This window comes from Muscardinus avellanarius, assembly GCF_963383645.1.
Source record: "Muscardinus avellanarius genome assembly, chromosome: 1".
NCBI lineage: Eukaryota > Metazoa > Chordata > Mammalia > Rodentia > Gliridae > Muscardinus > Muscardinus avellanarius.
Genome location: NC_137786.1, coordinates 150,782,799 through 150,854,887, shown reverse-complemented (window position 1 = coordinate 150,854,887; position 72,089 = coordinate 150,782,799). Strand labels below are relative to the sequence as shown.

General features: G+C 39.0%; 2 protein-coding genes across 2 annotated transcripts in view; both read right to left on the bottom strand.

Moving 5' to 3' along the window:
- The window catches only part of MMP8 (matrix metallopeptidase 8), a gene marked incomplete at both ends in the record, with an annotated part of 12,005 nt that extends 8,704 nt beyond the window's left edge, over positions 1–3,301 (bottom strand). The window contains 4 exons of the mRNA XM_080719840.1: positions 1–18; positions 106–254; positions 1,124–1,368; positions 3,191–3,301. The exon at positions 1–18 is cut by the window's left edge and continues 108 nt beyond it. Coding sequence (XP_080575966.1) covers positions 1–18; positions 106–254; positions 1,124–1,368; positions 3,191–3,301 — 523 coding nt within the window. The remainder of the gene's footprint in view (positions 19–105; positions 255–1,123; positions 1,369–3,190) is intronic.
- A 33,799-nt stretch (positions 3,302–37,100) lies between these two features.
- LOC308258336 (stromelysin-2-like) lies at positions 37,101–64,895 on the bottom strand (the record flags this gene model as incomplete). The annotated part of the gene is made up of 20 exons (XM_080688838.1): positions 64,794–64,895; positions 64,128–64,372; positions 63,501–63,649; positions 63,158–63,283; positions 62,254–62,409; positions 61,978–62,095; positions 60,231–60,364; positions 58,624–58,786; positions 57,876–57,979; positions 57,598–57,698; positions 47,678–47,794; positions 46,536–46,780; positions 46,300–46,448; positions 45,736–45,861; positions 43,854–44,018; positions 43,542–43,686; positions 41,569–41,702; positions 39,637–39,796; positions 38,814–38,917; positions 37,101–37,201 (listed from the first exon to the last, which is right to left on the bottom strand). The coding sequence occupies exons 1-20, from the start codon at positions 64,800–64,802 to the stop codon at positions 37,101–37,103; spliced, it is 2,751 nt and encodes a 916-aa protein (XP_080544964.1). The 5' UTR covers positions 64,803–64,895.
- Positions 64,896–72,089: the final 7,194 nt, after the last annotated feature.

Below are 72,089 nucleotides of genomic sequence, written 5' to 3'. Positions count from 1 at the left end.
GAGAGTTGTCGCCATGATCTGAAAAGAGACAATTTACAATCAGTCCTTATCATGACTCAGGCTAGCCAGGGCAGGCAATACGGAACCTGCCTGCTTTCAGCCTACCTCTCTCCACAAAAGCAATGTTGATGTCTGCGTCTCCATGTTCCATCCTGGTGAAGGTCAGGGGGGAGGCAGCACTCCAAACTTGAAAGGCTTGCTCAATGGCCCTTTCCACCTCCGCCTGTGACAGCTGTGGGGTACGGTTCATAATCCTACAAAATGAGAAGGCGCTTGGAGGATTTGTTCTTGCTTATAACACCTTTCCATCAGAAGATGGAGTTTCTCTTTTAGGAGTGAGTTTCATATGTGATGTGCTAACACGGGAAAGTGCAAGTCTAGGTGTTAAAAACAGACATGGGGCTGGACAAACTGCATGTCTTGAAAACCTTGGTGTCCTCACTCATAAGGTGAGGATAGTAAAATAGTGTCACTTTCACAGGGTTGTTGTGGATATTACCCACATGTAAAGCATTTTTTGTTTTTGCGGTACTGTCATTCTACCTTTGAGCTACACTCTCAACTCTCTTTTTATTCTTTACTTTGAAATGGGGTCTCACTGAGTTCACAAAGGGCCTTCTAAGTAGCTGAGACTGGCTGAGAACCGTGATCCTCCTGTCTCAGCCTCCCGAACGCTGGGATTACAAGCCTGCGCCACCACGCCCGGCACATATAAAGCATTTGATTTTCCATTTGGCAAATAGCATTCCACAAATATGGAGCCTTACCATTATAACTATGAAGATGTACACAAGGTCAGGCCAGATTTTCTCCAGCAATGATTAAGCTTTTTTTCCCCCTCTTTTTTTGGCCCTAAAGTTGGTGCCTCGAGAGACAGTCTCACATTGCTCTAATCCTCGCTGTTGAGAAGAAAGACGAAACAGCAGGCTATGGAGGGGAAGCACCATGGGATTGCTGCCCTGTCATTCCCACCCTTGTTCACAATCCATACCTTCCTCCTTCATTGTTCACAGCCTGCAAGGGCAGGGGTCTTATCTATTTGTGCCTGGTGCATGCCAAGTTCTGAAACAGTGCCTGGGGTACACTGGCTGAGGGAGGAATTCTGACGCAGTAGAAATATCACCTGTAGGTCAGGTCAGTGTGTTTCCACTTGGGGTTTCCGGGGGTTAACATAAAGTCACCACTATCTGGCACTCCACAGCGCGGCTTCTCCATCATCTCCAGAGTTTCCACATCTGGCCTCCCCGTCACTTTCAACCCAAAAAATCGCTGCATTTCTTTCAGCTTTTCAACAATCATACTCGTGCTGTTCTTTTTTGTAGACCGAAATTGGTTGCTTGGTAATTGGTAGAACTTTTCTAGATATTTCTGGATAAAATAAGCACACAAGAGTCTTTGCTGTGAAATTATCTTTGTTTCTCTGGGCATTTTGCAATCTTTTACTGCAAAGCTCAAGTCGCAGTGAATACTCTGACAGACACAGGCTCAATAGCACAATTTCTTAGGTTGCCTGGGATAGAACAAAGCCAATTAGAAAGAAGTGCCCCTCCATTCAGTGCTCCAGATAATGTTTATGCACAAAAATAGATACTTCACAAGAGATGAGGATCGAGTTGCCCATGCAAAATGCTACTATACATCAGGAGACTGCCTTCTTGTTTCTATAAAAATTAGGATGACAGCCGGACATAGTGGCACATGTAATCCCAGCCTTTGGGAGGCTGATACAAGAGGACTGTGGTTCGTGGCCAGCCTCAGCTACTCAGTGAGATCCTGTTTCAAAATAAAGAATAAAAAATAGGGCTGAGGGTGTAGCTCGAAGGTAGAATGCCCCTGGGTTCCAGACCCAGTACCACACACACACACACACACACACACACACACACACACACACATTAGAACAAGCATTTTTAGGCTTCTGATGAGATCTTAGTTGCATCAGTGAAGATTTTCTGTTTTAATCCTGGCTTCATTGCTGAAGATAAGGTTTAATCTTCATTTCATGAAGAAATGGAGTCACAGAGCAGTGAACATTTTGATACGTAACAACTCAGGTCCCAACTCACTGTATTGCCTCTCAAAGGAGAATGGATAATTTCAAAAGAACTCCCAATATTTTTGGAGTAATGACATTATTGGCATTAGCCTTTAGTTCATTGAGATAATTCTTTAGGAGGGGTCAGGATCATTAGGAATTAAAATTTCTCAGGGATGCTCATGAGCCAATTATTAGGCTCTATCTCATCATATGCAGCCTGTGAACACCTGGCACTTTGTAGGTGACATAGGACAGAGCACACGTTCTGTGATCAGACAGGTTGGGGCAAATCTTAGCTCTGCCATAGATGAAATGTGAGCACTTGGACACATTACTTATCTGATTTAAGGTTCACTTTTGTCTCTGAAGTGGAAATATAATTTCCCCTCACAGGGCTGTTAGGAGCTCAGCAGGGTGCCTTGTACAGAGTAAACACTCAGTGGGCTTTAGATATTAGCCCAGGGGTTAATATTACTATTGTAAGAAACCCCCCTCCCAACAAGAATAATACTTTCCTACAATTGTAATACTAAGAAAATTGTGCATGAGAAATTGAGAGAATTACCTTATATTTCTTAAACATTTGAACTGACTTTTATGTTGTAAAACAATGGCAGAAAGCTACTGGCTTTGGTTTTAGAATGCTTCTAAGAGTTTCTAAACATTTCATAGTCTGGTGCTACAAATTGAATTCACTAGATACTAATTTCTAGTTTACAGTACTCTCTCAGCCTCATGCTTTCTCCTACACCTGTCATTTTTGGCTGCAAAGAAATATCCTTATAGGAAGTCGCAGACACACAGTAACTGGATTGCAGATATATAGCAGAAGAGAAACGCTTAGACAAGAAAAATGACTTAGTTTTATAAATAAAGCCGTCCTTCTAAAAGAATTCCCAGCTGAAGACAGCTCTGCAGAAGTATTTTCCCAGGCTTGAAGAGCCCAGCTTTGCTTTATAGACCCCACATCAGTCCCAGATTGGCCCATAATAGAGAAAGTAGCTCCAGGTTCTGGGAGCTTTTCACTGAAAGGAGACCTCAAGCCAACCACCCAGGTGACTTCTTTCAGGCTGCTTATACAAAAGTAGAGCATACAACCTTCATGATTTTCTGATACTCAGCAAACACCCACCCACCTGATAGTTAATTTACCTGAACAATTTTTGCATTTTTTTCTTCGGAGTGTTCAGAAGGTACAGGAAAGGCCTTGGAGAGCTCCATGTGGAGTACGAGCAGAAATGGAAGTATCTTCAGACACAGCATGCCCTCTGCTCCCAGCACCACCTCTCTCGGCCTTCCTCTCTGCCCTCTGGCCAGGGCCTGATGGGGACACTGAAGATCACAGGGTCACGTGCACTTGCACTCCCCTGGTCCCTTATAAAGCCATGTCTTAAACAATTGCTGCATCAGGAATATGAGGCAATGCAGGTTAACTACACTATGAAAGTTTTGCAATTGTAAAATGTGATTTAGTACCTCCAAATGGGGGAGTCTTTCAACAGAAACAAAAGCCCAGTGCAGTTTGCTATTCTTTGCTTTGGAGATTTTTAGATAGATACTGGCTTTTGCAAAATTGTCTGGTCAAGAAGGACCAAGAGATGAATGCAAAGTTCTGGGTTTGCATATTCTGGCTTTGTCAGATACTGAGACTGTGTTAGTTTATTCAGGGGAATATCATTAGACTAATGGTCTTAGGACCAAAGAGCTCAACTACAGAACCTCTGTATTTCCCCATCCTCACGGTCTGTGAGGCTATCGTGTGCCTGAGTGTGTTGTCACAAAGAGGGCTTTGTGTGTAGCTCCCACAGCAGTTTCTGGAGGATGTGGCTTTGGCATCAACATATTAGAAAATCCCCAGTCTGTGATCTGGGGTTTCCACAGAAATGACAAAGAGCAATACAGATTGATGATGATGATGATGATGATGATAGTGATTACGATAATGATAATAGTTGGCTTAATATTTATGACATCCCAGACACACGCACTGTACACATATTACCTAAGTCCTTACACAGCCTGGGGAGGGAGATGCTATTATTATCTCCATTTTACAGACAAAATTGAGTCCAGACAAGCTTAGATGACTCACACCAGTGGCATGCATTTTGTGGTGGAGTCAGTACTCAACAGGTGGCTGTTGAGAGAGACTGGGCTGGGAGCACGTCAGCTTCCTACCTGAGACCCAACTACATCAGCAGCTCCAGGCCTGCAAGAATGGACACTCTGGGTAATGTTCATGGGGCAGAAGGCAATGGAGTAGGAGGATGAGATACCTCTTGTATTCCTAAGGGAGTGAGATGCTGAGAGGATTTCTAGACAATGAGGCTACAAAGGAGGTTGTGGTGGTCAGAGGCCCCGGGCATGCTTTCAAATCGTATTGTCTGGTTCCACTTGTCTCATTTATTCTGACTCTACATGAATATATATATGAAATATCTTATGTATGTTCTGCAAGGGTAGATATTCTTATGTATAAATGTATATACCTATATGTATAATATATAACATATTAATTTGTAAATAATTTAGATGCTATGACAAAGACTTCAGTTCCTTCCCGATATCTCTCAGGAGCTTTGTAAACAATCCCCATAAATGTGTCCTGGGTTAGAACATATCTAAACAGTAGAAATGTTGTATGCATATATGAATGCACCACTTTGAATCTCATTATGATGTGTAATTATATTGTACCAATGAAAAAGATCTTTCCAAAGAGAAAAAATAAAGCAAAAACCTGAACCTATCTCTCTGTCTCACTAACCATTTGAATTACTAACCTTGCCCCCTTTCCCTCGCTATCAGCCTCCCCGGAAGCCTAGCCTCCACTTTCCCTCACCACACACCTGCTTCGTGTCCCCTTCTGGCCAGATTTCACTCCGTGGGGAGCTGCTGGAGTCTGCGAGAATTCATTTGAGCAAGCCCCACTCCTGCTACATACTGTTCTCTCTCATTTTGATCAGTGGCTCTCAACTTCGTTTTATATATTTTTAAAATTTAACATATTAGAAAGACAGCATATATACTGTTTGGTGATAGTTGTTCATCATGGACAGAGTAGCTCCGTGGTTAACAAATTTGTCACAAGCCTAATGGACTAAAATAAAGCAAATTTATAATCTTAAAGTTCTGTGGGCCAGAGGTGTAGTATGGGTCTCCCTGGGCCAAAACCCACATGTCAGCAGGTTCTAGTTGTTCAGGGAGCTCCAGAGGACAACCAGTGGCCTTGCTGTTTTTAATGTTGAGAATTTGCCTGCGAGCCTCGACAGGCAAGCCTTGACTTGCGCCCCCTTCCTCCATCTTCAAAGCCAGCTAAGTCACCTTTCTCTGACCCTTCTGTGTTGCCATGGTGCTCCCTGACTACGGCTTGGGAAAGTTTCTCCACTCTTTAGAGCATGGGTGATTAGATGAGGCCCACTTGATAATTCAGGCTAGTTTCCAATCGCCAGGCACTTAACTGAAATCATACCTGTAAAACCTTTTTTCTATGGAAGCCAACATTCCAGGGATTAGGATGTGGGCATCTTGGGGACTATTATTTTGTCTGTGACTGGCAATACTTCTCAAGGGAAGAAAAAGATGGGTGTGGTCAGTGTATGGAGAGAGAGTGCATGGGGAAGGTCACTTTAGAATCTGTGATCTGCGTGTCCTTCAAAAAGCTCTGAAAGAGCTTATGCTCTATGCACCCAGAAAAAGCTGCTTCCACCTCTGGTTCCCATTTTGACTTTCAGATTTTCAATACTAATAATGTATTAAATTAATATTTCCCAAACATCTCTTACAAGTCATGTGACATAGTAAGTGTCTTTGTAAAGTCACTTTTATGGAAAGCTACTATTTTTTCTCTTGGAACTAGAAGTTGAATCCAGGGCATTCTACTTAGCCCTTTATTTATTTTGAAACAGGGTTAAGTTGTTTCGTGTCTCTTTAAATTGCTAAGGTCGAACTTGAACCTGTGATCTTCCTGTTTCAACATCTTGAGTAGTGGGATCATAGGCATGTAAAATCATGACTGACTGAGTATACTTCCTTTTTCTTTTTTTTTTTGAGGGGGATACCGGAGGCTAAACCCAGGGGCATTCTACCTCTGAGCTATACTCCCAGCCATATTTTATTTGATTATTATTTAAAAAAATTTTTTTGATGGTACTGGGGTTCCTGGAAGCCCTTCTACCTCCGGGCTACACTCCCAGACCTATTTTATATATATTTTTTTATTATTTGGAAACAGGGTCTCTTAAGCCAGCAAGGCTGGCTTCAAACCTGCGTGATCCTCCTGTCTCTGCCTCCCAAGCGCGGGGATTACAAGTGTGCGCCACCACACCCGGCTTTATTTTTTAAATTTTGAGACAGGATCTTGCTCAGTTGTGGAGGCTGGCCTTAACTACATGATTCCTCTGTCTCTGCCACCCAGTAACTGAGATTATAGGTGTGTGTCACTGCACCCAGCTTAATATTATGCCTTTTAAAAGCAGGGGAGAAACTGAGGATCACAAAAGTCCATTGCCTGAGCTATCACAGCTGGCAGGTATGTCACGTGTGGTAGAGTTTGGGATCCACGTCTGGCTTCACAAGTTCAACTCTAGGGCCCTTTTCATTGAATCTCAACAGGCTCAGATGGTGGTTGACCTTGGACCGGAGGAACTTCTTCATTTTAAATGTCACACTAAGGTTATTACTGGGCTATTCTGACTCTACCTTTCTCCAGACTCTATACCGTGGTTGCCTGGTAGCTGAGGACAACTTTAGAGGAGCCGGAAGATGATGAGCTGCAGGGTTTTGGCAGGCAGCCAGTTTATCATTAGCCTGTGGAGTGGGAGTCTGGACATCTGGATTTTACACCTCTACCAGCTACCTGAACTAGAACAAGTTCCTTAATCTCTCTGCCTTTATTTCACATCCCTGAAACCTGACCAACTCCACATCCCTGTCTCTGTGTCCTCAGGTGTAAAGTGGTGGTGACAATACCACCCACATCATAGGAATGTGGTACAAATTAGATGTGGATATGCACGCAAAGTGGCCAGTGCACGGACTAGAACAAGGTATGAAATGTCAAATGAGAGCTGCAGTTCTCTGAAAACTGGATATAAATTATACCTTCCAGCACCCAGAAATTCTAATGAGGGAGCATATAACTAGCAATATTTGAAGTACTAAAAAGATGTTTAATGTTCAAATAGTTTATTTAAAAATAGTCTAGTAATTTAGCAATTTTATGCTAATTTGTAAAATAATTTAAAACAATCAGAAGTACAAAAAATGATTCTTTCTAACCCTCAATTCTCCCTACTTCCCTCCTCTCCTCTGGAGGTGACCAGTGTTAACCTATATGTCTCTATGCCTTAATGCCAAAGGATAAAGATTGTTGTGAGGTATAGAAGTCTCCAGGAGTACTGGGAGTGGTGACTCATGCCTGTAATCCCAGTATCTGTGAAGCTGAGACAGGAGGATTGCAGGTTCCAGGTCAGCCTCAACAACTTAGCCAGACCTTGTTTCAAAATTAAAAAAAAAAAAAAAATTAAGGGCTAGGGATGTAGTTCAGAAGTAGAATGCCCCTGAGTTCAACCCCCAGCACAAAGAGAAGAAGAAGAAGAAGAAGAAGAAGAAGAAGAAGAAGAAGAAGAAGAAGAAGAAGAAGAAGAAGAAATGATGATGGAGGAGGAGGAGGAAGAGGAGGAGGAGGAGGAGGAGGAAGAGGAGGAGGAGGAGGAGGAAGAGAAGGAAAAGTCTCCAGTACTGGGGTGTGTTCCCAGTGTAAAATTTCAGATGGTCCCACAGCAGGCTGACATGGCTGAGAAGCAAGCAGTGGCTTTGAGTCAAATAATGGAAGACTCGACTGATTCACCACACCCAGGTAAAACCAGTAGGTAGATTCTCTCCCTGTGGAATCTTCTACTCTTTTCTATGCCAGCCCCAACTGACTCCATTATTCTTCTTCACTCCCCCCCCCCCACCCCCCAGCAGAGCTCCATAGGTGCTCCTGAGGATTTTTCCTTTTACCAGTGAGAACAACACTGCTGGGAAGTAAATTGCAGTTTTTCAGTTTTGAATTGGGATTATGAGTGTCCTGGCATCTGGGTTTGAAGCCTTCTTCCTTCTGCCCAGGGAGCCTTCACTGAGAACACAGTGAGTCGTCTCTAGTTTGTTTTCTGGTTAATGGGTGACCCCTGCTGGTCACTAGGAGATGCTCCTGTTTTTTCTTCCTTTTTCTTTCCTCTCACTTCCTCTCCTTTCCTCTTTTCACTTGAAAAGTTTTGTTATGAAAGTCATTACAATGATACAGAAGACGTGGTGCATAGGGTGATGAATGCGGGAAGGGGACTGGGGCTTGCCCGCTCACTCTGGCCATGCCACCATCCAGGGGCCTCCCTGGGCTCAGCTGCGTGGAAGCTCTCCAAACTGTCCTTGTGGTTATCCATGGAGACTGCATTGAGTCTGCATGATTGCAGGTAGTCTGAGGGAGAACCCAGCACATCCTTCTTGGGGAATATGGAGCAAAGAAAACACGGCTTGACAGACCAAAACAGGCTTTATTTGTGGTAAAGCCTGGGAAAGAGTGCTGATGAGAGAGAGTTCACGAGAGTCAGGAGCCCCCTTCCTTACAGACTAGGTAGGGGCTTTTTATGGGGCAAGGAAGCGGGGAGGTACGGGAATAGTCATGTATGTTGCTGGTTGGTGGGCTAGTAACCAGGTCATCTCAGGGCAGGGTAATGATCAGGGAGTGTTTCCCTTTCTTTTGAGCCTCTTCTGGGTCCCTTTGTTCTGGGTCTCCTCTGGAAAGACCTCATGGCCAGACCTCAGAGTCAGACCTCACAGTGCCCACAGGCCTGACAGCTGCGTGCAGCGTGCCTCTACACACGTCACTGGGCAAGGCCCCTCTGCACGGAGGAGGTGATCCACTATCAGACAAGGGTAGGTCAGAGAACTTCCTTATGGCCAGCTCCAAAGGTGGGGGAAATTAGTGTTTCTATGAGCCACTCAGGGAAGAGAAATTCTAGTTTCTATTGCCTGTCTTGGGGGCGGGGGTGTAAGGAACTGGGGACAAAATTCAAAAAATATATGTCATACTATCAGAGCTTCAGATGCATCTCTCTGAGATGAGAAAATGGCCTTTCCTCCCATCCCCAGAAACAGTGATTCTCCCCTTGAGTGCCTTGAGTTAGCACTCTAAGTTAGGAGTAGACGTCTTTACTAGAGAGACTAAAGTCTAAATTTTTAAGATTGGACTAGTGTCCTACAAAAACTTACTTGAGAAAGAAAAATCTCAGCACTGATTAATAAATATTATTAAATAGAATAGAAAATATTGCATTTTATAAGAATAATAGTAACTTATTAGCATTTATTATTTTTCCTGCTCATACATCTTTTTTTTTTGGTGGTACTGGGGTTCCTGGAAGCCCGTCTACCTCTGGGCTACACTCCCAGACCTATTTTATGCTTTTTTATATGTGGAAACAGGGCCTCTTAAGCCAGCGTGGCTGGCTTTGAACCTGCGCCATACTCCTGTCTCCGTCTCCCAAGCACGGGGATTACAAGCGTGGGCTACCACGCCTGGCCTGCTCATATATCTTATATATGCTCAACAAGTTTGGACAGTACAGCAAAACACCAAAAAAAATCACCAAAAATCACTTTTTTTATTTTGGGTGTGTGTGTGTGTGTGTGTGTGTGTGTGTGTGTAATAATGTGATATTGAATGTCATAGTGAAAATTTTAGAAAATTTTATTCACAAAAAGTAACTTTTTGTAAATAAAACTACACTCTTTAAATAATAATCTCTTATATATTTACTAAATGAGGCAAATCATTACCATTACTTCTTGCTCTGACTTGAAGTCTTGACTCTCTTTCCCCCTCCCGATATTATTGAGGAGCTGTAAGTGATGATTGATACTAATATTTTTACAGAAAAAAAGTGCTTATTGCCTTGGAAGGCCAGATGGGTTTTTTTTCTTTGTATATTTTGTGGGTGTCAGTATGCTTCTCTCTGCTATTTTTTTCCTTGAGGTATGGGCTTTAGTATTTTGGAAGTTGGGGAAAGGTCTTCCACAAGATTGCAAGAGTGGTACAGATCCTGCTTAGCTTTCCTCATGAGGAAAATGAGTGTTTGTTTGGCTGGCTTTTCTCTATATATTTAGCCTCTAGAGGGTGTTTCTATTTCCTATCACCACATAACAAACCACCATAAAACTTAGAGCCTCAGAACCATCACAGTCACCGGTCATGAGTCTGCGGCTAGTTTTGCCGGGGCTGGGACACTCTAGAGGCTCTGGCTGTGTCCCGGGTCTGGTGTGTTGGTAGAGAAGACCGGAAGGCTGGGCTCAGCAGGGCTTTTCTTTCTCTCTTTCCCTCCCTCCCTTCATGCATTCTCAGTGTTTTCTCCTGTTTAGTAGGGAACCACTTTTTTCTTTTAACACTTTGCTCTACAGAACCTGATAACATTTATTTATCATCCATATGCACATTCCTCCCTTCATCAGGTATTCACTTAATATCTTTGGTCTTCCAGTCATTTAGGTGGGGAGAGAGAAGTGGGCCAGCCAGTTATTCATGGTTCCGTTAGTTGGTGCAGCAGGAGATTTGCACCAAGTGCTGCAATTACACAGAAGACAGAGTCATTAATTTCCACACAGGACCTGGGCAAGAGGAGACTGTGAGCCTGGTGTGGTCCCAGCATTCTGGAGGCTGAGACCGGAGGATCATGGTTCATGGACAGCCTCAGCTACTTAGTGAAGTGAGGTCCTTTGCAACTCAGTGAGACCCAGTTTCAAAAATAAAGAATAAAAAAATAGGACTGGGGGTATAGTTCAGTGGTAGAATGCCCCTGGGTTCCATCCCTAGTGCTACACACACACACACACACACACAAAGTGGAGTTGTTCTGGCCCATGTTTTCTCACCTATATGAACCTTCATGCCTTTGTCCCTAATATTTGTCAGATCCACAACCCCCTTTAATCTTTACCTATATTTTTGTTTTGTTTTTATGTTTTTTTGTACTACTGGGGATGGAACCCAGGGGCATTCTACCTCCGAGCTACACCCCCAGTCCTATTTGTTTAGTCTCATTATTTTTGAAACAGGGTCTCACTGGGTTGCTGCGAATGGCCTCACCAAGTAGCTGAGGCTATCCCAAACCATAATTCTCCGGTGTCTGCCTCCTGAATGCTGGAATTACAAGTGTGCATCACCACTCCTGGCCCAGCAACTAATTTTTAAAAATTGATAGACACTTTATTCAGACAAAAAACTTTGTGTATGTCCTCTATGAAGATCGAATTAAAGATTTTTCTGACTGAAGTAGAGTGGAGATGGTGAGCTAAAGCCCTATTTCCTTCCCCACAGCACCTGATATCTAGGGAAACTGAGGGCCAGAGGAGCAGAGGTTTAAAAATCACGGCTCTAGTATAAAACTTGCACCTTTCATCTGAATTAAGTAAAGGCGACAGATGACTCATCACGCTCTCAGATCCCACACCTCCTGGTGAGTGCCAATGTAAGTGAAGCCACTGTTTTCTGTCCCGCCATCTAAGATGGTTGCGCCTGGAAGTCCATTGATTTTCAATTAAACTACGAAGGACTAGACTACAATCCACTAAATAGTCTTTTGTTAAGTTATTTTCTTGAATGGTAATGAATTTCAAATTAAATTTTGTTAAATTTTGTTTCATTGCTAAGCACGGAGGAGTCTAACCTCATTGGGGGTGGCAGTTCTTTGGGGGTGGCAGCTATGGCAGAACTTACAATAGGCTATGACAAACATACTTTCTAGTGGAGAATGCCATTTTTGAGGAGGAAAACAGATAGAGCAAGTGAAAAAGAGATAAAAAGTGGAAGCTCGAAATGGAAGCTCACAATTCCTGGAATCAGTGAATTTTCCAGAAAGCTCAAGCACATCTTGAATTTGATTTGCTTCTCCAGGGCAGGGTACTGTCTGTGGAAACTTCCACTTTCTCTACAACTCAGTGGGGGAAAATAGACTTCTAACTTCCTGCTCCTCCTTCTTCTCTCTGCCCCTGGCTCTGGTGATTGCTGGGCTCTGAGAGCTTACTAAGTTCGTGTACCCACTGGCTGCTGGCCATTACTTAATTAGTCAACTAAAGTCCAGCTGTGCTTATTCTTGCTGTCACTCACCCGTGACAGTGTGGAAACCCTCACACAGTCTTCCTCCCACACCATGCTGTCCATACTAGAAGAGACACAGGATATTTTTAATGCTTTTATGCTTGGAGATTCAGTTTAACTTGGTTCTGTTTCCAATTTTCAACTCGCTTTGAGAGTAAGTTTACATTCTAATTTTCTTTCTTTCTTTCTTTCTTTCTTCCTTTCTTTCTTTCTTTCTTTCTTTCTTTCTTTCTTTCTTTCTTTCTTTCTTTCTTTCTTTCTTTCTTTCTTTCTTTCTTTCTTTTGGTGGTACTGAGGTTCCCGGAAACCCTCTACCTCTGGGCTACACTCCCAGACATATTTTTATACTTTATTTATTTTATTTATTTTTTTGAAACAGGGTCTCTTAAACCAGTATGGCTGGCTTCGAACCTGCGCTATCCTCCTGTCTCCGCCTCCCAATCGTGGGGATTACAAGCGTGTGCCACAATGCTCGGCCGTTCTAATTATTTTCAACAGATATGGCCAGTGGTCTTTTAATGGAAATATTGTGCATTTAATGTGTTTTGTTAAGTAAGTTCCATCACTTTAAGAGAGAGAGAGAGAGAGAGAGAGAGAGAGAGAGAGAGAGAGAGAGAGACTGACTGGGTATTGAACCCAGGAACATTCTACCTTTGAGCTACACTGCCACCCTCCCTCTTAAAAAAGTTTTTGTTTTGAAACAGTGTCTCATTAGTTTATTGAGAGTCTCCCTACATTGTTCTCAAACCTGTGATCCTCTTGTCTTAGCCATCCAAGTATTACAACAGGCATGAGCCACCATGCCCAGCTTCCATATTGTATTAATTAATTTTTTGTTAATGAAATACCTAAGGCTGGGTAACTTTAAACAAGATAATTTTAATTAGCTCTGGGGAGCTGCTCTTTCCCCTACCCCAGCTGGACTACCTCATTGTGGGTGGCATGGCGACAGGACTCTGTAAAAGTAGGAGGGATGATATAGTGAGACAGGAAGCCCAAGAGCCCAAGGGACAGTTTTGCTCTTTTCATAACACTCACTCGTGGGATGGCTAACTGGGACTCCATGAGAACTACTTAATCCCTTGTGAGGGCAGCACTCCTCCAACTCCTGACCTCCTACTTAGGAGCCACCTGTTGAAGATCCTATCATCCCAACACTGCTGCTCTGTTGTAAAGCCTCCAGCACATAGGCCTGGGGGACAAACCCTCTCCAAGCCACAGTGTGTCAAGCCACTTCTCAGTCAACCACTTCCACGGCATAATTAGCAGTGAGTGAACACCCACTATATACCATGTGACTGCATACCTGTGAGTTTAATCCTTAGGATACTCAGCAGTAGAAAACGGAAGCAGCCTACATTTAAAAATTAGTAGGAAACTGATGCTCAGGGAGGCAAAGCAACAAATTTATGGTCACACAGCGGGTAAGATATGACGATGGCTGTTGCTCCCTGGTCAGTGTGACCTCAGAGTTCTGCTAGTCTTCATTACGTTCCATTCTCTATATAGTGCCACACATTCTAGGAAGTCTTGCTCTTAATTGGCGGTGAGTTTCACAAGTCTTAAGAATTGGATGATTACCTACCACATTCTTGTGAAACTATGAGAAAAAATTTTTCCCATGGCCCAGGCGCCTGATGCCCTGCGTTCCTATCCTACAGTCTTACCAGGGCTTTTCTTTAGAAAATATCATTTTAGACCTTGCCATTGAACTCTCCATTGAGAAGGGGGTTACTTGAGAAATGAAACTGTACAAGGGGTGGGGGGCTACAAAAGAAAAAAAATGTATAACCTATATCTTTACTTCGGTCAAAATTGGTATTCACACCTAACCAGCACTTCATCCTTACAGGAGTTACTTGCTTGTGGAGTATATATCATCGATATTGGAATGTGGAGGGCACACCAGACATGGCAGTCTCCATCTCCTTGTGTAATCTGCAGCATCTACGGCTTCATTAGATTCACCATTCTTAAGCATAGTTTAGTTTAAAATACTTTTTATTATGATGCGTTGTAATTATACATCACATTGAGATTCTCTTAGTCTCAATGCTCCTTTTCTTAATATTAGAAATGATATTGTTTGGGCAACCAAGCATAAAAAATTACTCTACCTTGCCTTGTCTTCCTGAATTAAAAATTCCAAATACTGCTATAAATGAGTCTTCATTAACAGAGTGCTTTACAAATATTTTATGTAATTATCTAAGAATTTTTGTCAGTCTTTTCTCAGGGAAAAAAATGATTACTTCCATCTTATGACATTTCTTCCACCTCTGGGAAAAGAGTCTTTGTAGGAGGCACTAAGACATTAACTGGAGATATTAATATCTATTTGGGAAGAGTTTCATGCAGGTGCAAATTCTCACCTCCCACCCTTGGTATGTAAGCACTCTGGTTTGTCTTCAGCAAAAATCTTATCAAGTGTCTTAGCAAGAAAGCTGTCTGAGTTTTAGCCAGAATCCCCTTTCTTTGATGTTTCCTCTTAGTGATTTTCTACCCACTAATCCCAACCCTACTCCTTGGCTACAAATCTCTACTTGCCCATGCTGTATTTGGAATTTAGCCCAAGTCTATACTTATATTTCTTTTCTTCTACTGCAATAGTTCCTGAATAAAATTTATTTTTACTTCTTTAAACACTCTCCAGTTCTGATTTTTATTTTTTTCGTGTGTGTGTGTGTGTGTGTGTGTGTGTGTGTGTGTGTGTATGTGTGTGTGTTTTCTGTTTGGGTATGGTGGACAGAACACAGGATGTTGCGCATGTAAGGCAAATGCTTTGCTGCCACCGAGCTACATCCCAGCTACTGGTTTTCTTTTCTTTTTTCCTTTCCATAATTCATTATTGTTGTTATTTAAATATTTTTATTTGTGAATTGTAATCTCACATCATTATGCAGTTCAGAGTGATAGGGACATACATGCACATAAAGGAGTGATGTCATACAACGGTGCACAGGCCCTGAAAGTGGGCTGCCACTCGATAGTCCCACCAGGAAAGGGCTATGATTGAGCTGCTTGCTTCTAGGCTCCTGGGATTCCACTGCTGGGTGCCAAAAAGGTTCCTGTGACATAAACTGTGTTACAACCCAAAAAGCTGATTCCCATTGAGTCACCCTGGCTTTTCCATCCATAGAATACATCCCCCGTGTCTCCCTCCCTCGATTGCCTCCCTCTGCCAGGGGATTTCTCTTATAAATTCATCTCAGCACAGATATGTTTGTGTTCCTTCTGTTCACCCAGTTCTTCCTCCTGATGTACACCATCTGGGACTTAGGTAATCCATCTCTGTTGTCTGAGTAAAAGAATAAATGAAGCATTAGATATTTCAGGTTCAGCTGTCTGCAAAAATGCTTTGTATGAGTTGAGTTCATTTAGCTGACCCTCTTCAGGTCGAATAATTACTTAAACCAATGTATTGAGAACATGAGCGCATGGTGAGTGAATGTTTTGAGTGAAATTCTGTAATTAATAACTGATATGATTGAGTGTGGGGGCACACTCCTATAATCCCAGTATTTGGGTGGCTGAGACAGGAGGATTGCAGGTTCAAGGACAGCATCAGCAACTTAGTGAGATCCTTAGCAACTTAGAAAGGCCTTGCTTCAAAATAAGAAACAAGAATGGGCTGGGGGTGTGGCTTGGAGGTAGAATATTCCTGTGTTTAATCCCTAGTACAAGAAAAAAATTAATACAACCTGATAAAATCATTTTATCTTAGTTTTGACTATGTGTTGCATGCATTTAAATGTGAATAATATTTCCTTTTATGTAATTTATGAAACAATCACTAAAATGTGCAGATGGTATTCCAATAACAGACCAAGAGTACAGCCTTCACACAAACCAACATTCATCGTTGAACGCAGCTCTTCCTAAGAGGGTCAAACAAGAGCGGCTTGTCATGTGACTGGAGTGGGACCAGTTGGCACCAACTTTCCCAGCCTCCAGTCCTGTGGAGGGACTCAGAGGTTTGAGATATACCATCTGCTGGGGATATTTCCATGAACTCTTAGTCAGGCTGGAATGCCCAGATTTGCTTATTTGTGTATTTCTAATGTAAATTTATTTCTTGCCTTGAGATCCTTTTTCTGTGATTCATGTTCAGATTACAAACCAGATTATGTTTGGTCTTACTGAATTTGTTTCTCTCTCTCTCTTTTTTTTGTGGGTCTGGAGATGAAACCCAGAGGCATTTGACCTTCAAGCTATACCCACTGACCTATTTTATATTCTTTATTTTGAAACAGGGTCTCTCACTAAGTTGCGAAGGGCCTCACTAAGTAGCTGAGGCTGTCCGCGAACCGCGATCCTCTGGTCTCAGCCTCCCAAATTCTGGGATTACAAGTGTGTGCCACCACGCCAGGCTAAATTTGTTTCTGATATATATTTTTACAAAAAAAATTCACACAATGCCAGACCTTTTATGTATTTTATTCTGATTTACAAACATGATCTAATTTTCTCTTTGTGGCAATATCATACAGCAATTAGGGCAGACATCATTAGTCCCCTCTGAGACATGAAGATATTATAGTTCCCCATAGTAATTAAATGACTTGCCTGAGATTGTACAGCCAGCAAGAAGTGGAAGAAAGTCTGTAATCACAAACCAAATAGCCAGTCTCAGAATACAAGTTGGCAGATATGCCAACATCTTGGCTTTTTTTTTTTCCGGTACTGGGGATGGAACCCAGGGACATTTTACCTCCAAAGAACACCCCCAGCCCTATTTTTTATTTTTTATTCTTTATTTTTAAACAGGGTCTCACTGAGTTACAGAGGGCATCACTCAGTAGCTGTAGCTGAGGCTGACTGCGAACCTGTATCCTCTTATCTGAGCCTCCCAAATGCTGGGATTACCAACGTGCGCCATAGCGCCTGGCTTGACATCTTGCCTTTTGATTGAGTTGTTGAGAGGAGACAGAGAGAAAGACAGATAGGTGAGAATTGGGTAAGGGCTAATTGGGTGATATGTGCATGTATGCCTACACCATCTTGTACCCCATTAAGATGTATGACTACAATGCAACAATAAAAAATTAAAAAAAGAAAGACAGATCTTCATTAAATGGTGATTCACAGATCTTCAAACCAAATGAGGCTATATTCTTTAATTTTATTGATACAGACTTAGAACTATATCCTAGACTTATTTTATTTCAAAACAGAGTCTTGCTAAGTTATAGCACATTGGCCTCAAACCTACAAACTTTTTGTTTCAGCCTCCCAAGTACTGTTATTCCAGGCACTCACCAGTATATAATTATGGAAGTATGTCTTAGTACATTTTCTGTTGCTATAACAAAAGACCCAAAGTTGGATAATTTATAAGGAAATCTGAAAATTCAAAAGCATTGTACATCTTCCCAGCTTCTGGTGAGGGCCATGTCCTGCTCTGTACACAGCAGAATAAATGGAAAGGAAATCAGGTATATGCAGAAAAGTGGGATCTGATTGTGAAAAAACAAGGGGTGGAGGTACCAGGCTTGCTTTATACCAACATGCTGTTGTGGTTACTAATCCAGTCCTGAAAGATTCAACTCACTTTCTCAAGACAACCCAGTCTGGAGAGAATGAATCCAGTCTTAAACAAAGCATTAATCTGTTCATGAAAATACTACCCTCTCAGCACCTCCACATTTTGTTGAGAACAAACCAAATCCAATCATAGCACAGGGGTAGCCTAACCTCTATAAACTTGTTATGGTGTTATTGCTTGTTCTACTTGAATATGACTGAGATCTTCACTCCAAGGGTCAAATATAGTCATGTGAGTTCAAAATTCTGCTATTTAATCAATGTTGAAAAAAATTAGATCAAAGCTGAAGGATAGTGAAAGAGAGGAGGGAAGAACAGGAATAAAGAAGGAGAGAGAGAGAGAGAGAGAGAGAGAGAGAGAGAGAGAGAGAGAGAGAGGAGAGGAGAGGGAGGGAGAGAGAGAGAGAGAGAGAGAGAGAGAGAGAGAGAGAGAGAGAGAGAGAGAGAGATACAGGTATAGAGATAAGTTGAGGGAGGGAAAAGAGGGAGCAAGGAAAAGGGAGAGAAACATTTAGATCAGGGATTGTTTAGTGTAAAGAAAAAATACTCATAATTTATACTAATTATTCACCTTGCAAACTTTATTTCAATAAAATTTAAACTGGGACTTCATTTTTAAAAATCTCCCAGAGACCATATATTCTTTCTCTCTTCTATTTTATTCAGTTTCTTTGGTTTGCTCATCACTGCCAGTCCATGAGAAGAGGCACAGTGGGGGTGGGAATGAAAAGTCTACTCTGTAGACTCTGATTTGGGGTTAAGAAGATTTCTCCAGATCCTCTGCTTTCCACATGAAGTAGAAGTAGTAAATAAATACTTACCATGCCGACTTCACTGCCTCCCACTCATTCTGGCTTCTGTTTTTCCCATTATACTGCTTTTACAAAGACATTTTTGTCTCCTCACCTTCCCAATTCAGTTGTTATCCTTGACTATTTTCTTTTTTATTTTATTTTATTTTATTTATTTATTTTTATTGGTGCACTGTATTCATACATCATAGTGGGATACAAACTTTTGTAGACATACATACACACAATGCCCAGTCAGCCCCCACCCGATCCCCACCCCATTCTCTCCCCATCCCTCCCTCCCATGCTTGGCTTAGTGGTTGATATCTAGTATTATAGCAATTTATCCAAAATTAAAAATGATAATCTCACATAACAGTTTCATTTGTCTGATACCAAGCTTTTGATGACTTAAAGATAACATTTCAATATTTCTTTTTACTTTCTTTCTTACCAGAGAATTTTTTTTTCTATTTTTTTAGGTGAAACTATCATATATTTATATATTTATTTTTAAGAAAAAACATCTATCCTAATATGGAAAATGGACTGTAGATACCCAAAATGATCTTGAAAAAGAACAAAGCTAGAAGATATATATTTTCTGATTTCAAACCATATAAAGCTACAATAATTGAAACAGTGTAGTACTATTCTAAAGGCAGATATATAAACCATTGGAGTTAAATAAAAGCCTAGAGCTAAATTCTTCCCTATATTGTCAAGTTATTTTTTTTAGCATCTAATTTTTTTTATTGGTGCACTGTATTCATACATCATAGTGGGATTACAAACTTTTGTAGACATACATGCACACAACGCCCAGTCAGCCCCCACCCGATCCCCACCCAATTCTCTCCCCATCCCTCCCTCCCATGCTTGGCTTAGTGGTTGACATCTAGTATTATAGCAATTTATCCAAAATTAAAAATGATAATCTCACATAACAGTTTCATTTGTCTGATACCAAGCTTTTGATGACTTAAAGATAACATTTCAATATTTCTTTTTAATTTCTTTCTTACCTGAGAATATTTTTTTCTATTTTTTTTAGGTGAAACTATCATATATTTATATATTTATTTTTCAGAAAAAAAATCTATCCTAATATGGAAAATGGACTCTAGATACCCAAAACGATCTTGAAAAAGAACAAAGCTAGAAGATATATATTTTCCGATTTCAAACCATATAAAGTTACAATAATTGAAACAGTGTAGTACTATTCTAAAGGCAGATATATAAACCATTGGAGTTAAATAAAAGCCTAGAGCTAAATTCTTCCCTATATTGTCAAATTATTTTTGACAAGGTTTCCACGAACATTTGGTGGAGGAAATAGTAATCTTTTAACTAAATATTGTTGAAACATAATAATTACATGGAAAAGAATAAAGTTGGACCCTTACCGAATCCCATATACAAATATTAACTCAAAATAGATAAAAGACCTAAATATAAATCTTAAGACTATAAACTTTTAGGAGAAAATCTGGGTCATAAAACCTCACAACATTGAAATTGGCAGTGATTTCTTGGATATGATTTCAATGGCACAGGCAACAGAAGAGTATACAAACTCCCTAAAAAATAAAAAAAATATTGTATATCCAAAGACAATGTAAACAGAGTTAACAGTTATTAATAGAATGGAATAAAATATTTCCAAATGCTATATCTGAAGGTATATTAATATTCCAACTAGAAATCCTAAAAATTAACAATAAAGGCAAACAATACCATTTAGAGATAGGTAAAAGACTAACATAAATAATGAATCTCCACAGATAACCAATCTTAGTTGTCTGTTGGATGGAAACTCTTGTTTCTCTGGTTCTGGTGTGTGTTACCTATTTCTTCTTTGTAGTTAATCTCTTTGAGTATTTTCTCTAGTGCTGGTTTTGAAGACATAAATTCCTTCAGTTTCTGTTTGTCATGGAAGCTTCTTATTTTTCCATCTAATTTGATAGAAAGTTTTGCTGGATAGAAAATTTTTGGCTGGAAGTTGTTTTCTTTCAGAGTTTGGAATATGTTACTCCAAGCCCTTCTGGCTCTCATGACTTGGTTTGGGAAGTCTGGAGTGATTCTAATTGGTTTGCCTCTGAATGTCACTTGGCCCTTTGTTTTTGTTGCCTTTAAGATTCTCTGCTTGGCTTCCACATTGGTCATTTTGACAATTATGTGGCGTGGGGATCCTCTTCTCCGATCCTGTCTAAAGGGAGTTCTATAAGTTTCCTGGACCTGTGTATCAACCTCTTGCTCTATGTTTGGAAAATTTTCTGCTATTACTTCCTTGAAGAGATTGTTGAACCGTTTGGTTTCACCTTCTTTTCCCTCCTCTATTCCAATTATTCTTAGATTAGCTCTCTTAAAATGGGCCCATATTTCTTCAATATCAGATTCCTGCTGTCGGATATTTTTTCCTAGATTAGAAACTATGCATTCATTTTTGGAATGATCATCTTCTAAGAGCGAGATTCTGTTCTCCATGTGGTCTAATGGGTTGTTTGTGCTTTGAATTGAGGCCTTTACTTTATTAATTGCATCCTTTATCTCTTTTTGGCTCTCTCTGAGTTCTTTTCGAAGCACCTCTATTATTTCTACAGTTATTTTCCTGATTTGATCTTCTAGAAATCTCTGATTTTCTGTTTTATCGGGTTCTGATGTTGTGGGGTTGTGGGCATTCATTGCTCCAGTATTATTCCTCTTTCCCATGATTTTGGAAGTTTGTGCCTTCTCTGGGTTCTTCCCTTGGGTCACTATGACTTTACTTAAGGTGTTCTGGATCTCGAGTCTGTAGTATCTCAGACCCCACTACTCCTTTACTGGGTTGTATCACAGAGTCTCCGACCCAGAGAGTCAATAGAGGTTGCTTTAGACTGTGGGGGGTGCTAGGTTGCACGTTCTCCTATGGTGTGATATCTCTGCTACTGCCCCTCCCCAACTGGGTCAAGTCCCAGGGAGTACAGTACTGGGATTTCTCCTCTGTGGCCCGCAATTTGACTCACTGTTCTTGAGTATGCAGATGGAGCTGTACTGGATTCGGTGAATTCTCTGCTGCTGCTGCCGGTGGCAATATGGCGCCGCTGCTATGCCCTCGGCCGTGAGGCTGGCGTATTTCTTCTTGGTTTTGAGTTCCACTCTGAATCCCTGCAGCGTGTGCTGAGCTCAGCCACTGGGAGCTTTAGATTTTACCTGCGGCGAGAAATCCCGCCTGGCTGTTCCGCAGCGGCTCACCTCGGCTTGCTGTAGCCATCCGGTGAAGTCGCTGCTGCCGCCGGCAGTATGGCGCTGCTGCCGCGGCCTCTGGCGTGAGGCCGGTGTATCTCCTCTGTGGCTCTGAGCTCTGTTCTCAGTCCGCTTTCTCTCTGGAGCCTGGTGATTTTTTTGTTTCTCTGGTGATGGTGTTTTCTGGCTATGAAAGGCGCTGATTTTGTGGTAATGGAGATTAGTTGTTAGCGGGGCTCTTAAGCCTCGCTTTTCTCCTGACTATTTTCAATGTTTGATGTTTGTCTCTGTCTTCCTTCCTTCCTTCCTTCCTTCCTTCCTTCCTTCTTTCCTTCCTTCCTTCTCCTTCCTTCCTTTTCCTTACTTCCTTCCCTTCTTCCTTCCTTCCTTCCTTCCTTCCTTCCTTCCTTCCTTTCTTTCTCTCTTTCTTTCTTGTGGTATTGGGGATAGAACCCCAGGACATTCTACCTCTGAGCTATACCCCCAGCCCTTTTGTTATTCTTTATTTTGAAACAGGGTCTCACTGAGTTGCAAAGGGCCTCACTAAGTAGTAGATGAGGCTGGCCACAAACTGTCATCCTCCTATTTCAGCCTCCCAAATGCTGGGATTACAAGCATGAGCCACCATGTCCGGCTTGGACACATTTTTTAAACTTACAGGATACTCAGTTGTAAGAAGGAGATAATAGTACTCCATTAAGCAAGTTAATGCAAGCATAATTATAATCTATGAGTCATTTGTGAATTGTACTAATAAAATGTAATAATTGTTATTTTTCTGGCATTAAGGATTTTTCATATAAAAGGAAGTCTCACTCGTATAGTGTCTCTCTGGCATCAAGTGAGAGGCTATAAAGTAAAGTAGTAAAGACATAAAACAAGCATGATAGAACCCTCAAGTGATTGACATCCCAAGGAGCTTCACTGAAAATGCCAAATAATTTCTTAATTCTAGGCTCATGGTTTATTGTGTGGAAAGCAGTACTTTGAAATGAAAGTGATGAGATCTTGGTAACAGACAGATAGAAACATAAATCTGGACTTTCCTTTCTACTTGGCATGTAGAATTAGGTCCATTAACTTTCTTATGATTTGGTTCCCTTGCCAGGAAAATAGAGGTGATAACAATAATATCTTACAAAAATAATTAAATGAGAAGAGAATTAAATGAAAAAAGTGTGTAATGCACATATATTTCAATGTTTGTTGCATTGAAGGATATTGATCAGTCCATGCTAATTCTTCTCAGACTTGAAAGATAGCTTAAAAACGTTTTTTCCACTTAAGTAAGCCAGGCCTGAAATCCCAGTACTTGAGAGACTGAAACTGGAGGATTGCAGTGTCAAGGCCAGTCTCAGCAACATAGTGAGACCCTGTTTCAAAAATAAAATAAAATAAAATAAAATAGGGCTAGCTAAGGGTAGAATGCCCCTAGGTTCGATCCTCAGTGCCCCTCCCCTCAAAATATCAACCCTCTTGCAAAAGAGATTCATAATATTGAGATTCAGAAATGCTAAGCTGTTTTATTTTTTATAAAAACAATTAAGTGATTCATGGATAGGGTAAGATCACTTGAAGTAGATTTCAACTTCTTAAAGTAAATTTCCTGAGGAAACTGTGTGATGAGATAAAACACACTTAAAAAGAAGTATTTTTAGCTGAATTCACATTATAAACCACATGTTGCATCATCCCATGTATAAATTTGAGAGCCTTGTCTTGGGGCAGAAATGTGATCTGGTATTCCTGCATCACCATCATTGCCTGGAGATAAATGAGATTCTAAGAATAATTGCTGAAATGGCATGTTTCCAAGGTAAATTATACTCTATGTTCATATAATGTGCATAGCCAAACTTCTGGTTCAGCTTATGATAATGTGATAGAATTGCTCCATATTGGCTTCTAGATATCACTGGTCTGTTCTTTGCCAGTCCATACATAGTCAAGGGAAGGCACTGCTGGAAGAGCTGTGTTTCCTATTGACCTTGTAGGGATCAAGTTTATATGTATCCTTAAACCTCTCTCTCTCTCTCTCTCTCTCTCTCTCTCTCTCTCTCTCTCTCTCTCTCTCTCTCTCCCCTGGGTGTATGTTATATAGATTGGTTCCAGGGGCATTCTAACTCTGAGCTACACTCCCAGCCCTATATAACTGTTTATTTCAAAACAATCTAACTCAGTTTTAGAGGGCCTCACTAAGTTGCTGAGGCTGGCCATGGACCTGTGATCCTCCTATCTCAGCCTCCTAAGTAATGGAGTTTCAAGGCTGTGCCACCACACTGGAAAATCCTTACATATCTTTAATCCTTAAATGTATTTTTTAATTGGTGCACTGTAGCCATACATCTAAATGGGATACAAGATGGTGGAGACATACACAAACACACCATCCAATTAGCCCTTACCCAATTCCCACCCCATTCCCTCCCCCGCCCTCCTTCTCATGTTTGGCATGGTGATTGATATTGATGTTTGTTAATGTATATGATGTGCATTAGAGATTTTACCTCTTCTCCCCTTCCATCTTTTCAGATAGGTCACCTGATTTGCTCATTTATAGAATCCCCATCTTTAACTAGAGTTCCTCCTATGACCCATTTCTCCTTAGCTTCCACATACTGGGGGAAAGAATCCAATTTCTTATTTTTTGTGACTGACTAATTTCACTTAGCATAATGTCTTTCAGTTCTATCCATTTCCTTGTAAATGATGTAATTATGTTCTTTCTGGCTGAGTAAAATTCTATTCTGTATATTTCTCATAGTTTTGTAATCATTTCATCTGTTGATGAACATCTTGGCTGCTTCCATAGTTTGGCAATGGTGAATTCTGCAGCTATGAACATAGATATGCATGCATTAGTGTGGTAGTTTGGTTTCCTTTCTTTTGGGTAGATACCCATAAGTGGTATTTCTGGAATATATGATAAATTCATTCCCATTCTTCATTTTTTCTTTGTTCTGACTTATTTATTTATTATGTTTACAATTTATTTATTTATTTTAATTTTATTTTTATGTGGAACATATTGAAAATGGCATACATTTAAATTTTGCTTGGTACCCAATTCCCATTCTTCTGAGGATCCTCTATACTGTTTTCCAAAGTAGTTGTACTAATTTGCAATCCCACCAACAATGTATTGAGTGCCCACTTCACATTCTCGCCAGCACTTGTTTGTGTTTTGAATGATTGCCATTCTAGTTGGAGTTAGGTAAAATCTCAAGGTAGTTTTGATTTGCATTTCTCTGATTGCTAATGATGTTGAGCATTTTTCATGAATTTATTGGCCATTGGAATTTTTTTCTTCATAAAGTGTCTATTTAGTTCATTTACCCATTTTTTGATTGGTTTATTTGTTTTCTTTGTACTGAGTTTCTTGAGTTCTCTGTATATTCTAGATATTGGTCCTCTATCAGAGGAGTAGTTATCAAAAATATCCCATTCTTTTGGCTCTTGGTTGAGGTTCTTGATAGTTTCCTTTGCTGTACAGAAGCTCTTCAGTTTTGTGCAGTCCCACATATTGATTCACCTTTTAGTTTCTTGTGCCTTTGGAGCCTTGTTGAGAAAGTTTTTTATCTTATATATCTATATGTTGCAGTGTTGGACCTAAGCCCTTTTCAAGGAGCCTCAAGGTCTCTTGTCTAATTTCTAAGTCTTTGATCCATCTTGAATTCACTCTTGTGCAGACTCTTATGAGTCTTCTATTCTGCTCCATTGGTTTATGTACCTTTTTATGTGCCAATACCATGCTTTTTTTTTATTACTATGGCTTTGTAGTATAGGTTAAAGTCAGGTATTGTGATTACTCCTGCATGATTTTTGTTCCTGACAACTACTTTGACTATTCTGTTTTTTTCCTAGTTAAAAAATGACCTGCCTTTTCTCTTCTAATAAGCTTGGGCATGCAGTCTATCTTATATCATAGTTGCTACTCCTGCTTGTTATCTAGTTCCTTTGGCACAGATTATCTTGCTCCATTCCTTTACCTTAAGTTTGTTACCATCTTTACTTGTAAGGTGTATTTCTTGCAGGCAGCAGATATATGGATTCTTGTTTTTAATCCATTTTGCTATTTTATGTCTTTTTATTTAGGAGTTGAGGCTATTAAAATTCAGTGTGATCTTTGAGAGATAATTTTTAATTCCTAACATATTGAGATTTAACTTCTGTTTGAGATAGTGTTTGTTCTTCATTGCTTAGTTGTTTGCTGAATGGAAACTCTTGTTTCTCTGGTTCTGGCATGTAATACTTATTTCTTCTTTGCAGTTAATCTCTTTGAGTATTTCTCTAGTGCTGATTTGGAAGACAGAAATTCTTTCAACTCCTGTTTGTCATGAAAGATTTTTATTTCCATGTCTAATTTGAGAGATACTTTTGCTGGGTAGGAAATTTTTGGCTGCAAGTTGTTCTCTTTTAGAGTTTGGGATATGCTACTCCAGGCCCTTATGGCTTTCACAACTTGGTTTGGGAAGTCTGGAGTGATTCTAATTGGTTTGTCTTTTGTTTTTGTTGACTTTAATATTCTCTACTTGGCTTCTACATTGGTCAGTTTGACTATTATGTGGCATGGGGAACATTTTCTTTGATCTTGTCTAAAGGGGATTCTCCTGTGTATTGACCTCTTGCTCTTATTTTGGAAAATTTTTTGATATTACTTCTTTGAAAAGATTGTTGATCCATTTGGTTTCACCTTCTTTTCCTTCTTCTATGCCAATTATTATTAGTTTAGCTCTTTTAAAAATGGGTCCATATATCTTTAATGTCCAATTCCTGCTGTTGAATTGTTTTTTCTAAGTTACATACTATGTGATTGTTTTGGAGTGATCATCTTCTAGGAGCGAGCTTCTATTCTCCATGTGGTCTAATTGACTGTGTATAGTTTGGATTGATACCTTCATTTTAATGATTACATCTTTTATTTCTTTCAGACTTTCTCTAAATTCTTTTCAGAAGTTCTGTATTATTTCTCCAGTTATACTCCTGATTTGACCTTCTGGATATCTCTGCAATTCTATGTTGTCAGGTTCTGTTATTGTGGGGTTGTGGGAGCTCATTGCTTCCTTGTTATTCCTCCTTCTCATGATTTCAGAAGTTTGTATCTGTTGCTTTTGATAGATTTATCTCAGTCTCTAGCTGTCAGCTGGTATATCCAAGGGCAAGTTATATTGTATTCATCAGTGAAAGTTGAGTGAGGAGGGAAGTGAAATTGTAAATGCAAGTATAGGGTAAATCCTCAGATAGAATTAAATAAAATGAGAATATGAGTTTGGTAAGGTAGTATATATTAGAGATTAGAGATAGTGAAAATGTAGTAGTATTCTAGTAACCAATGTAGAGTTTCTGGTGTAGTGATATGAAGTAGATTTAATATAAGACAAGGAAGAGAGAAGAAGAGAGAAAAAAAGAAAAGGGATAGAGAGAAGAGAGTAGGTATGTACAGGGAAGAAGCTTGGGAGAGGGTTTGGGAAGAGGGTAAAAAAAAAAACAGGCATACACACTAACACAAAAAAGAACAAAAAACCCCAACAACAAATTTGCAACTCTACAAATGAATGAATATTTAGCAGACTGGCCTCTGTGCAGACATCAAGTGCCACCAACACCTTTCCTGCTGCAAGCCTAGTTCTCTGAGTCTTTCTCATTTTATGCAGATGGCCGGTATCAGTGGGGCTGGATCTAGTGTTAAGCACAGGTCACCCTCCATGCTTTCCACAGATGTGGAATCTTGGTTTCTCACTGCTTCTGTAGGTAGAGTATGCCTCTGAGACCAAACTCAATGTAAGAGTCTCAGTTATTTACAGCTAGGGCTGGTCTGGTTTGATTTCTCCCTGTTCACCATGATTGTGTGGTCTCTATTGATCCCGGAGATCTTACTAGTTGAGTCTAGTGTTAAGTGTTGGTCTCCTCCCACACTTTCCATGATCAGAGCCTAAGTCTGTTTGAGGCTCTGCTATGTCCAACAGCAGATCCCATCCCCATATTCTGAGTTGAATCACAAAGTCTCAAACCCAGGTAATTTATTGTGGCTGTGTGAGTCCCTTGGAGTGCTGTACTGGGTGTTTTCCCACGGGGATCACAGCTTTACTTACCATGTTTTTGATCATTGCTCTGGATCTCTGGAGAGAGTGGTAAGTTCAGCCACCACTGCTGCAAGTTGTAGACTCTATCTCCTCCTTCGCAGGGTTAAATTGCAAAGTCTCAGACTAAGGGAGTTTATAGAGGCTGTGCGAGTCCCTGTGGGCACCATGCTGGATAGTCTTTTGAGGGAACTTTGGCTTCACTTAGGATGTTGTTATGTGTAGTCTGGATCTCTGGAGGGTGTGGTAAGCTCAACTGTCACTGCTGCAAATTTTAGAGACTACCCCTTCCTTCATCAGGCTGAACTGCAAAGTCTCAGACTCATGGAGTTTATGGAGGCTGTGTGAGTTCTTGGGGGTGCAGCGCTGGGTCTTTTCCAGTGGGGACCACAGCTTCACTTATGATGTTGTTGGGCATTGATCTGGATCTCTGGAGGGTGTGATGAGCTCGGCCACCACTGCTGTAAGTTGTAGCTGGTGTTTGCACAGAAGGAACTGATCACTTACAATTCCGATGATCTGCAGCTGCTTACTTCAAGTCCTTCGTTGTTTTCCTGATTGTCCCTGGAGTCGGTTGCACTGAGGCAAGATGGTGCCACTGTGGTGACTGGGGCTGCAAAGTGGGCAGGTTTCTTTTCTGGTGTGGAGTGCCACTCTGAATCCCTGGAGAGTGTGGTGAGCTCAGCTGCTACTGCTGGAAGTTGTAGCCAGTGTTTGCACAGGAAGAACATGATGTTGTTGGGCATTGATCTGGATCTCTGGAGGGTGTGATGAGCTTGGCCACCACTGCTGCAAGTTGTAGCTGGTGTTTGCACAGGAGGAATTGATCACTTACAATTCTGATGATCTGCAGCTGCTTACTTCAAGTCCTTCGTTGTTTTCCTGATTGTCCCTGGAGTCGGTTGCACTGAGGCAAGATGGTGTTTTTGGCATTCCATCTCCTCTCTTTTGAGATATTACAACTCAAGTTTTTGGCATTCCATCTCCCCTCCTTTGAGATATTAGGTCTATGTCCTTTGCTTTGTAATCTGGGTGGATTCTGTGAGCACTCTGATAAGCAAAAGTGATGTAGTACCTTAAAATTTTGGCAGCCCTCACTATGTGTCTTAGAACACCTGCTTTTTTTTGCATTAATGGGGATGGAACCCAGAGGCATTCTACCTCTGAGCTATACTTCCAGGACTATTTTTTATTCTTTATTTTGAAACAGGGTCTCACTGAGTTGCAAAGGGTCTCACTAAGTAGTTGAGGCTCTCTGCAAACCACAATCCTCCTGTCTCAGCCTCCCAAATGCTGGGATTACAAGCATGCACCACCACACAAGGCAGAACACCTGCTTTTGGAGTACTGAGTCTCCCTGGGAGCAGCCTGACTTTGCTCAGGCCACAGGTGGGGAGCAAGCCCTGGTTTACAGGTGGTCAGGCTTTGTGGAAGGGTGAAGCTGTTCCAGCCAATCCAGCTAGAGGCAGAATGCAGGACTAGCAAGTGAAGTGTGGTGATGACTTCATTTCCAGGAATCATCTGACTGCCTGTGCAAGGACTGCAGCTGTAAACAGTTGCCCACACAATCAGGAGTGAGGGCCGTTTCAAGCCACCAAGTTTTAGAGCAGCTTATCTTGTGGTAGTTGTTATATAGCAGTAAGTAACCAGAGAAATCTCCCTTCCCTAATTGGAAGACCAGCTCATTCCTCTTCTGCAGCACGTGAAACAGCATTGGTCTACTGAGTTGCTGAGGATGTGCGGTATGCCTGTACTTGAGGGTACTTAGGTGTGTTTGTCAGGTTATTGACCCACTGCATTCTTTTATTTTAGTGTATATCATGTCTGCTATAGAAGCAGATTTGATGCTGTGATCAAATAATCAGTGAATGAATGAATGTGGTAAATGAATTATTGAACACTGAAAGTCAGACTTGAACTTCATGGAGACATTTAAATCAACTGTGTCTTTAAAAATTTTTTACGTCTTTTACTATAAATTAATAAGTTGAATACTTCAGAATTTTTTTTCTCCTCAGTATACATCAAAAGTGGGAGGCTAAGACAAGATGATCTCAGTTTAAGATTAGCCTCAGAAACGTAGCAAGACTTACAGTAACCTAGAAAGACTCTGTTTAAAAAAAAAATTAAAAAGGGTTTAAGAAGGGTTATAGCTCAAAGGTAGAATTTCCCTGAGTTCAACTCCTAGTCACAGTAGCACCACAAATGAAATAAAAGTGCCTACTCTTTTCCTTTGGACTGCTAAATACCTCTCTGGAATTTCCCAAATACAGCCTGTCTTCTAATATTTCCGTGCCATTGCTCATGCTCATGTAGTGGCCTCTTGGTTGGTGAACAAAAACACATTGAGCTAATGGAGAGTGGCATGCCAAAAGATGTATAAAAGCTCTGTTTACTTCATCTGCATCGTGTGTGATATTCACTGTAATAACTATCAACAGAAGTGTTTCACTGAGTACTGTCAGCTATGTTAGCCAATTTAAACATGAGGAGTGGGTCATGGGAACCTATAATTTATAGCTGGTCTGTCAGAAGTGCAGGTGGTCTGGAAGTGCACCAGGTGTCTGAAATGAGTGGAAATCTTATGGGACAGACCAAGCTCCTAACTCCTGTGGGGTCTGGACCAGTTCCAGATCCTAAGTGTCATAACTGGATTGATAGACATCCAGCTGGTGTTGGTAGAGTTAGAGAAAGCTACCCATCTGGTGTCAGCAGTACTGTGAATATCAAGGACAAAACAGTCTGGTTATTTTCCATACAGGTTTCAAGTATATTAAAAAAATTCGTGGCTGAATCCTGAAGAGGAAGGAGGTAGCAGGTTGTGTTACTCATCTTCTGTTTTAGTTCCTATTTTGATACTAGGTTAGCTAGGAGCCATCACACAATGCACAGATGGATGCTCTAACCCTCCCCCTTTAGTGGTTGGGACCCTGCTAACCTGAGCTCCTGGAGTTCCCAGCCTTGTTCACCTGGGTTGTTCTCAGTGCTCCCTTCACTTCCTGAGATCCCTGCTGAGTCACCTTCAAACCTCACCTGCCTGACTCAGTTATGACTGGGCTCTGCTTTTACCCATTTGAGTGTATATGTTTGCTCACTGGATTGCAAATCCTTATCATCATCAGAATCAGGAACAGTTTCTTGACCCCATTTCTATCCCAGGTCCTGTTCTGAACAGACAATAGTTCCACATTTTCTATTCTAAGAAAGTGGTCATGCCAAAACGGATTCTAAGACTTGCTAAATTTATGTTAGCAGGTAATTTTATATGAATATTGTCAACAAAGTGGATTCAAGCTTTAAGGGAGATTTGATTCTTGCATAGGTAAAGAAAAAGAGGAAAGTTGATAATGATGTAAAATAGAATAAATAAATAGGTAGAGAGGAGACAGAGAGAAAGGGTAAGGAAAATATAACTTTGATATACAAATATGGTGCTAAAGTTCTTCAGTCTTTACTCCTCAAACCGGTTCTCTTTCCCAGGCCTGTCTCTCAAATTCTTGGAAAATTTGTAGATCCTAGAGTTAACTGAAAGAAACAATAATTGCCCTGTGCACTGTCAACACGATAGAGAGGGTATCTTGAGAAACCCCAAACTTAGGGGTCTCCTTTGACTAGATAATGGAGACTTTGATCATCCTGAGGACTCTAGGGATGACTAGACCACCACAAGCTGCTTCGAGACTAGGTCATCTTGGCATGGCTTCCCGTACCTTCCCTTCACCACGCTTCCCTTAGAAGAAGAGGCACAGAACCCAGAAATATGTTTTCCTCTTGAGATAGTCTGGATTCTCCCTTGAATGTGTATTCCCTACCTTTCTAAATAAACCTTCGTCTTTAGCTCTGCTTGGCACATGCTGAAATTCTTTTCCATCATGTAAGCCAAGGACCCTGCTGGTTCTGAGATAGGTTTCTTCTTTTCGGGAACTCCTTAGAGCCCTCACAGAATCAACCCCATGACAGTAAGAGCAAAGTCAACATGAGCATAGATTTATGGTTAGACAATTACAGAGACTGAGTAACATCCCTCATTCATGTGTGTGCCTTTTTTTCTCCCTGGTGCTGAAGATTGAGCCCTGGGGTATTCTACCTCTGAACTCCACCTCCAGTCCCTTTAATTTTTTATTTTGAAAGGCCTCAGTACATTTCTGAGTGTTTCACTATATTGTGGAAGCTGGCCTCAAATCTGAAAACCTTCTGTTTTAGCCTTCCAAGTACTGGAGTTACAGATATGTAACACCATACCCACCACATGGCTTTTTGTGTGCTTTTTCTGGTTCACTCTGCTACTCTTATGCTATGCCCTTCAGGTTTTCTCTCTCTGGATATAACACAAGCTGTGGCATTTGAGGGGATGTAGCCTATGAGCAAAATAAAGAGTTCAAACATGACTGAGTTTCCAAAATGAAGATACAAGAAGAAGGTGGTGCTTCTGTCTAAACCAGGGCATAGTGAAGGAGGAACAAGTCTGGGGAGCTCACATAACACTGAGGGAATGACAGAACTAACAGAGTCAGGTTCTCAGACTCTAGGTATCTAAAGGAGTCCATTTAATATTGCTGACTTTAATGTCCCCAAACCTGAGAAAAACATCACGAATGCAGGACTTCTCCAATAACTCTGAAGGCGAGTCCTATGTCAGCATCAGAATTCTGAGCGGGAATCTATTTTGTCTTGGTACTAGCTCTTACTGTGTGATATTTTCACACAGTAAGGGCTCTACAATTAGAAACACCATGCAGAGATGACTCAGCGATCTCAGAGAACCACATTATCAGAAAACCCATGCGCCCCTGAGAGCAAAGACATTATGAGAGAATAATGGAGCCAAAGTTAGGCTCTATTAGGCTAACTTATGTTCTGTTGGCCTAGTCTCAAGCAAGATCTTTGAGGTCACAGAATACTGGAGTAGAATTTTCATCCTGATCTTGGGAAAATTTATCCTTTTGAGGCTAAGATTGTGTAATATAAAGAGATTATTATTTATCATGGTTATCATGAGGACTAAATGGATTATACATATAAAGCATCTTTATAGTGTCTATATGTTGAACTTCCTTCTTATTCTTAATTCTTCCAATTAAATAAAGGCATTCAAGTACCATTAATCAACCACCAAAACACAGAGAAAATAACTTCCCTTCCTCCCTTCCTTCCTTCCTTCCTTCCTTTCTCCTTTCTCATGTAATACTGGGAATTGAACTTTGAGTTCCATCCCCAGCCCTACATTATTTTTCATTTTGAAACAGGGTCTGGCTTGGTTACTGAGAGTCTTGCTAAATTTCTTTCTTTTTGTGTGTGTGTGTGTGTGTGTGTGGTACTGGGGGTAGAACCCAGAGGCTTTCTACTTCCGGGCTATACTCCCAGACCTTTTTTATATTTTATTTGGAAACAGGGTCTCACTAAGTTGCTGAGAGCCTCACTAAGCAGCTGAGGCTGGCTTTGAACCCATGTGATACTCCTGTCTCAGCCTCCCAAGCGCGGGGATTACAAGCGTGCGCCACCACTCCCGGCTTGCTAAATTTCTGAGACTGGTCTTGAACCTGCAATCCTCTTGTCTCAACTTCCGAAGAACTGTGATTACAGGCATGTGCCACCATGCCTTTTGAGAAAATGATTTTCACAAATGCTTTCTTTGACAACACACACTTTTCCTTTCTCTTATTCCAGTTCTTGGTGGGAAGCATTGATATTGCTGTCTCAGGGTTGATCTTTTCCTCAGCCATTAACTACTGACAACAAGATTATAGTGAAATTAAGTATATCCTAACTTCCAAGAGGCTGAGCTAATATTGTTTCTACAGTGACTGACTCAGTGTGGCTTTATGACTGAAGATAGCCCAGTCAGAGGACATCAGAGAAACCTTGTTTGGTACAGGGAGGTAATATATTGAATAAATGCAATACTGGGTCTCCACAAGGGAATCTAGCCTCAGGGATAAAGCTGTCACTCAGAAGGCAGAACCGAAAGAAAGCAGGAGAAACTGATCAAACTACAACTAACAGCTAAGGATTTTCTTGCTAGTTAGTGAGCCACCGAATCCTCTTTCATAAGTCAGTTTGTATTATTGATTCATACATTAGCTTACTATATAGCTTTTAATAGAATGAAGCAGCTTTCACTGTTACTGATACAGAACAGTCTCCAAGGTACATTAAATGAGAGAAAGTATGGAATAAGACATAAAAGAGCCCCACTGTTTGGGTAAAAAAGAATAAGTGGCGTGCCCATTAATGTATAGAGAAGATAGAAGAAGTTAGGTGATATTAGTAGCATTGCTTACATTTGGACAAGAAAACTGGGTGGCTGAGATAAAAGGAGGAAAAGCTTTTTACTAAATAATTTTTTTCTTCCTTTGGATTTTGGTTTATTCATATCTATTTTTAATTCAGAAAACTAATGTAAAATATTTAAATGATCAAAGTCAATCTTATTATCATGTGCGGGGAAGGGGCGGGAGTGGAGAGGGATCCTGGGTGACACTTAGCGAATGTTATGTGCATGAATGCTCCTAGCACACTGAACTTCATTGTGATGAGAGATTTTAAAGAGCCAATAAAATGGAATATATAAAAAATCCAAAACTACCTAAATAAATAAATTGAGAATTGGTACCATTTTGGCAAGAGAAAGCTCCTTGTGAGAATGATTGGTCCTATCTAGTAAATATTTCTGATTTTCCTCTCAGGCTTGTGATAGGATACTATTTTTCCACCTTTGGCATTAGATGAGACTGTGTGCTTTTCTTTGGCCAGTGAAATGCGGACAGAATGTTTCTTATTGAATTAGGAGACATTGTGAAAATTACCATTAACTCTCTCCTTTTGGTATAATGAAGGGCAGAGCTCAAAATGGCAGCTGCCTATCAGCCTGGGTCTTGAAGTATGGACAACTTGGAATAGAAAACTAAGTTAAATAACATGATCTGTTTCAGTATTAAGCACTGAAAAATTTGGGCTTAACCACATCATATCCTGGCCTAATCTAAGTGATACTTCATCTTACAAAGTTTATTCCTGAAGCATCATATTTTAACTCTGCAGTTTTCCCATATAACTTAATCTATCCCCAGGACTTGACTTATGCCACCAAATTCCCAGTTTTATTAATTATTTTTAGCTCAAAATTCTCTTATATAATAGAATATTAGCTGGTTATTTTATAGGTATTTATAAATGTAAGCAATGAAATGATTTTTCCTGACTCTTTTCCCACAAAATTGCTTCTCTTCTCATCTTCCCCTAACTCTGTGAAAGTCACTGCTATCCAAAAAGTTGTTCAAGCCAGAAATCTAGGAGTTATTCTTAACATCTTCCTTTCCCTTGGAACTCTTTCTCTAATCTATCATTAAATCTGAATAGTGTCAACATATACGTCAAATCCAGCCATCTCTTTTGGTCTCCCCTGAGATCCTGGTCATTTTCTGTATAACTTTGACCTGTATTCCAATGCATCTTGGCCTTTTAGTTAAGATCAAGTGTGTCCTGGATTCTAGTTTTCATTATGGCTCTCTTTCAGTTCTCTCTAGCTAGAGGAATCATTCACAGCATGAAATGGATCCTATCACTTCTGTCTTTAACATTTCTTCCATGGATCTACAATGCATTAAAAATAAACTGTAGCTCTTTCGTACAATTGAAAGACTCTTGACGATTTGATTCTACCTACCTGTATACTATCATCGTTCATATCCTCAACTCCAATGCTCTAATTAGGCACTCATCTTTTTTCAGATCCTTGAACATGCCAAGATTTTTTTTTACCAGTTGTATTCAACACTAATTATATATTTCACTTCCTTATAATTATCTTTATCTTCTTATACATCCAGCTGGCAATTGGATATTGGATTTAAATGCTTTTTTTTCACACTACTGTCCCAGAGAAAGCTTATCTAACCAGCCAAACTTTAGCAACACTATATTTTCATGTTTTTATTGGTGCATGGTAGTTAGACATCTTAATGGAGTACAAGATGGCAGAGGCATACATGCACACATCGACCAATTAGCCCTTCCCCAGTTTCCACACCATTTCCTTCCAACCTCCTTCCTTCTCATGTTTGGCTTAGTGATTGACTTTGATATGTTTGTGAATGTACATTATGTATATTAGGGAATTTCCCTCTTCCCATTCACATCCCCCTCAGTTACAGCAAACCCTCTTCTAACATTATTCTCTCATCACTTTGCCATTTCTTTATCATTCTTTATCATTCTTTAGAGTTAACCCCCTCAGGGTCAATTTATATATTAACTTGTGTTCATCTGTTTGATTTCTTTCTCCCCCTAGACAAAAATCACTAAGACTGGGCTGTTTTCTTCACTTATTCTATACCTTGCATCTATGACAGTGCTGGTATACAAATGAATTAGTGAAAGAATGAACAGGTTTCTGTATTGTAATTGGTATGGGAAAAGATAGGTTAGTCAGTGGTAGCAAAAATGTCATATAATCGGCATGTCCACACAAACTTTTATCACTGAGGAATTACCAAGTAAAAAGTAGCAACAAGAGAACATTTTAATGAGAAGGCAAATATGTTATAAGAATATTTGTCTCTGAGGCCAGCAGGAATTAACCTTGAAAAAATATTTGAGCTAAAAAATGTAACTGAACTCTAGTTTTGTTTCCTCACCTGTAAAATTATGTTGTTAACTAGATGATTTGCTAAGTTCTAGTCTTCAATACTCTAAAATGCTACTTCCTAAATTTTCTCAGTATCAGTTCTGAAGTCCAACTACCAACTTTCCATTTTCTTCTTTAAATGTGTAAGGAACATTTAGGTGATCTGTGAGATGAAAATAAAAACTATGTTGGTGCAGAGAAGCGAAGAGGGTATGTGACATCCATGTGACCTGTCTGTAGAGTGCAACATCCTAACACACCCATGGGCGGAACACTAGTCAAGTGCTCAGTCCACAGTGTGGTCTGTGCATTGGACATGAATTACTCTAGAAAGCAAGGAACAGACCAAAATAAAGATTTTTATTAAATAATAAGTAAATCACCCATGGGGATACATCCTCTCACTTGTTGCACATGAGTATTCCTCACTTCTCTGCAAGGTTAATTCAGGAGCAAGATATGTGCTTCAGACAAGGCTCATAGAACCATCTGCGAGGCTCATCTTCTTCAGGCATGGACACGCAGCAAAAATTAACCATTTTGACTCACAATAAGTTAGGTAAATAATTATTAGATTCATAGAAATAATAATTTTGACTCACAATAAATTAGATAAATAATTATTAGATTCATTTAAAATTTTCGTATCTTATTTTACTTAACAAAGCAACCAGCTGTTACTTCTTAATGTATGTGTCACCATCCTGGCATTAGGGTCAAACTCAAGCTGTAATGATCCACTGAAGAAATAGAAAAACCCTGTAAATACAGATAAAGAAAATAATAAGACATTCTTCAAATGAATGAATTGTGCAACACATATAGCTTAGAATAAACATGATCTGACAATGGATGACATTATTAACTTTTATGTGCCAGGCACTGTGCTGAATGTTTTACATGATTTATGTCTTCTGTCTTTTCAAAAATGGTATGGGGTGTCATTAATGAAGATAAAACTGAAAACTGAGGAGGTTTTGTGATTTTTAAAATCTCCAATGAAAGATGGAGGAAAGGTTCCATCTCATTTTTTCTGACTCCAAAGTCAGTGCTTTCAAATATTAGATTATACCACCTTTAAATAAATAGACTTCTATGATCTTTCAAACTTTGTCCTTCACCCCCTTTCTTTCCAAACTTTCCTGTAGGTCCTAAATCACAGCTTGGGGAGCAAGTGGACACAAGAGGATCAGACTAATGACAGAAAGTGCCAGAGGTTCATTTCCCACTGTGTATACATTATAGGCAATCTGTATTCACAACAAGGTCATCAGCCTCATGAGCAGTCAGCTTGCCAGGCCCTAGTCACCCCTCCAGAATTCCTTCAGCGATAGCAAGAACAATCTTTGATTTTCTTCCTCCCTATTACCATAAGTCAAATTTTGTGTACTTTGAAATTCTGACAGGACAATTATTTATTTAGACTAATGTAAACAATTGCAGGTTGAAACAGAAGACTAAAAAAGGCACAACAGGATGGGAGAGAAGAGAAAGAAAGCCAGCCAGTAGTAAATCTGGCTCACACTTGGTTGTATTTTTATAGCAACATTGTGACCTGAAAGATACTGACTTTAGTGTGAAGGTCTATTCTTCTGTTTTGTGTGTATTAAACAGAGACTTGGAAGTTATTCAAGAAAAAATGTAAACAAAATTTGTATGAGTTGGAAAGTTGAAAATTTTAGGAGTTTGGAGTAAAAAAACATGTAAGACTAAATAATTTAAAAGCTGTTTTGAGCCGGGTGTGGTGGCGCACGCTTGTAATCCCCATGCTTGGGAGGCGGAGACAGGAGGATTACACAGGTTCGAAGCCAGCCACGCTGGCGTAAGAGACCCTGTTTCAAAAATATAAAATAGGTCTGGGAGTGTAGCCTGGAGGTAGAAGGGCTTCCAGGAACCCCAGTACCACCAAAAAAAAAAAAAAATCTGTTTTGATACTTCACTTCTTTTTTGACATTTTTAGAAACTTTATGGAGGTTTGTTTATTTATTTATTTATTTATTTATTTATTTATTTATTTATTTATTTATTGGTGGTACTGGGGTTCCTGTAAATCCTTCTACCTTCAGGTTACACTCCCAGACCTATTTTATACTTTTATTTGGAAACAGGGTCTCTTAAGCCAGCGTGGCTGGCTTCGAACCTGCGCGATCCTCCTTTCTCCACCTCCCAAGCGCGAGGATGACAAGCGTGCGCCACCACGCCCGGCATAAGTCTACAGTTTTATAGGTGTTATACAAAGATTTGCACACAAAAGTTCATAGTAACATTTTCTATAATAGGCAAAGAGTTGAAACAGTCTACAATATAATTCAGTTGATGCCATAAGATGCTCAAAGCACTCCCACTGGTGATAACATAAGAATCCTCTTACCAAAAGCCTGTAATACAGCATCAATCTTTGGCCCAACTCCAGGGAAGTCATCATCTATTAGTCTGGGGAAGCCTTTGTCCATGGTCTCACTATTTTCATCAAATCTGCATCAAGTGGAACAAATTCAACTCAACTTTGTGTAGAAGTCCCGCCATAAACAATAGTAGATGGTGTGACTATTTTAGCATGGAATCGTATAGATTCCATTTATCAATAGATAAATCTTTGCAGATGTACAAAGAGGCATTAAACATTTTTAGGGCCACAGTAATATGCCTTTCCTGGTTTAAAAGCTTATCACATAATATATTCTTCAGAAACATGATGATTCTCTTCTACAGAGGTTTTATATATACATATATATATATATTTGAGGTCAATCTTCTAAACCTGGACACATAGAATCCAACTAGCTACCAGCCACAAATACATAAAAGCTATATACATATGAGATGCAAATTGAACTACACCATTTGGCTAAGGATAAACTTCTGTTTTATCACACGGGGACTCTTGTAGGCCTTGTCTCTAGTGCTTGCTATAAGTGGGCTTCCAATATCAGCTACATGGTGACTAGCAACAGGGTGAGAAGTAAATGTGTCTTTGATCCTCAGCTGGCCTCTCTTGATGCCTTTAGGTGTATGGGTATATGGCTCAATGATCTCCATTCTTAATGCCCTTTGTATCTGGGAGGTTAAACAGTGATGTGTTTTCTTTTTCATAAGTAGAAAATGTGAGGTTACAGAAAGTGAGAGGCTGGGGTAGGGTGTATTCTTAAAGAAAGAAAATAATTTTCCTCAAAATTTTTCCTGTTGCAGATTACCTCCAGTATTTATCCTCTACAAAGAAGTATGTTTTCTTCTTTTCCTTATCAGAAACAGCTGCATCAATTTTCTTGATGGTTCGAGGAAATCCTAGAGTATGGATATTTCTTGGATAGCCTGCTTGTACCTCATTTGCTCTCACTGCCCAAAACTTATTTCCTATTGAAAAAATAAATCCAAGTCATTTGATTTTAGAAATAATGATAGTGCATTGTTATGTTAAAAAGGAAGTTTGGATTTTAATTCCAACCACTAACCCAATGTCTCATTCCCACCCAATTTAATAAATATTTCTTAATGAAGGAGTGAACAAATAAATGAATGGATTACTATTATTCGATGCCTTTTCTGTAGCTCATATTTATTATGTATTAATCATAGTAATCAATTCTAGTTGTTTCTTATAATTGCTAGTGATTTCTTAATCTAAATTTCTAATCTAGACCTTTCTCTCAAGCTTCACTTGAGTAGATCAGTTGCTTTTTGAACACTGTCTCTTAGAAATCTCACAATTACCAAGTCCAATCTGTGTTTCTTCTGAATACCATCGGAATCCATTCAAATTCAATTGAATCGGGGCAGTGGATCTTGTCAATCTTTCTGCTTTTGCTTTAGTATACAACCCCACCTCAAGTCTGAATTTTTTACTCAAACCAAATAACTTACGGGTCAAGCATAAAATAAAAACTGGAAATAAAATATAAAAGTGAATAAAACAAAAAACCTGCACATCAAAATGTGTAGAATGAAGAGAAAGAGATAATTATAATCAGAAGGTTTGTATTAGAAAAGAAATAAGGTTGTAAATAAATAGGGTAAGTATCAAACTTAAGAGGTTATAAAAACAATAACAATAAATTCAAAGAAAAATAAAGGCAATAATAAGTATAAAGATAAAAATTAATTACATAAGAAATCATGATGCAATAGAAAATATCAACAACACCAAAGTTAGTTTTCTGAGAAGACCAGCAAAATTATTAGTTATCTTCAGAGATTAATAAAGACAAAGAAAGGCAGAGTCAATATGAGGAATAAAAAAGGGAAGAAAACTTCAGCAACAACTAACAATAACAAAATAAAGCTCTGAAAACTTTATACTAATTGATTTGTAAACAAAATTGGCAAATTCCTACAAAATTGTTACCAGAACTTAGTCAAGAATTAATAGAACTTGAAACAGCATGTGACCAATGGCACAAGTGGAAACAGTCATTTAAACATTTAACAGAAAAGCCACTAAGGCTTGGGTCACTCATGAGTTAACTCATCTATCCTTGCACAAGTACTAAGACACTTTATAACACAGAACTTTTCTCCCCATATTATTATCTTTTAAAAGCATATATTGTCTATACTTGACCTTTGTTCATTCACATAAATCATCAAACTAATTTGTCAAGTTTTTTATTTTTTGCTTTACTGGGGATTGAACCCAGGGACATTCTACCTCTGAGCTACACCTTCAGCTCTATTTTTCATTCTTTATTTTGAAACAGGGTCTCACTAAGTTGCTGAGAGCCTCACTAAGTAGCTGAGGCTGTCTGCAAACCTGTGATCCTCCTGTCTCAACCTCCCAAGTACTGGGATTACAAGTGTGCGCCAGTACACCCGGCTTAACTTGTCAAGTATCATAAAAGTCTTTCAGCAATTGAATTGAAAATATCATTCTGTAGAGAAGTTGGCATTTTTTAGTTCTAATAATTTTCTTGTCCTTGAAAATGGAATGCCATTTTTTATTCAGGACATCTCATTGAATGCCTAAAAATAGAGTTTATGGTGCTCTGTGTGGAAATCTTTTTAAAACTCTAAAACTTGGTCTTGCAGCAATAAATCACCTAAAATTTTATATAATGGAGAACACTCACATCAGTGAAATGTTTGCAGTAGGATTTACTTGAAGAAGTTAAAAGTTCTTGTATAGTACTTACCTTTAAAAATAAAAACAATGTCCTTACTATTAACTTCATATGCAGCATCCAAGCCTGATGGAAGGGAGGGCCAAAATGTAGAAATCAAATACAACTCAGGTCGCAGGTTCCAGCGGGAGCTGCGCCAAAAATATCTATAATACATAACAAATTTTAATATTCTTTCTCCTTTAAATAATAAATATATAGAAATAGGTACATGAGAAGAGGAACAATCTTTTCTTTCAATCAGTGCCAATTCATCCATTTGCAGGAATCTATATTTTACTAGCCTACATGTGATTCCAGGGTAATGAAATTTATGGCAGGTATATAGACCAGCCCCAATATGATTATTAAGCTTGATTTCATTCTAAAACACTTAAAATATTGTGTGTTTTATGCATCTATTAATATTTTAAGAAATTTTAGGTATCTTGATGCTTGTATATGAATACAACATCTTAGTAAAGAGACAAAGATAATTGGTAGCAGTGATTGCACATATGAAAGGATTTTTTTCTCTGTTTCTTTTAGTACTATTCAAATATTGTGTATAAGCATATATAGCTTTTTCTAAAATCAATTAATTGAAATAACAGTATTTTAAAAATAAACAAAAATATATTTCTTTGCTTCTAAAGATTCACTATAATACTTTTTGAAGTAGTTCCATGAGTTATAATGTTTAAAAAGTAACTATAAAATTTCTGATCTAATATCTAGGTCTTTGATCCATCTCAAATTGAGTCACATAGAGAGACAGGGGTCGAATTTTCTTCTACATATGGAAATTCAGTTTTCCCAACATCATTTGTTGAAAGGCTGTCTTTGGCTCTTTTGTGAAAAATCACACTTGTGAAGGGTTTGTTTCTGTATCTTCTATTCTATTACATTGGTCTGTGTTAATTTTGTGCCAATACTATGCTGCTTTGGTTATGATAGTTCTGTCATCCGTACATGAAGATATCACTGCCAATCTCACTAATGTGCATGGAGGGGATGGAAAGGGGGGTTGAATAGAGTGGAAATCACACCGAGTGTGACTTGCATCGAAGAACAAAGTAGAATTGCACTTGGCTGGCTCTGGTGGGAGTCACACCAAGTGCTGAGCATGTAGGTTTCTATCACTTTGAGGCTCACTATCATGTGTAATTACAATGTACTGATAAAGGATAAAAATGCAAACAAAGCAAATAAGACACTCTGCTTTCAAGGAGTTTTCATTCTAGTGCCCAAGAGTCATCCTTTGTAAGTTTATAAAGAAATGATCTGGACAATTCCAAGGGGATATTAAGAAATGAAATAAGAAATAAATTTGATAAAGAATTGGAAGCTTTTCTGTATACCAACTATAAATCCACTGGAAAAAAAATCCAGAAAACACTTCCACTCAAGATTTCCCACAAAATAAAAATAAAATACTTAGGAATGAACTTAACCAAGGAGGTAAAAGACCTCTACAAAGAAAATTGTAAAACATTGAAAAATATTTGAGGAAGACCCTAGAAGATGGAAAGATCTTCCATGTTCATAGACAGGCAGAATAAATATCATCAAAATGGCCATACTTCCAAAAGTGATCTACAGATTCATCACAATTCTCATGAAATTACAAATGTAATTCTTCACAGAAATAGAAAATCCAGTCCTTAAATTCATTTGGAACAACAAAAAAACCAGAATAGCCAAAGTAGTTCTTACCAACAAAAATAATGCAGGAGGAATCACAATACCTGACTTTAAACTATACTATAAAGCCATAGTAATAAAATCAGCACGGCACAGGCACAAAAACAGATATATAGACCAATGGAGCAGCATAGAAGATCCAGAAACACATCCACACAGTTACAGCCAATTGATTTTTGGTAAATTTGAATGATTTCAAAATGTACAAAATATTTTGTTTTACAATCTCTATTAAATTTCTGTTTATTTTCCCCTCTAAGCACTTAAGAAGAAGATAGAAAAATATAATTTTCCCATCTGACCTGTCTTTAAAGAACAGGATTTCTCCTCGCAAAGTACTGACTGCATCGAAGGACAAAGCAGGATCACACATGGCTGGCATCCCAGGCTCTGTTGGGCTGGATTTTGTGGGTACCATGGGGATGTCTGAGGAGGCTGGAGGAGGACCTAAAGGGAACAGATTAAGGGAGGCAAACGTTAGAAGATGTGTCAATTCATATGCTTTCCAGACATTCTCAAGGTGCTTTGAATTGAATCATTGTCATTTTAGAGATTTCCCAAAGATCATCACTGTGTAACTTTCTTAACATTGGTACTGTTTTATCATCACTCACCATAGAGGGACTGAACGCCATCTATATCATCTTGAGAAAGGCGGAACTGGGCCAGGTTGGTGAAGGAGTTGTAGACTGGATACATCAAAGCTTCAGGGTCGGCCGAGTGAAAGAGACCCAGGGAGTGGCCAAGTTCATGAGCAGCAACCAGGAATAAATTTGTCCCTGTTTGTAAACCATGAATGTTCAGAGTCTAATACCTATTTATTTGATGAATGAACTTACAGAAACCATGCCAACTATACAGGTCATTCTTGGAATCACACTTTCTTTCCCTTGTTTGTAGATTGGTTTATTGATTAGTATATTTCATACTTCATAGAAATTAATATGTTTTTCCAGGTTGACTTGAAGTCAACATAGAAAAAATTTTACTATAAGACTCCCCAGTTCTATCCTTAGTCTAGAAAGCTAGTTCATTTTACTTATATTGACAATGGTAAATATTGTTTCCAAAAGACATTTTTTTGAAGGGACTAAGATTAATAGCATATCAGTAAATATAACTCTTAATTGTCTGAAAATAAAATTAATTATTGTTCAGATTTAGTAACATGTACTGGTTTTAACCTCAGGTTAAATTAATTGCAGAGTATTTATGTATACTTCAAACTCTTAGGCCAAAAAAAAAAAATAGTTATTTTTCATGGGTATTTAGCCTGATTTGTTTTTCTTTCTCTTTAAGATAATCAAGTGATTTCTGATTGTCAGAAACCTTTCCAAGAGAGTCATGGTGTAACACACTTGTAATCCCAGCATTTGGGAGGCTAAGACAGTAGGATCCTGGTTTGCCGCCAGCCTCAGTTACTTAGTGAAGCCTTTCACAACTCAGTGAGATCCTGTTTCAAAATAAAAAAAATAAAAAATAGGGCTGGAGGTGTAGTTCGGAGGTATAATGCCCTTGGTATCCATCCCCAGTACCGCAACAACAACAACAACAACAACAACAACAACTTTCCAATAATAAATGCCACTGGATGTGTATAATCTTCAATTGAAAACAGAAACATGCTCAATAGCAGTTTTCTGCAGGAAAAAAAATCACAGCTGGATTCAGCTTTTATTTGTATTATGAAAAGTTTCATTACTGGTAGAAATTATTTAAACAAGGCTTCAAGCAATTATGCAGAGAACAGTTGTTGAAATAAAACTAGATCATTTCTTGCAACATAGTCTTCATTTTATATACTCAGTAAACATGCTCTGCATTTGTATTAAACATCACAACCAATCTCAGAAATAGTGATTGCTCTGACAGTCTATTTACACACTTTGGAAGTATTAACATACTATGTAGTTAATTTTAGTCAGTGTGTTTATAGCTAGTAAAGTCTTTCAGAACAAGTTTAAGGGGAAAAAAAGCTCCCAAATTGGCATGCTTATTTAAAGATATGATCTAATAATTTCCTTAAATTCCTGGCATTTTCTCCCACTCTTTACTTTATAGAAAAAGGAGACAAATGAGAAGAAATAAAAAGCTCACAGGTACATTTTATGGTCAGAACTGATTCAAAGGAATTCATTCTACACTAATCATTTATATTAAAATTATTTACATTATGATGTGAGACTATTATGTACCGATAAAAATGTTAAAATAAAATGATGAAAAATATTATTAATTATGCTGGTTCTATGACCTTCATCAAGTTCTGAGTTGCAGAAATAAGACTGAATGGCATTTACTATTTTTATATTTGGTGGGGGCAAAGAAGGAAATGCCGATATTGTGCAAAATTTTTTTCAATAATGATTAAATGAAGAGTACTTCTGATGACTCTACTCAGGTAATTAGAACTTTCAGTTAAATTTACTAATCATTATAGATTCATTGATAGCTAGGTATTATTTCTGAAATCAGTCTCAGAGGCTTAGGACCCACCTGAGGTATCCTGCGTCCATGTTTCATCATCATCGAAGTGAACATCTCCATAAATCTCGGGCCCAGGAGGATAGGCATGAGCCAAACTGTGTCCTGGTCCATCAAAAGGATAAAAGTCTCCATGTTCTGATGGGAAAAAATGAAATTATAGGTATTCAGAATTTAATTTTACCCTTTTCCAGGAAGACACTACCAGATGCTATGGCATGAATGTTGGTATCTTCTCAAAATCCATATATTGAAGCAATTTCCCATGTGATAGTAAAAGATGAGTCTTTTAGGAGGTGATTCGGTCAAGAGGGCTTCATGAGTGGGATTAGTGCCCTTATAAAGGAGGCCAGAGGGAATCTTTCTGTCCCTCTGCTATGGGAGGAGAGAAAGTGCTACCTGTGAAAGATAGACCCTAATTAGACACTGCATTGGCTGGCAGTGATCTTGGACCTTTCAGCCTCTACAACCCTGAGAAATACATTTCTGTGCTTTATTAATTACCCAACCTTAGGTATTTTGTGTTAGTAGCCTAACTTATCCAAACACCAGATAAATAGATATTTATTTCTTTACCTCCAACTGCAAATGAGATCATTATGTCGGCCTCTCCTTCATGCACCCTGGAGAACGTGAGTGGGGTCACCTCTGCCCAGACTTTCAGAGCTCTCTCGATGGCAGAATCAACAGCAGCTCTTGACAAGTCTGGGGTGTAATTTACAATCCTGGATCAGAAAAATTGAAGGAGGTGATGCTTTCTCCTGTGATAGAGCTTATAACAGTATTAGAGTGAGAGCCTCTGATCCCATTACCTGTACGTAAGATTGTTTTTCATCCACTTTGGCATGCCAGGAAAGGTGGTAAAGTGACCAACATCAGGAACCCCGCACCTGGGCTTGCGCATCACCTCCATAGTGTTGGAGTCCAGAGTCCCCATCACTTCCAACCCAAGGAACTTCTGCATTTCTTGGATTTTCTTAACAACAGGACTACTATTCTTGCTTCTAAAAATTTCTTTCACATCCTTCTCAAGGCCATAATAATTTTCTAGGTATTGCTAATGGGATAATAAGTACAGTTCTTCAGTCACTGATTATGATTGCTTAGCCATTAATCCAAATTTAAAATCTATTTTAATTATTACCCAATTTGTTGAAACAAAACAGGTTTCATACTTAATTTGACATTTCATTAAGAAGCCTTATTTTATTATTTCATTACAATGTAATCTGTTAGCCAAGTAAGGAAATTGACATAATTGTGCAAATAATTTGAGCTAATATATCTTACCTTTTTCACTTGACAGTCTTAACATGGACCTGGTTCAAGACTGAAGTGAGATAGATATTTTTATCCACATACAATAAATAATAATCTAAGTATTAGATATTATTTGAAGAATGAAATAATATGCTATTCCTCCTCAATTATTTTAACTAAAATAACTTTAAAATCAGAAGTTTCATCTATTTTTTCATTTTTTTCTTTTCACTTAGATTCAAAGATGCTGCTTTTATTTTATTTTATTTTATTTTTTGGTGGTACTGGGTGTGGAACACAGAGGCTTTCTACCTCTGAGCTATACTCCCAGACCTATTTTATATTTTATTTGAAAACAGGGTCTCACTAAGTAGCTGAGGCTGGCTTCAAACCTGTGCGATCCTCCTGTCTCAGCCTCCCAAGCACGGGGATTACAAGCATGCGCCACCACGCCCGGCTTATTTTATTCTGATCTTGAGTAATTACTTCTGCTTCTGGTGCCTTTCTTTCCTTCTCTATTAAAATGAAGGAAATTTCTACTTGTAGCATTTTGAAATAGTCTCTGATGCTTAGTGATTCTAACATAATACCTTCTAAATCGAATCATTCTTCTTCACGTTAAAAGGCCAAGCAGGTGTACCTGTTTCTCCAGGTGACCTGGCCGGTGGCTGCAATGGATGCCGCCATTAATTACCTGGACAAGATCCATGTTTGGGTCCTCTTCCTTCACTGCTCCTTTTAGAGGATGAGCTGAGCAGATTGGCAGACACAGCAGCACGAGGATGGCAAGACGCTCCATTCTGACTTTTACCTTAAGAAAACCCCTTTCTATCCACCAGCATCTATCTCTACCTCTGAGAGGCTACTCTTTTATAGGGAAACAATGTTTAGATCACCAACAGCATGATTCACAGATGTGGTTTTAAAAATCTGAATAATAGCAAAAATGTTCACAAAAATCAGTGTTAAGACGATATAGCCTACATCAGTAATTTCCCTCAACCTACTCCACTTGAAAGAATGATTAATCTCCAGGAAATGTTTTCTGTGTTTGTAAAGAGGAAAAAGAACTGTCTGGATAATTTTTGTTTACTTGGAGATCGCTGACATGCCTGGTAAAACATCAAATGTTTAGACATTTTAAAAACCAGTGCAATTTATAAAAAAAAAACTATATTTTAAACGCAAATATAAGCAAAATAAGTGAACGGATGGAAATTCCAAATATAACTGGGTATTTTTAATCTAAGAAGAAATAAAGACAGATACTTCATTTCCGGAGTCCTTGTTTATCATAGTTATTACTGATTTCCGCAAGTATTTACTGGCCCCGAGTAGGAGTGCTGTGAGAAGGAAGTGGGCATGAGCAGGATGACTATGGAGAGAGGACGGTGCGCAGGAGACAACTTTGAGTCTTCACTCATTCTCCATTTCAGAGTGAATGATATGGTCGTAGTAACTGCTCCATAAAACCTTAAAAACTGGAAGAAAGCTTTGGTGAAGGAAACACTTCAAATAATGCCCTCTACATTTATGAAGTTATCAACGCCAATCTCAATAACATGTCTGGGGATGGGACAGAGTGGTGTGGGGTCCAGAGGGAGGCTCGCCAAGTGCTGTGAACATGTAGGTTCCTATCACTTTATGATGTAAAAATGCAATGCACCAAAAATACACTTGAAAAAGAAATAAATTTAATTGCATATTTGACCAAAAAGTTCCTCTTACCTTCCTTCTCTTCTTTGCTTTTGAAATTTCTTTTCATCCTTTATCCTCCCAAAGTACAAATGGAGAGATGGACCAGACTTGTTCATGAATGAAATTTTCTTTCTTGCTCTCAGCAAAGTAGAATGCTTTTTACACAGCAACACAGAAAGTCTGTAATAACCGTTTTATCAAACTAACCTATTATATAAGAGATTCTGAAATTCTTGTATAGAATTATATTTTTCTTTCTCAGTAAAGATAAATGAACTCTACCATATCAAAAGTATGAAATTTCAAAGTGATGGGAGATTAAATTAATGAATGTCTACAAATGATCTTTGCATTTCCATCTGCCACTGCCACCCTACTTGAGGTAGGATGGACAAGTGGTATGTCCAGAAATCAGGAGGCTCTGGGACCTCCATGCAAGGGTCGGGGAGAAGCCTGGCTATGCATTGAGCCAGGCACACCAACCACGGCTTAAGGTAGCCAAAGGGTTTGCTCTACAACTTGGCCAAGTGGGAGGAACATCACTTTGAAAATCAGAGGAAAAGGGCCTGACAGAAAGACTTAAACAAAGGCAGCTGGACTTGAACAAGTATATAACACTTCCAGACAACTATTTTCACCTATAAAAATGAGGTGTAGGTAGCCCCATTTGAAGGGCTGTTATGTGGTCTTTATGCAAGTATCCTTTCATTTTACCCCAACACGTTTGACAGGCAAAGCTTGTTGGCTGGACAAATCTGTGACTGTGTCCTTAGGCACTGATCTGACAAGTTCTGGGGTGACTCATATTTATTTTAGTCATAACTTTATTAGTGTTGGCACATCCTGCTGGAGGATATTACTACATAGTAATTAGAGGTATGATTAGGATTACAATTGGCTAAACAGCCAACAACCTAACCTGACAGAGTGATATTGGTGTTTTAGCCTATTCAGCATTTAACTATTGTACCTAGAAGAATTAATAACTTTTGTCAGGGAAGTCCTGTTTATTTCTAAGCAATTTATTATTTATTAAACTTACTGGAGCATATGTACAGTCAGATAAACAGATATATACTAATTATATTTAATGAAAGGTGAAACTCACACGACTAGAGATTATATTGTGTGCCAGTTTCTAAATGCGTGTTATTTCTAATCTTTAGGGCAATCCAGTAAGGTTGAAATTAGGATCAGAAAATTTGAACAGTAAGCTGAAACTCAGCTAGCTAAGAAATAATAAGAGATTACTCAGAACTATCAGCACAGAGCTCAACCACTACAATTAGCATTTATCAAAAAAATCTCTTGGCTTGGACCTCAACTCTGTCCCAACATATTTCTCTCTCCTTTTTTCCCCTAATTCTTGACACTCACCTCTGAACTTGTTTTCAGTTTACCTCACTGGCTGCTGTTCTGTTCTCCTATCTGATCATCTTGTGAATCTAGCCACTTCTTTTGATCTGTGTCTGCCTTCCCTGACACCTGCAGCTAACTGTGGTTTGTGCTACATTGATGTGGTCCAGACAGAGCATCCATCTACAGCCCATCATAACCTGTAACCAAGATGGAGACATGTATAACAGCTCCTTACTTCCAGGTGAGCCCGCTCCTGGCAGTACTGGTGAACTGTGCACTTTCCATTGTTTCAATAACTTCTGCTTCTCAGACTGTACACACTCACATATGATTCTAGATTAACTGAGGCATGGTGCTGTCTTTGGTATTTTGCAACTTCTTTTGTTGGAAATATTTTATTACAAGTTGAGGTTATTGTGCTGTCACAGATCCAGAAAAAAAATGAGAAGTTTACCTGTTTCCAATACTTCTAATACCAATGTGACTACTTCACAAAAGGAACATAGCTTATTGCCCATATTTTAATTATTTTTATCTTTCTCCTGATAATTTAACCAAGTAGTCTATGTTACCAATCCTTGCTATAGAAAAACTATCAACCTCTATTTGGAATATTAATATATCTTCAGATATAGCATTTGGAATTATCCCATTCTATCAGCAACTTTTAACTCTGTTTACATTGTCTTTGGATGTACATTTTTTATTTTTAGAAAGTTTGTTTATTCTTTTGTTGCCTGTGCCTTTGAAATCATATCCAAGAAATCACTGCCAATTTCACTGTTATGAAGTTTTATGATCCAGGTTTTCTTTTAAAAGTTTATAGTCTTAAGATTTACATTTAGATCTTTTATTTATTTTGAGTTAATATTTGTATATGGAGTTATGTAAGGGTCCAACTTTGTTCTTTTTCATGTAATTATTATTTTTCAACAATATCTAGTGAAAAGATTATTACTTCCTTCACCAAATGTTTTTGGAAACCTTGTCAAAAATAACTTGACCATATATGGAAGAATTTATTTCTAGGCTTTTTATGTTACTCCACTGGTTTATATATCTGCCTTTATGGCAGTACTACACTGTTTCAATTATTGTAGCTATAAGGTTTGAGATCAGAAAATGTAAATCTTCTAGCTTTGTTCTTTTTTGTGATTGTTTTGGATATTTAGAATTCATATTTCATGTTAGGATAGATTTTTTCTGAAAAAAATGTATGATAGTTTCACCTTAAAAAATTATCCTCTGGTAAGAAAGAAAGCAAAAAGAAATATTGAAATGTTATCTCTAAGTGATCAAAAGCTTGATATCAGACAAATGAATCTGTTATGTGAGATTATCATTGTTAATTTTGGATAAATTGTTATAATATTAGATGTCAACCACTAAGCCAAGCATGGGAAGGAGGGATGGGGAGGAAATGGGGTGGGGATTGGGTAGGGGTTAACTAGGCGATGTGTGCACGTATGTCTACACAAGTTTTTTTTATCCCATTATGATGTATGAATACAGTGATCCAATAAAAAAATTTAAAAAAGTAAAACTATCAACTGAAAAAGAAAAAAGTATCAAGATAGGGGTAATAAAGATTTAAGAATCACAGCTTCAAGTGCATGCGCTAAAGGTTAGAATGCATAATTACATGTTGTAGTTTATAGTAACCACTATTATTAATCATAGATGACCACATAAAATAATATTGTGTTGTGGTTATCATATTTTCAACTTAGATTAGGGTTTCTTACTGGTTTAATCACTAGTGCAGTTTTTTTTTTTAATTTTATGTCGGGAGGGAGTTTGTTGGGGAGGAGAGTAGCATTAACTAAATATTCTGGCCACAGGAGAATGTAAGAAAAAAAAAGACAGTTGTCAATTGTTGAATATTTTTGACAGTATGTCAGGTACTACACTGGCTGACTTAGCCTCTTCTATCCTCATGACTGTGCTAGAAGCTAGTATTGTTTTTTCTTTGTCATAGAAAGTAAACTAAGATTCAGGAATGTCAGAATGCTTTCTTCATCTGAGAGTTGACTGCTCTTTGAGTTTTGCACTATAATTCAGGGGGTGGTGTACTGCCTCCTCAAAACATATGGTATAAGACTAGAATAAAGCAACTACTTCTTCCCTTATAGTAGTATTAGGGGCTAAAATTTCTAAAATGCTTCCAACTAAAAAAGCTAGAGCTTTGACTCAATCCCAAACAGAATACAAAGAAGCAAAATCCTTAATTTTCAGTGCATTTCTGGGCTCATAGATAATAAAGGGAGCCTCTAAACACTCCTTCTGAATCACTCACTCCACATCAAGTTTTGGAGACCGTTAGTTTTCTCTAGTAAAGAAATTATATCAATCTTAAAATTAGTGGACTGGGATCGGGGGTATATAAGACTGGACAGGGAATAATTTATTGACATGGATACACTTATTTATGATTTGGGGCTCAGTGTTCTGAAAAAAAAAACCAGAAGCTTGTCTAATATTCTGCTGACATAGATTCTCAAATCTGAGACACAATGACATCCCATAGTATATGAGACAGAGAAGCCCAAACTGTCACACGTTATGGAGGAAGGAGTGAAAAGGTACGGGGAGATGAAACCTGAGAAAAGATTTCTCACATAAGTGTGAGGCACTCATCATGCCACTCTGTCCCTTGGGAAGGCAGAGTGGGCTCCCCTTTCACCAAGTTTGTAAGAAACACACCAGAGAGGTACACAGTATGTCTCAAAGACACAGGGCGGTATTTGTTCTCTGTAGAATGGGGTTGAATACCACTGCTGCGGTGGAATCAGACTTTCTGCCCTTTCTGCATCCTGAAACACCATCATTTGATGATGCCAGAAAATGATGGTGCTTCACACTCCACACATATTCCCTGGGCATTTATGATACCCGTTTTTCACAATTCCTTTGATTTGGAAGCTATTTCTCAACACACCTAAGACTTGAAGAATTCTGAGACCTGATCTTAGTTATTTTCCTGAACTCACTGAGGAATGGAGAAAGCAATATGGAGAAAGACACGCAAGGCTTTATTGTTGTCCCAGAAAAGGTCTTGACAATTCTCAAGGCAAGAGCTGGCTTCTCTCTTTTTGAAAGAAAGAGGTATTATTTCTTCCCATGTGGAACTTTCTGGGAGATTTAAGTGTACAAGATTTTAGGTTTGTCTATTCACTACTTTGGCTGGGAGTGAGCAAGTTTGCAATTCCATTCAGGACTGATTTTCAGCATAATGTACAATAAATAAAGATTTCTTTTAATGTGACCATTAATGTCTGTTGGTTTTCATCATATGTCTGGAGTAAAATTTTGGCTTCCCTGAGCATAGGCCTTTCTTTTATTAAATTCCCAGCCCCTAATCACTTTTATAATTATTATTCTTTTTCTACTATAGAAACAGCACAGTCAACAGATAAGTCTACACCTCACCATTCCTTTAATTTTTTTTGTTGATAGTACTGGAGATTGAATGCAGGGACATTCTACCTCCAAGCTATACTCTCAGTCCTTTGTATTTTTTATATTGAAATAGGGCCTAAGTTGCCTAGGTTGGTTTGGAACTTGCAATCCTCCTATCCTAGCTTCCCAAATTACTGTGATTGCAGACATGTACCACCACTCTCAGCTTCTTTAAATTTTTTTTTTTTTTGGTGTGTTGTGATTGCATGTGGCGGTGAGATTCATAGGGAGACACTTATAAATATACATAACATCATTTGGTCCATTTCTTTTCCAGTACCTGCCCTTTCCCTTTCTTCCTCTGATTCTCCTCCATTGCTCTATTGGTCTCTCTTCTTCTTTTCATGGGGTCCTTTTTCTTTCTTTTTTTTTTTCTCTAGTTTCCATATATGAAATGAAACATATAGTCCTTGATTTTCTGAGTCTGGCTGATCTCACTTGACATGATGTTTCCACTTCCATACATTTTCCTGAAAATTACGACATTCTATTCTTATGATTCATCTTTATTTCTTCATAATCAAGCACAAATAACAATCTTGGTAACTGTGATGTCACTTATATACTGGGATAGCGCTACCCACCTCAAGAACAAATTATCTTCATCAGGTATTCTTAGAAAGCAGAGCCAGAAATGAAAGGACAGGTACTTCCTGGGCCCTGTGTTCCAGAGAGTGGGATTGAAGACCAGGAAGAGCAAGCAAGGAAAGAGAGAGACAACACAAAGATGAGCGTCAACTGGCCAGAGATATAGGGACTGTGTCTATCAATATGTGACTGTCTGGGGACCCTCTTTAACACACCTTCAGAAGACATTTCTAAAGAGAGAGGGGGAGATACACCAATTCATCCATTGTTCTCACATTGGTAAAATTTTTACTCTACAAATGACCACTTTTCTAATTTTTTAGGTTGCATGTGCACGAGTTCTAAATGGGTGCCTCAGGAAACCTCATTGGAAATTCAGCAGAAAAGCCTTGAGGCAAGAAAGCAAGAAACACAGGGCACAGGCCAGCCACACACAGCTGAAGTTTAGAGTTTTGGTTAGGACCTGTGTAGGACCAGCCACCACTGCTGTGGCTGGGATAAACTGTAGATGAGGCTGAGGAAGAACCTGCAGAAGTATCTGGAAATTTCTATAACGTAGCAGCTGAACTCTTGGGCATATAATCAACAGAAATGCCTCCATATGTGCAACATTGCTTATAAAACCCCCAAATTAATAATTTGAGGTCCATCAGTAATGGATGAAATGCATAAACTACATGTGGATTACAGCCCGGCACATACAAGGAAAAACACACCACATTAAATTTATTTAAGAAATAGTCAAATTAAACTTAAGGTGTTAGGATTCAGCATAGTAGTTACCTTTGCAAAAGAGAATGCACGGTGGTTGCTGTCAGTGCTCTCCTCAAATCCCCTTTAGTACCAAGCTCCCATCTTCTGGCTACTTCAAGAGCTGGTGACTTACAGCTTATAATGGTCACCATTTCTTTGCCAAGTGGTATCATCTTGCCTGGGAAGCTGTGCTACCCCTCACAATCTAGACCTTGACAGATGATTGATTGACACAGGGGTACAAAACCCCATGCTTCAAGGTGGCACTAACTCTCTGGGTCCATTTTTGTTGCAAAGCCTTCTCATGAGATCAGAGAAATCCTCATCTAAAAGCATGATCTTTGACTTTTTCTCTGCATTCAAATGTTTGCATCACTCTTTTTTTCCCCCCTGAAAGCACTCTTCTCCCAAAGACACCCCCAAATAACTCTTGTTTCAGGATATGTTTTTAGTGACTCATCCTAAGACAAGGCGAGTGTTGAGTGGACTACAGTGGTATTGATAATCCTCTCTTTCATGACCTAGATAAGGATTGAATATGCCTGTTAAACTTGTCATAACACATTGAGATGAACATTTGTGACTTGTGAATTGATATTTATTTATGTTATAGTTTAATATAAAAAGTTTATGAGAAAGAGAGAGAAAGAGTGAGAGAGAGACAGAGACAGAGAAAGAGACAGACAGACAAACTGACTTATGGCCAAAAAAGAAGTTACATTGTTCTCCAAAATTTTGAGTTAAGAATGGCCTCAGAAACATGAATATCTCATAAGGTTTTCAAGACTCTGTACTTGGAAAGCCTATACACATCTTTGAACCACTCATAAAATTCAAGGGCTTTGGAAGCTACTTGAAGGATTCCTATTTACGTTAACTTCCTCCCAAATTAGCCATGATAAACCAAATGATGCTTATTTAGGGAAATTAAGTTATGCAGCACTAACAAAATTTAAGGTTTTTGTGCTTAACACAAGAAAAGTTTATTTCTGCTGGGCATGGTGGTACATGCTTGTAATCCCAGCATTTGGGAGGCTGAGACAGGAGGATCGCGGTTTGAGAACAGCCTCAGCTACTTAGTGAGGTCTTCCACAACTTAGTGAGACCCTGTTTCAAAATAAAGTATAAAAAATAGGGCTGGTGGTGTAGCTCAAAGGTAGAATGCCCCTGAGTTCCTCCCCAGTACCGCAAAAAAAAAAAAGAAAGAAAGAAAAGAAAGAAAAAAGAAAGACAGAAAAGTTTATTTCTGACTTAGCAAAATCTACTAAGGTTTGTGGTAACTGTTTAGAAAGGTAGCCTGGCAATTCCAGCTTCTTCCGTCTTATGGCATCTCTCTAATGATGTTCTTCTATGATCACCGTGGCAGAGGAGTAGACATCTATGGATATTTGTTTGGGGAATCAAACACTTATGGCTGGAAGAGATTTTGTCACTTACTCATATATTCATTGGCTAGAACTAGTTAGACACTCCACTGCCCACAACACTTACCTCCCCCCACCCACCTCATTAGCACAAGAATTTGGACTGTGGGAAAATGTAACCCTCCCATGTACTCAGAAAAGAAAGTGGCATCCCCTTAGAAAGCCCCACCATGCCTTCACTTATTTTACTTTAAATCAATTTGAACTCTTTATATGGGACTGAGAGAATAACTTTCTTTCCCTTCTATGTGAACAGAAGGTATAAACAAGAAAGTAAAAACTGGAAAGCCAATCATGGTGGTGCACGCTTTTAATCCAAGCATTTGGGAGGCTGAGACAGGAGAACTGCAGTTTGCAGATAGCCTCAACTACCACTTAGTGAGGCTCTTTGCAACTCAGTGAGACCCTGTTTCAAAATAAAGAATAAAAAATAGGGCTAGCCAGGCATGGTGGTGCATGTTTGTAATCCCCGCTCTTGGGAGGCGGAGACAGGAGGATCCTGGTTCCCCAACAGCCTCAGCGACTTATGAGGCCCTTAGCAACTTCGTGAGACTATATTTCAAAATAAAGAATAAAAATAGAGCTGGGAGTGTAGCTCAGAGGTAGAATGCTCCTGGCTTCCATCCCCAGTACCACAAAATATTGAAAATTAATCTCTGTAGTTATGGTTTTATAAGCAGGCAATAATAGTATAATAAATGCAATGGAAACATTGAAAAAAGTAGAGACAAGGATGGCTTTTTTCCAAATATCAAATGCTTTATTTCATATAAGGGGAGTTGTCCTGCCAGGTATAGTGGCAGGTATGAGGCTGAGATAGGACCCTGTTTCAAAATAAAAAAGGATGAGCATGTAGCTCAGAGGTAGAATGCTCCTGGGTTCAATTCCCAACCCCTCCTCCAAAGGAGTTGTCCCTTGTAAGTCAGGATGCTAGTGTTCTTAAGCTGCTTTTCCTCTGCTGAAGGCTCATGTCTTTTGACTCTTGAAAGGTGATGCTAATCACCTAGGCTGGTCTCCAGCATCAGTGTCAGGCTCATATAGTCTGGGAATAATCTTCTTTGCAACACTGGCATTTGTGAATCCATAATCCATGAACTGGACCTTATTTGGCCATTGTTTGTAGAACTAAATTATATTAGTACATAAAAATATACTATAAGTATAAAAATGCAGGATGAGGTATAAATAAGGCTATACTGAGCAGTCCTGTGCATCAGTGGTTCTAGAAGTTAAATAAAATACTGAAATATATGGCTCTTCAGGAAAACATCTTTCTTGGGCTCACAGAATACATTTTTTTTTTCATTAACTTTGTAACAGTTGGTTAATATTTTCTGCAGTTGAACCAGCTAGTAGTTTTCAGGAGAGTCAAAATCCGCTTTGTTTTAGGATTAAATTTGTATTGCCTTGTTCCACAAAAGAAATAGAAAAATCCTAGAAATAAAACAAAGAATATTTACTACATTATACAAGTCGTTTATAGGTTTAACTTGAATCCTCGAGAAACGCAAGTCCTTGGAACAAATATCTTTGTTATTTGCTATTCCAAATGGCAACACTGATGCTGCTACTATGGCAGCAACATGGGGGAATATTTCCGTTTTCACTTACCATCTTTCTTGAAAACAGCGTCAACTTTGTTGACAATTCCAGGGAAGTCGGCTGATATCATTCTGGGATAACCTGCATCCATGGATCGTTTATATTCGTCATACCTGGTCAAGTGGGGATTAGAAGTGTCAGAACCTTTTGGTAAAGATGTAGATTTCTCAAAATCATGATAGGAGATTCACCAGCAGAAACTTAACAAGACTTTTAATTCTAGAGATTGTAAAATGGGGAGTTTTATGAAAAGAGGTAGAATGTTGGGTTGACTAGAAGATGTATAAGGTCCATCTGAAGCTCAACATCTAATACTAATTATCTAGTAAGTTCTACACTATGTCCTACTCAGGTACAATCAATACAATGAAAAAGTTAAGCTTGTTTTGTCCATAGTAGCTCTATGAAAATCCTCATTTTTACACTTTTTGGCCATCTTTATTTATTTTTAATTTTTTTTAAATTTTTATGTGGATCATATTTAAAATGGCATATGTTCAGACTGTGCTTGGTGCAATTTTTAAAAATTAGGCACCACATGCTTTCTGGATTCCTAGTGTCTCAGAATCCCCAGCATATCAGGCATTGTGTGATGATCATTAATCAATCACCTGTATGGCTGTTGGACTGGCTACAGCCAATCCTGGAAAGGGAAGGCATGCCCATAGAAATTCTAGATTCATATTGAAAAGGGTAAAGCCCATACTTTTTGTATAAAAAGAACTTGTTCCCTAATGTTTTTGTGTTCAGTCATTACCTCCAGTACTGGTTATCAACAAAGAAGTATGTTTTCCCAGTCTCCTCCTCTGCAACAGCAGCATCGATCTGCTTCACAGTTCTGGGGAAGCCAAAGGAGCTGTGGATGTCCTTGGGAGAGCCAGGCAGTATCATCGGCCCTTGGGCAGTCCAGTACTTAGTTCCTGACAATCAGAAACAAGAGATGAAATTAATTGTCCAGGTCTCCGATAGACAATAATCTATGGTGTCTCTGGAGTCTGAATGTTTGTTGTCCATAAGCTCCACATCACATAAAACTAGTCTTATATACTAGAGCCAGGATGGCTCTTATTCACAAATATGCCTGCTTATTAATTCGTTTATCTTTGTGGTACTAGGGATTGAACCCAGAGGTATTTTATATCTGAGTTACACCCTCAGCCCTTTTAATCTTGCTAAGCTACAGTGATGCTGGCCTCAGATGAACCTGTGATTCTCCTGTCTCAACCTCCTAAATCCTGGGATTACAGGCATGCACCACCACACCCAGCACAAATATGCTTATTTACTCCTCATGAAAAAAGACTTTGAAGCCGGGCGTGTTGGCATACAGTTTGTAATCCCAGCATTTGGGAGGCTGAGACTGGAGGATCCTGGTTTGTGGACAGCCTCAGCTACTTAGTGAGGTCTTCCGCAACTTAGTGAGACCCTGTTTCAAAATAAAGTATAAAAAATAGGGCTGGTGGTTTAGCTCAAAGGTAGAATTCCCCTGAGTTCCATCCCCAGTACCAAAAAACAACAACAACAAAAAAAAACCACTTTGAAACTTTGAGTATGTAAAATCCTATTTAACTTTAAAGGTTGCCCATTTGAACTGCATTCAAATCTTTGGCTTGAGCTTCTTACTTCATCATGTCTTAATGTTTGCCTGTATTATGAGAAACACATGGTACAAACATTTTCAAAAAACCTGTCTTTGGCATAGTGTTTTTAAAGCCAGGAGCACTAGAATCTATTTTGTTCTGATGAAATCAAAGAGATTTGTCTCATGCAATTTACAGTAATTGAGGAATTCTCACACTTAATATTCATGAGTTGCCTGGGAAACTTGTTAAAATTCAGATTTTGTCAAAGAGGGTCTGAGTTGGGACTTGAGGTTCTGCATTTGTAATGGAATGTTCAATAATGCCAATGCCACCAGTTTGAGGACCACATCCTGGAGCAAGGATGCTTGGTGGTGGCCTCCTTCTATTGAGAGGGTGGTTCAAATTAAGACAGGATTCAGGAAATCACACTGATAAAATCTTCCTGTTTAATTATTCATAGAATTGGCTCAAGACTCTTACCTGAGCACTACTAAGAATATAAAAGGAATTTAAAATGCATAAGTAGTTTGCACCAAAAACACATCAGAACACCAGGATCATAGGCCAGGTCAGTTCTATCTTTGGTCATTTTTTATTACTTAGAAATATATGACATAATTTTGAATTAAGCTGGTGAACTCCCATTTATTTGTTTGGTGAGACCACTAGATATTCAAAACTCTTCATAGAGAGAATATAGCTAGTACCCTTGAGTCTCTGCCCAAAAGTAGATTTAAAAATCCATTAAAAAAAAACAAAGAAAAATAATCAGAAGCATTACCTTTGAAAAATCGGACTTCATCTTCATTAGCATATTCATAAGCAGCCTGAATTCCACTTGGCAGTTGTGGCCAGAAAACAGAAATGAAGTTGAGCTCAATGTCTGGGTAGTAGGGATTTACACGCATGTAGAATCTGATTTGAAAACAAAGGAAAATAAGGTTTTGATCTAATATCCAATGATCTGCAGCCTACGTGTATCTCCTTTTGGTTGCTGGCACTTGTGGTATGCTTGTAAATATTTAACACCTAGATCCCCAAAGAAGGGGCGGTGGCCTGGTTCCACAGTTGTTTATTTTCTCACACAAGTCAGTTACCATCTCTAGCCTCTGTATCTTTCTGATGTGTTAACATTTAAATGATGTTAGTGTCCCTCCAGTTCTTACAAATCCTGGATGTGGCCCTATTACTTGGAGTAAACCTTTAAATACTTGCTTGAAAGGTGTGTCTTGCTATATTGAATTTTCCTTTAAGAACCTGTTTCTTCAACACTTTCCAACACTGAGCTATATGTGGTATGATATATATCCAACCTTATTTAGTCCTTTCTTCCTTCCTTCTTCCTTTCCTTTTCTTTCCTTTCCTTGCTTTGCTTTTCCTTCTTCTTTTTTTTTTTTTTTTGTATTAGGGACTGAACCCAAAGGCATTCTACCTCTGAGCTATACACCCAGAACTTAAAAAATTATTTTTTGTTTTGGAACAGGGTCTTCACTAGATTGCTGAGAATCTTGCTAAGTTGCCAAGGCTGTCCTCAAACCGATGCTCCTCTTGTCTTAGCCTTCCAAGTACTAGGATTACAGGTGTGTGCCACTACACCTGGCCAACCTTATTTTTTTACACTCAGAAATAGGAAAGAAGAGGATAGAAAGTATTAGAGGCCAACGCTTGTATTCTGGGTTAGATCTGACCACAAGTAGAATGACAGCATCAACCAGATTCCAAGAGGAGTGACTAAGGAGAGGCGGGCCTTTCAGACTGCCCCTACTTTCTGCTCGGGTCCTTCTGTGAACTGCATCATTAAGAACGTAATATTATTTTAACTGGCCCTTTAGGAATCACTGTGGTATGGAGAGCAGGCCTGTCTCTTGCATAAGGGAAGACCACAATATTTTTGAGTACACACAATACAGAGGGACTTCTAGGACCCTCCTCTGAGGAAGAAGCACCAGGCTGTGACAGCTCAAGCCTGTCCAAGGGGGAAACCTGAGGATTTTCTGGGCAGTGGATCCTTTCCTGTGCTTTCTTGAGCTCTCCAAAAGGCATCAGAGACTGCAAGATCTCAAGCTTTGGGAGAGATATCCCTTCCATGAGGGAAAAGGTGAGACTTAAACGGTCCTCAGCATGGTGGTACTGCAGAAGGGACTGGTTAAGTTCTACTCCTTAGAATGCGATAACATACTTAACATCATGCAGATTGGCATAATGGATGAACCCTGAATTTGGGGTCAGAAGATCAAGAACTGCTTTGTCGCCAGTGAGCTTTGTGCCCCCAAAGGGTTGCTCTTTCCTTCTCTCTGCCTCACTTGACTGATCTGTAATGCGGGATTATATATACTAATTTTCTACTTCAATGAGATTGTCCGAGAATAAAATAACTTAATACATGTCAGAAAACAAAGTTACTATAAAGAATTGATGTCATCCATTTATAATTATACATGTAATCAAATGTAAGATAAATAAAAGATGAAGCATATTAGTGGCTTCTAGTAGTGAATGCAGAATATGAAAAGCAACTGACATCTTACCTGTCTTTAAAGAACATCACTTCTCCCCGAATTGTAGTTATAGCATCAAAGGTTAGCTTAGCATCACAAACTTTTGGAGTTTGGGGGCCTTCTGGCTGGATGGGAGCATCGGAAGGTCCTAAGAAAAATAAGAGACCTGAAGTTAGTATTGCCTAGTATTGAAAAACTACACAAAGAGTGGAAGATTCGTAAAGAACACAGCTAATTAGTGTTTTATTTGAAAGAGGTGTTAAAACCAATAGGCTTTTTATCCAACAAATTTTTGTTTTTATTTACCATAAATGGCTTGGATGCCATCAATGTCATCCTGAGCTAGCTGAACATCACCATTGTAGATGTAGTTGGGGTACATTAAAGCTCCAATATCAGCGGAATGAGAGAGTCCAAGAGAATGGCCTAATTCATGAGCCGCCACGCGATACAAATTGTAACCTGAAAGGGCCAATAATCCATTTGCAATTATTTGAAATATATTCAGTTTTGAGGTACTTAATTAAGAAATAATCTATGACTCTACAAGGAATAATTCTCATATTTTCTTGGTAACTTTTTGAAATATATATAATTTAATTATATAATGTAACTATAATGTAATTATACAATTACATTTTTTCTGAAGGTGGGAGACCTGCATTTAGTAAGAGACATGTTTAACCTTAAGTTTTATGGTTATAACTGATAAAATTGAGAAAAATTCACTGACTGTGAGTCTAGCACAGATGAGTCGATCTTATTAATTATTAACTGGATGTATTATTCCACAGAGAAGCAATAAAGTTGGATTAATAGTTAATAGTATTTTTTAAAACTAATAAAATACTTAAGGTTAGAAGTTTTGGAAAGCACAGAAAGCCTTTCTCTTCCTTCATTTCCATATAAGCTTACTACAACTGTTAAATTTTGCTGTATCTTTGCAGTAAAGAAGATTCCACGTAGATGTCTACATGGAAAACATTTTTTCAACATTAATTAATGCAATTCTTAAAGTGGCCTACTCTCCATCAGTGATATAGTACTAGTAGAACTAGCCTCTCTTACACTTTTTAAACATACCATTGCTTTTCTGTGGCAGAGGGAAGATGTTCACTTACATTCAGGTATTCTTTCAGTTAAATCAACCAACATTACAATGATTGTGAAGAGGCCGAGGAGTCAAGAGTAGCAAAACTGTTTGACATACCGTTGGAATCTGTGGTCCACCTTTCATCTTCATCAAAATGAGCATCTCCTCCAATCCCTGGGCCTGGCTGAAAAGCGTGAGCCAGGTTTCCGTCAGGTCCATCAAAGGGAGAATTGTCATAGTGATCTGCAAGAAAAAAGACTTCAACCTCGGGCCCTCTCAGTTCTCATGTAGGCTAACGTTTTGTTGAGAGGCCAAAGATTTTCATCAACTGTCACGTGATTTCCCTCCTTATGCTCATAAAAACAACAGTCCTTCAACCAAGAATTCCAGCCCCAAGGCTACAGAGATTAAGTGCAAGCTGAAGGGAAGGTGATATTTTCCTGCTATGAGAAGAGCTTACCTCCTCTGACAAAGGATATCATTATGTCAGCTTGACCCTCAAAGACCCTGGTGAATGTCAGTGGTGAGACATTACTCCAGAGTTGGAAGGCTTTCTCAATGGCATGGTCCACCTTTGCTCTTGTCAAATCTGGTGTGTAATTCTCAATCCTTAGAATAGATAAAATAGAGACTCATCAGACCCCATTTCTCTCTCTCTCTCTCTCCCTCCCTCCCTCTCTTCTCTCCTCTCCTCTCCTCTTCTCTTCTTCTTTCTTCTTCTTCTTCTTCTTCTTCTTCTTCTTCTTCTTCTTCTTCTTCTTCTTCTTCTTCTTCTTCCTCTCTCTCTCTCTCTCTCTCTCTCTCTCTCTCTCTCTCTCTCTCTCTCTCTCTCTTTCTGTGTTATTGGCGATCAAACCCAGAGACATTCTACTTCTAGCTACTTCCTCAGACCTATTTTGTTTATTTGAAACAAGTTCTCATTTAGTTGCTGAGGACCTCACTGAATTGTTGAGACTGGCCTCAAATCTGTGATCCTCCTTTCTCAGCTTCCCAAATGCTATGATTATAGGCGTGCACCACCATATTTGACAGACTCTTTCTTACCTCTGAAATATACCGCCCTCGTTCCGGTGCCTAGTCTACTTACATGTAGGTCAGATGTGTTTGCTCCCATCGAGGGTTCCCCTCAGTGAGGACAAAGCGGGCCGTGTCAGGCACTCCACATCTGGGCTGCTTCATCACCTCCAGCGTCGCAGCATCTGGCTTCCCGGTCACTTTCAGCCCAAAGAATTCCTGCATTTGCTTCAGCTTTTCAGTCACGGAACCACTGCTGCTGTGCTTTGCAATTAGCATTCCTTCACTTTTCAAGTTGTAGTAGTTTTCCAGGTATTTCTGGAAAATAAAAGGATAAACAATGAATGGAAAACGTTTCTCATCTACACAAAGATTGATAGCATGAGATTTAGCCAAAATAGAGATCTGCTTTTAAAGCTTTTGTTTAGATCTCATAATCCTTATTATCTTTATCATTGGTGGAAAAATGCAATTTTGGAGTAGAGATCTCCCTGCCATTAGTAACTAAGAAGTGTGAACTTCACAGTAGAGCAAGATTTGAAGAGCAAAATTTGAATCCCGCCTCTTTGGTTCCCTCTTGCCTCCAATCAGAAAAATGGGAGCCTATGTTTGGCTAGCTGTATTTTGGGGAGGGTACAGTTTCTGCCAAAAATCCATCCTTAAATAAACTCTGTTATACTATTGCAGACAAATGCAAACTAAAGACTTGCATTTCTAGCGTGTGGACTGCAGCATTTACCTGGACCATCTCCACATCTTGCTGTCCTGGTCTGAGAGCTGCTGGGAAGCCATGAGTCCCCACAGCCCAGAGTAGTAGCAGCAGCAGAGGAAAGCTGGGCGTGCTGGCCTTAGACGTTTTTCTCAGGGTAAGATGATCCATGGCTCTCTACCTGCCTGCTGCTCCAATATCTCAGCTCAGAGGCTCTGTCTTTATATAGACAGTCCCAGTACTTCCAGAAAGCCAGAGGCTGTCTGACTCATGTTTCATAACATCCTCTTGATTAGCAATGAGTAGCCTGAGCAATCAGCAGAAACAGTGACTCCAAGTGGATTATTTGGGTTTGTTCGGTGTTGTAACCCTATGATTAATATCAGACAGGACGTGTGTGAAGGAGAGGTCTTCACCCTGTGAACAGTTGCTTTCTCCAATCTGTACCCATTTTGTTTAAGAAAGGCTCCTGTTATGTATACCCAGGTATTTTATGACCATTTAAAAGTAAACGGATTTTGCTGCTTTATTCTGCTGGCCATAAAGTGTTCCGGGTGTCTGTGCACACTTTGCTGCGGGCAGAGGGCAGAGTTGCTGACTCTCTGTGCCATAAGGCTGTTCAGCATCTGCATTGACCAAAGTCCAGCTCTTCTAGCACTCACTCTGCGCTGGCTGCCGGGGTTCTCTGGGGTTTCCTTCTGCCTTTGCTAAGCTACCTGGTCAGTTATTACAAAAGTTCCATGGCTTCACTGATCTTTATTCAAGCCTAGGAATTAAAAAAAAAAAAAAGGTTCAAAGAGAGCTTTGACCAAGAAGGCCCCTCATCCACAGGTGAGATATAAAATGACCCCCTTCCTTTTGTAGACCTTGCTCTTCAGCATCACAGCATCAATGGGACGCTTCTCTGAAACATGTTGGAATGTAACAAGTGAGGCAGGGGCTATCAAGAAGCCAAGTGTGACTCTAGCTCTTGTTTTTATTTTTGGTGGCACTTGGGTTCCTGGAAACCCTTCTACCTCTGGGCTACACTCCCAGAACTATTTTTTAATATTTATTTTATTTGGAAACAGGGTTTCTTAAGCCAGTGAGGCTGGCTTTGAACCTGCGTGATCCTCCTGTCTCTGCCTCCCAAGCGCGGGGATTACAAGCGTGCTCCACCACGCCCGGCTAGCTCTTGTTTTTTTTTTTTTTTTTTTTTTTTTGGTGGTGGTACTGGGGTTCCTGGAAGCCCTTCTACCTCCGGGCTACACTCCCAGACCTATTTTTACATTTTTATATTTGGAAACGGTCTCCTAAGCCAACGCGCGCGGCTGGCTTCGAACCTGAGCGATCCTCCTGTCTCTGCCTCCCAAGCGCGGGGATTACAAGAGTGCGCCACCACGCCCGGCTAGCTCTTGTTTTTAATCAGCCTCTTTTCCCCTGGATCTGAGCACACATGAGCTCCTCAGGGGTAGGTGGCATTCACTTATTCCACCGTGTATATGTTTGCTCATGTATGTATGCATCCAGCCCAAAGACCTTACTTAACATCTCCCACATAGTCAAATGATGCCATGATTGGCTATGTTTGGAGCATTTGCATGCAAATATTCATGTTCCGCATCGAATTGTTTTGGGTGCCACTCAGTTTTCATATCCCCTTGGTGAGCAAAGCTGGTCTGTCTCTATAGCTTCCTCTACCCGTGGCCCAATATCTTTCGTTGAAAGTGTTTAAATGAGATGTAAATTTAAGAAAGACTGGCCTCTTTCCCCTCACATCAGTGCCTTATCTCCTGTCTTTCTATGGAATCGAGTTTGCTTTCATAAGTCATTTCTCACCATATGGATTTCTGTTTTCTCTTTCATATTAAGAACAATCTTATTCATTGAGCCTCAGCATATCTTGTGTTGATTTTTTTTTTTTTTTTGTGGTACTGGGGATGGGACCCAGAGGCATTCTACCTCTGAGCTACACTCCAAGCCTGAATTTTTATTCTTTATTTTGAAACAGAGTCTGTCTCACTGAGTTGCAAAAGGCCTCACTAAGTAGTTGAGGCTGTCGGAGAACTGCAATCCTCCTGTCTCAACCTCCTAAATACTGGTATTACAAGCGTGCACCACTATGCCCGGCTTCTTGCACTGATTTTAAAGCCCTCATTTTCTCACAAATGATTTAACCACAACTTCCTCAGCTAAGAGGAGTAACATGTGAGAGAAGATAAGAGGAATTGGAAGAAACTCTCATGAAAATGAAATCCTTTCCTTCTCACGGGCATCCGAGGGAGGGAGTGTGGGGCAGACACCAAAGATCACTAGCCATGAAAAGACTCTAGCACAGGCAAGAAGAATAGTGTAAGGAGCTCTGTATAATAGAAACTGGACACAGACTGCATTTTAAAAGTCAAGGGGTGGCTGATATACCCTGACTATTAGGTGAGTGTGAGGAGGTAGATCTCATGAGGCCTGGGGAACAAGGGTCATAAAATCAGCTCAAGAGAACAGCACAGAGCTTTCAGGGATTGAACAAGAAACTGCATAAAAATCATCTTGAAATTGTCTCATAAGCTGGACGTGGTGGCACATGCTTGTAATCCCCGTGCTTGGGAGGCGGAGACAGGAGGATCGCGCAGGTTCAAAGCCAGCCAGCATGGGCTTAAGAGACCCTGTTTCCAAATAAAAAGTATAAAATAGGTCTGGGAGTGTATCCCAGAGTTAGAAGGGTTTCCAGGAACCCCAGTACCACCAAAAAAAAAAAAAAAAGTCTGATCTGGCAAGTCTACATATTCTGCAGATTAGAAGCTTTCAAACTTTTGTAAATTACAGTATCCTTTACTTAAATAAAATCTTGGAAGCCAATGTGTAAGCCAGATGAGAGCATCAGTTCTCTTATGGAAGGTGGAAGTAGGGTCTGAGAGCTCCCCCATAGCATGCCTACTTGGTCTGCCCTTATTAGCAGAGCCCAGCAGTTCTCCCTGTCCAAGTTCACGACCATTACCCTACATGGTTGACGTGTTTCATTGTGTGCCGGTGTTTGCTGATGTGAATAAGAAACTGGTTGCTTAATACAGCTCTTTGTTCAATGTATTCCCAAAATAATGAGGAATTTTTAAATAGAGGAGCCAGTCTTATAGATTAGCATGGACCTAAATCTTGAAAATTTCAGTGCAGTATTCATAGCAAAACTTATGATATATGTATATAACTTTTGAAGTAGTGGTAGTGAGTGATTATTTGAGAGTCAACAAAACAAAACAAAACAATAAAAATCTAGAACAGAAAGCTATGGGTTCCATCCAACCAAATCCTAGCAATGACTGAAGTTAGCAAAGTTTCCAGGAAGATCAAAACATGTTGAAATTTTATTTTGTCTTCCCACCATTCTAGCATCTTTATCCCTCATAATCTCCTTTTGGATATAACTTTGTGGAAACTGTCCCTCTATCCTTTATCCCCTAAGAAAACAATAGGCTTAAGTGGCTCTCTGAGTGTGACTGAGTGAACTGACTTCTGGCTTTTTCCAAGCAGACTAATTATTCCATGACTTCCTTGTTTGCTTCATGCTGGCTCTGTGGAAGGCCTCAATTATGTTTCTGTTTTCCATATTAAATTTGGTTTTGGAATTTCAACCTTGTTTCTTGTTTTTTTTTATGCTTGGAACTTTATATGTTTAACTTAGTAAGTCCATTTGAGCGCCAGATTTTGTTTTTTGTTTTTTGTTTTTTTAATCCTACAAGTCATGAAATTGCCTTTAGCAAATAGCCTTAAATATTCAATGATTTTTGTGTTTATTTGCTTTTGTGTTTTGTGGTACTCGAGGTTGAGTCCAAGGGCATTCTACTTCTGAGCTATACCCCAGCCAGCCTTTTTTATTATTTTGAGACAGGGTCTCACCAAGTTGCTGAGGCTGGCTTTGAACCTGTGATCCTCTTGTCTCAGCCTCCTAAGTACTTAAATTATAAGCATGTGCCACTGTGCCCACTTATTTAATGATATTTTGTTTTTGGAATAACATGTGGACGTTTTTTCCCCATTCTATATTTCCCCAACATATGGCGATATGGTAGCTTTATGGCTCAACACTGTGTGTCAGACACTTGGCACACACCTTGTCAGAGCAGTTGTTGAGATTACCCTTCGGGTAGAAATGAAATGACAGGCCCATCAACCCTGAATCCTGGGTTATAGCAGGTAAGTGATAAAGTCATATGTAGAACACAGGCTTGTAAGAGTTCAGGATGGACATCATACACACACACACACACATGCAAATTCTAAGTATAGAAATTTTGATTTTCCTAATAGAGAAATAGTTTCTTGATACACTGGGGCTGTTATATCAACTCTATCATATCAATAATATCTCCATGCCTGCCTCCCCCTCTGACCCTAAAGAATCTTCTCTACTTCCACCCTTCAAGCTACTACTTGAGCTCCCTTATTTCCCTAATCAAACATCTTCAAATTGCACTTTATACTTATTACTTCAATTTAGTATATGTTCCTAGATGATTGTTGAATGAATCAATGTGTGAGTAAATTGATGGATAGATACATCAATGACACTTTAAATAAAAAGGATATTTTTATTAGGCTCAGTTGTCTGCAAAAAAAAGTATTCTCACAGTTAGAATTTTATTTTTTATTCTACTAAAGAAATAAAATTAAACTATAATTACATTGTCATAGAAAGAATGTGGGTAGATGATCCATTAACAGGATGTTACCTGTAAAATTGGATGTTATCTGCAAAAAGAAAATAATTATGCCTAGCTCACTTATTTATGATGTAAGTGAACTGGTAATGCTTTATAAGTAGAATCTGTGCATATCCTAATTATTGCCTTCTAATCTTTAAGACTGTCCCTGTGATCAGGTACTATGAAGCAATAAAAGGCAAATGGAGGGATTAACCCATTTTCTTACTCTATACTTAGCATTTCTCTAAGGAGAAATTTGTCCCTAGAATATTAACAAAATTTTATACATGTATTAGTAATTCTATATACCCTATATGCCATTTAAGTATCTATTCATTGATTTGTTCATGTATGAATTCATTCAACAATCATTTATGAATGCATACTAGGTTGAGCAGATTGACACTTCAAGATGCTTTGTTGAAAAGGTAGAATGATCAGATGTACTAAAAAATAGAAATAGAAATAGCATTTTGGCATAAAAAAATCTGACTTTTGTGGGTAGAATGGGATTGATCCAAACCCCGATTTTTGTAACTTTTTAGACATATAATCTTGGGCACGTCAACTTCTCTAATATCGTCTTTGTCACATGTGTAGTGAAAATAATATTAAGATCAGCAAGATAAATGGGGAATAGTTAAATACCCAAATCTAACATGCTCATCATGTGATAGCTTCTCAAAGAAAACTAATTCCTCTTAGTGTGGGAAGATACCTAAAACCATTTAGTTTAATTCTCTTTCATTGGAGATGAGAAAATTGAGACCTGAAATTTTCATTTGTTTTTACTTCATTGGAAACACAGCTACTGAAACTGCGATTCAAGTATCTTGATGAGAATGTTTTGACACGCTAAATATTGTTTCTAAATGATTCTCTATAATGTAAATTAAATACAATTTTAAGGAAATTGTTATGCAATAAACCAAAACAAATCAATTAGAATACCATTTTCTGCTAAATGCACATCATAAACCAACATAATGAATCACCTCCCTTATCAATTTCGGTATCTTGCCTGAAAAGCAACCATGTTATAAAGGTGTTATATCACCATTGTCATCTTCCTCATTGTCATAGGATGCAAAGGTGGCAAATCCCTTGGCTGCATAAATCATAGCCAGGAAGTCACATACCATACATACTCATCTTTAGTTTTATCTTAGGAAATGATGCACTTTCCCCCTTAATCATGCTGAGGTTTTCTTGAAAAATGTGGTTGTATTGGGAATCAGCTTCCTGTTTTCCTGTGGTCTTACACACCCCTGAGACCTTACCCTCGGGTGAATTCTTCCCCAAATCAGCTTTTTTTTTTTTTTTTCCTATTGGCTTACTGGGATTGTGACTCACATGGAACCTCAGGTACCTGACTTTGTAAATCCTTAGAAGGCCAGGGTGTTTATCTCCCTATATGTTTTGCCCCTTTTTGAAGCAAATTTAGTTTATTTCAGAAATGTTTTAGAAAATGACTATGTGCAGGGGGCAGGTTAGCTGTGTAAATTAACAGAATTAACAGGTTTTTTTTTTTTTTTTTTGGTTGTACTGGGGTTCCTGGAAACCCTTCTACCTCTGGGCTACACTCCCAGACCATATATATATATATTTTTTTTTTTTGAAACAGGGTCTCTTTAGCCAGCATGGCTGGCTTCGAACCTGCATGATTCTTCTGTCTCCACCTCCCAAGCACGGGGATTATAAGCATGCGCCATCGCACCCGGCAAATTAACAGTTTAATTTCTTTTTTATAGCCTGGCTACTTTTTTTTTCTTTGCAGTACTGGGGATGGAATCCAAGGGCATTCTACCTCCAAGCTATACCTCCAGCCCTATTTTGTATTCTTTATTTTGAAACAGGGTTTCACTGAGTTGCCATGGGCCTCACTAAGTCGCTGAGGCTGTCCACGAACCTCCATCCTCCGGTCTCAGCCTCCCGAATGCTGGGATTATAAGCCCACCATTCCCAGCTTTCCTGGTTACTTTCAAAGTGAATTTTGTGCTGAAACTGAATAACTACTCATTGATTTAATTACTGAGCTAACTTGATTAATGTGCTTTGGGGAGAATTTTCTCGGTTGTTAGATTTACTAAGCAAAATTTAATGTACTTAAATTTTATCATGTAATTAGCAAGTGGCTTCATGTTCTTCCTTCCACACTATGAAGTTAATATTGTCAAAATCTTTATGATTCCCTAAATCTGACATATCCTCTCATCCCTTGTTTATGTGTGTATGTGTGGGAGGATACTAGAGATTGAACTCGGGAGCATTCTACTTCTGAGATACACCCTTTTTATTTTTTTTGTTTTGAAACAGAGTCTTATTAGGTTGCTGAGGGTCTCACTAAGTTGCTGGGTTTGGCCTAAAATCTGCAATCCTCCTGTCTGAGCCTCCCAAGTACTGGAATTACAGGTGTACATCACCATACCTGCCTTATTCTCTAAGCTTCATGACATTACCCTATGCCATTTCCTCTGTATTTGGCCTGATAGACTCCTACTGCTTCTTCATTTCTAGGATAAGTTGTACTTCCTTCCAAAACTTATTCATTCAACAAAAGTTTAATGAGCACTTAGTCATGAGCATGGTGCTGGACGCAGTCCAATGTGCCCGTGTAAACATATTCGAATGGATGATTACAGAGTACTCT